Genomic DNA, 72089 nt, shown 5'->3' on the forward strand with positions numbered 1-72089 from the left:
AAAACGAAATTCGCGTCTAGGGTGGTTAAGTCGATTTGGACCCCAGGGGTGTACCGAGGAGGTTTTTATTTGGGGAGGTCAAAGTTGGTAGTTTGGCCAACTCAACAATTTGATCCAGGACAACCTGTTATCGTTGTTTCGCTTTATTGTACAAACAGATGCAAAAAAAATATTTAATTAATTTAATAGCCGATAGATAGCACCGTATTTTAAGTATACTTTAATCTCTTAAAATAATAATAAAAACCCTTAACCATAAAAATGATATACTCTCTGCGAATACGTCGAATTTTAGTCTGTCGTGAGCGCTGAAGATGACATTGTTGCCGAAGTACGACGTATTCGCGGAGAATATATAATTTTTATGGTTAAGGGTTTTTATTATTATTTTATTACATATAACCACAAGTGCTTAAGTTTCTTCTAGAATATAATCTCATTCTTGTCACGCTAAACAAAACAAAACGCAATAAAAAATCAGATTCTTGCCTTATACGTCCGTACTCCTTACGGCGAAAATAATAAAATCAACAAATTGTTTTGAAAATAAATGGCCATGTTCTGGACAATTTATCACATTAACATTTATTTGTTCCATCAATATGGTAGTTAACTCGCTTTTTAATGTTTTGTGATGACAATAAATGGCCAATTTAATCAATTGTTGTACTGCAAGTATAAAAATGTTATAACATTTTCCAATCCTGATTTTTTTACTTACAAGCTAAAAATTACACTATAGATGCAAGACGTTCAGATAACACTTGCGCTGCACATTTGACTTTCGTTTTTTTAATTTTCTGAGGAATTACGTATTCATCTTTCAGCCTGGGTAGCATTTTTACATCTTCAATTTTATAGTCCAGTTCAATAATGTCACTCCAGCGGGCTAATTGAAATGTTTTTGTTGAGCAAATTGTTGCGTACTCCTTTTAATAAACGTGGAAGGTTATATAAATGTATTATATTCAATATAATAATAATAATATATATTTAACGCCCCGAAGGCAAGAGTGTAACATTCAAGTAAGTAGATCACAGATTAATAATTATAAATTATAAACAGTATCAATAAAGAAAAACATATTTATAACAACGATAACAAACAAAATATATAAATATAACAAAAATTAGACGATTAAGTATAAATGAGCCTAAATCAGTTGTGGGTAAGAGCCAATTTTAATTCAAGAAGGGAGTCATGAAAGACCTCAAAAGAGGGAGGTAAATTATTAAAGGCAATACAAATGCGGTTAATAGGAGTGAAAAAACTATAATTTTGGCGGTGGAAACTAACATGAAAAGTTGGACGTAGGCGAGAGTTGTAGGAAGGAATATGGAATAACAATTTACTTAGGAGTTCAGGACTATCGATAACATTATTAAGCAACTTGTGTATAAAAATTAAATTACGTTATCTTACGTCTATATGCGAGCATATCGAGATTTAATAAATGCAGAACTGAATTTCTATGTTCAGTTTAACCATTTCCTTTTCATTATAATTGAATATTTGCACTATTTTAATTGTAAATTAGATTTGCGACATCAATTTACTGATTTTAAGTGAGTGTGCTCAGTATCCCGGTTCGGTTTATGATTCCCATATTTGGAATCAAAGCAATGTTAAAGAGGTCATGGAATATTTACATCGAAATGGAACGTCATACATGTTACATTATGGTGTGTTATTTATTTTCACGAATTTGTGAAATAAATTGAATTGTTTATAAAATAAAAATCAAATAATAAAGCAAATAAAACTAAATAGCTAATACAAAATTTATATTCATTTTTATAAAGGAGATTCAGGTTATGCTCTCCGACCGTAGCTGATGACATCATTTTTAAACCACCTTATGGGGTCCTCGAAAGCTGCATACAATGAGACGTTTTGTCGTTTAGATCTACCATTAAACGATGCAATGGAGTTTTGAAGATGCGTTTTCGGTAAACAATTTATATATTGTTATCATGGTTGTTGGGCTTGCTTATAATATAATTGAAAGATATGATTAATAATTAATTAAATGTATAACATGTCTCCTCAAACACCGATCACTACATTATTCACCGAGTAAAGCATCTAAAATTATAAAAAGTTCTGTAATGCTGCAAAATTTGTGCATCAATGACACAATGTACCATCAGTAGTAAATACCTCATTCGAAGATTAATATGTAGATCTCGGAATTATTCCACCAATGGTTATTATAAATGAAATTCGGTAGGTAGTCGAATAATACAGGTTATAGTAGCAACATTCTATACATTATAAATTGTAGGTACATAAATAAATTAACATGTAACTACACTAAAATTATTTATACTTAATATTCGTGTTACATTATATGATACGCTTAAGTGTAGAACTATTAGTTTTGCAAGTAAAGTAATAAAACTAAATGCTTAAATTTTGAAAATTTACCTTATTTTTATAATTGATTTTATTAGTAACAAATGTTACTACAAATTATAGACCATAGCATATGATAATAACATAAATCCGAATTATAGAATATATTTTACAATTCGCATATTCCAATCACTATGGTATGCATTATTGTATCGCCTAATTGAAAAAGAAAATTTAAATATTCAACAAAAGTTGGTACAGTTAAGTTTAACTTGTAAACTTCGTCTAGCTATATTGTTTATCTGTGGAAATGTTTTGTTTTGAAGTATAATATCTCTAACTAAAATTTTAATCGATTAATTCTTGTTTCTATTAAATAACGAAATCCTTTATAGTATAATATTTATAGACGTTAAATACGTTTAAATTTAGTTATTAGTACGACGTATTCTTTTAATAACTAATATTTCCTTATAATTAAAACTATTTTAAATGCTTACATACTTCGTTGCGCCGCTGAAAAGGTATTGTTTTTACAATTGCTTTTTTTTTCTTTATGCATTTAACCAAAACAATTAACAAAGTGCATGAAATAATAACTAACAAAAAATAAACTTATAAACATCAACAAAACAATAACAAGAAAACAATACTCGCTCAAAATAATTTGTATAATTTAATAGTTATAATAATAAATAAATAACTAACGTTATTCAGACTCACTGTCATCAGACATCTTAGCCAATTTCAAAATCCATTTTTGCAATTTTTTTTTGCTGCTACACTTTGTCGTTTTAATTTTATTTTTTCCTCTTTGAGAGCTATTATTTTATCCATATATTCCATTTTTTTCTTATAATACTTGTTCAAAATTTCATTTCGAGCCTCACTTAGTGCTTCAAGGATTCCGTATCGCATCCGCTGCTTGTTCGACGCATGCTCGTTCCGAAATTCTTAGGTCTCCTAAACATTTTTTTATATAAGTCCAATAAGTATAGGCTATAAAGTCGTTAAATTATTACTGGCAACTTTATAATCTACATCTTATCCCAATGTAGTTTTTTAAAACATACATAAGATAAAATTATTTTGATTTTTTTACAAATAGTATAAAATATATATAAATTGATTAATGAGTAAACATTATAGTAAATACGAAATATTTTATGATATTTTACATCACAAGTCACAAATTTTTTACTAAAATTAATGGGAATTAATAATTGTTGAAAATTATAATTTTTTTAACCTTATTAATTAATACAAACAAATTTAAATAGTACAAGAAAAAAAACTATCAAAAGTTAAACTTTAATACGGCGCTTTTGTAATACGGACTATTTCTTCGTTATTTCTTCCAAATTAATTATATCCAGAATATCTCTGGTGGAGTTAAAATTGTGAGGGTCATTTTTTTTTATTTTTGAAAGAATAAGAAGAAGAAGAAAAATGATAATGATGTGATATTGTTACAAATTGTAACTAGATTGTTTTGATTTTTAAAATGTTTTTCGGAGCATAGAAATATTTTAGGCAGCTAACAAATTTATCTATTACTAAATTTTCAGATCTCAGTCACCAATACTAAAACAATTTGAACCCTACTTTGAAAGAGTTATTTTAAAAACGTTTGAATTTATGTATTTAACATAATTATAACGTATGCAGTTGAAACTGCAATTTAACCGAGATAACGACGGCTACTGTTTTTTTGGACATCCTAAGAAATTGGAGGAAATGTAATATCCTTACCAAGTCGATCGGATTGGTGAAAATTAAAAATTTAAACGCTGAAATATTTAAAAAAAAAATTTTTTCGGTCTATTATTTGGAAAAACGGAGTCTGTGTTTATTTGACGTATATGGGATGAAGATACAAATGTGTTCAATATTAAGTTTTAAAGTATACAAAAAAATAAATTTTCAAAATACCCATATTTTCTGAGTAAATAATTGTCTTATATCAGATGGATAAAACTGTATAAAACTTACAAACTATAGGTGAAAATTTCGGGCTATTGGTAGTAGATTATCCTATTTTTAGTACGTAGCGGTATGTGTTTATTTTCTAAGTTGTTGTAAATCCGGGATTCTACACCTGGGCAATTTGTATTTAATTAAAAAATGTATTGTTTTAAATATATTTTTATTTTATTGTTCTAAATAGCCTAATATTTTAAATAATTTTATAAAAAATAATGTATTCAAAATTATTATTAAAATCTTTGAAATAAAAACAAAAATGTATTTTTTTTATGAGTTATTATCTAAATACAATTTTATTTTTATTTTAGTTAGGTACACTATTTAAAAATAGTGCTCATGTCTGCTCACTGCACGCTATATATTAGGTAATATTCCACCGCAACGATGGTAAGAAAGAAGAAACAAGACGTAGTGAAGTAGTACCAAGGAACTCTCATAGGCCTTAAAAATCTGGCTTTATGATCTACTATTTTAAATACGTATCCATTTCGTACCTTTTGTTCAAAATTTACTCGAGCAGACTCAAAAGGATTGTTAGCAGCTCCTTGGTGTTTAATCTTCATTCTCTGACCATGCTAAACATTCGAGTTTTATACGTTTTCGCTTACGTTTTATATCACTCATATTGACAAATGAGGTTTAAAATAAATATATGTATTTGAGTAAACACATTTATAACCAATACTTTTTATTTTACACGCGCACACGGGACAAGCAAAAATAAACCCGCTAACTCATTGCCTGCAGACACTATGGGTTATGTGGTATGTCAAAAACAGAAGAGTAGGTAGTAGGGAATCTTTTAGAATTTTAAAACTAAAATAAAAATATATACTTATAGAAGGATAGAATGTTTGTTTACAATAGACCAATAGGTCTCATGACCGAACATCTTTTGATATAATATATACCAAAATAGATTTTTGGTGATTTCAGATTACAGATACGTAGGATAGTGTGTGGGAAAATAAAGTAATCTCAATAATATGTTTATGACAAAATATCCAGAATTCATAATAATAATGCAGAACCTGGGTAATATCAAAGCAAGCATAGAAAATAATTCAAAATCGACATACAACTATTTTAAACAGAAAAAAAGCAAGTAAATATAATAGTCGAACATACCATGTAATTTTAATATTTCTCCAGATTTCAATACCCGGTGCTGTTCTATAAATTATATCTGACTGTGTTGACCAAATAATAATACTTAATTACTAAAATATATGTATTGGTAGCCAATGTTTTATAAACAACATGATAGGTATTTACGGAAAATACCACACGTAGCATGGAGCCGTTTAATATAAAATTTGCCAAAAATTTCGTATCGGATTCCTGAAGTTCTTTGGCCGAAACAAAAAGCCGGCAGTGGAGATTCCTTTCAATATAAGGATGAACCCAATGCTTCCTTAGCGTCTTTTTTTTAAACTTTCTATACAAGTAGTACATAGCAATGTCCTCTTCATCACTGGAACTCGACATTTTCGTAGTGAATTTCCCACAAACTATGTGATTGACAGTGTACAACCGACTGACAATCGCTTCGTGTTGGTGGACTTCTAGTCGCTCAAATCGCGCGTATCACATGTATCTCGCCCGAATCGCACCCAAATCGCATCGCGTGACAATCGCCTCGTGTGCGGAGGGCCTTATAATAATAATATTTCATGATGTAGGTATCCGTGTAATTAGTAAAAAAACGACGGGTCGCCGGAGAGGGTGATGGCGGTTTTTACAGCAAACGAGCGCCTGTGACCAAATGTCGAACCGGCGACAGTGAGCGCTAACACACTGCCGCCCTACCCACTCGGCCACTCCTCCTACCAGAACAAAAGTTATTTCATTTGTCAAATCATTGTGGGTCAACCTGTATAATATATATATATATATATATATATATATATATATATATGTATATCCATCACTGATTTCACAAGAAAGACATAATGTATTAAAAAATATAGATAAAGGCGTCTGCTACCCCCCCCCCCCCACCAACTAAACATTTGAATTTAACGGTTTTCTTTATCACGCCGAAAACCGCGTTCCGATCGGCTGGCGGATCGTCGAGATAAACGCGGATGAAAAACCTTGATAAAGAATTTTCAAATTTTATACTTTGTTTTGGTATCAATATGAATATTTTTTTCCTTTCATTACCAGTTATATCATCCATTAAATATTCTTGTATGCTTATATATGATGTTGGACTCGGTGTATCAATATTGACAATCCATTTTTTTCGTTGGCTTAGTTCTAACAGGTGAATAAAACCTGCCGACCCCAACTTATTAAAGTGAGTGCTTGTAACATGTGCTTGTAAAGCTCTAGTACCTGGGACCGCTTAGCATAGACTCAATTAAGAGCCCGTGAGCCCCCACCACCACAACAAGGTAGGTCCACGGGGGAGAATTCAGTTAATAAATTACATATTTAGTAAAAGCCAAACCAAATTATCTGACTTGAATATTAATTTTTATTTCTATTAAGGCCCCTTAATACGGATACTGACCGTTTTTTTCAACCAAACATCATTTTTTGCCAATTGCACAGGCCGAACTAATTATCCGATAATCAATCTAAAAACAGATATGAATTCGTCATGAAGTTTACTTGAGATCGGTTACAGTATTTTTAAATAGATTTTTTCGATTTCTTCTTTATATGCACTAGATATTTTCTACTTCATTGTAACTGATTTTTTGGATATTTGAAATTGTTCATATTTCACTGTACTCGTCATATGATAGTTACTAATAGAATGTTTTTTTAGTTTTTCTGCAATGTTTTTCCAGTTTTTAAATCCTAAACGATTGAAATTATCTTCGGATTTAGATGAAGATGCAGAACCAAACTGCTGGCAATAAAAAGGAAATGTGGCATCTTTTATAATACTATATTCTACCCATGGATATTCTTTATAAAATTTAGAAGATAAAGAGCAATTTTGTTTTCCAAAATGGGTCTTGGGAAAAACTTTAAGATTAGGCTGATAAGGATTAGAATTTTTATCACCAAGATCTGAGCATTCCGGTCAAATAGGCTAAAACTCGTTAGATAAAGTTGAGTAAAAGAGTTTTCTTTTTTTAAACTGTCCTATAGTAAGCAGCCATATTTTAATATGCTGGAATCTTATTTTTTTTTATTGTTTGTATAAAACAAAAAATGATGTTTGAACGAAAACAGTTTGTTTTGGCCTAAATCGACACCACCCCCCATGTGGGTATTATACACTTTTACAATATTAGTACATGGTACACTGGTACAGGGATTCTCCTTTTTGTTTCTTTTGAGTATCTTTGAATAAAAATTGTACTTTGAAGACTCAGATGTATATGAACTGGCTAAACAAACAACTATATTATCTAACTATTTTACTATGGTAACTTTATTTTTATTTTTTTATTAAAAATAAGGCTTCAATTACACAGATTATTAGCCTTATTTAAAAAAAAAAAAAAAAATAAGGCTTAACTTTTTTTATTTATCACATTACACATAGATAAGGAACAGAACCTCTTGACTGTTATATATATATATATATATATATATATAAGGCCCATATTTTTGTTACACACCTCGATAATTTTTTAGACCTTAGGAACAGACAATTTTTTTTTGTCATATCGAGACACCGTCGATTTTTCTAGTTCGTCCACAAAAGTAGAAGTGGCATGAACTATTTTGTTATCCTTCCAGGCCACAGCGATGATTAGGATATTTTTTAATACAGTCAAACATTTCGGAATAACCTCGTTCTTATTTCATCATTTGTTTATCATCAGTTAACAAATTGTTAGTAAAATGGTTACGTATAAAAGTGCCAGCAACATGTATTTGTTTTTTTCAAGGTATATCATTACTGGTAAAGTTGTGTAGTAATTGTCGAAAAATAATTTGTGATGAGCATCAGGTGGTATTTTCCTTGTCATTCTTACTAAAACATTACCAGTAGCTTCAAAATGTAAAAAGGTACTGTTTTAGATATGAAACTGTATTTGTTAGACACAACTGCTTGACGCAACCACGTAGGATTTAGTTTTTTGGGTTTTGGAATATTTGTTGGGTTCACAATTGGTCAAGGTACAGGAATACGAGCAGTACCAGCTCGTCTTTGATTTCTAATATTTTGTGTTGTTAGAAATTTTGTAGGCGACGAAGTTTGAGGAATCTGTAGAGAATCGAATAATAGTAGGCGTTTGCCTAGTTGGTGTCTGAGAACGAATATTCAAAATTGCCCCAGGTGTATTTCTAGTATCTGGTTTGAAAAAAATATGTAGATGTTACTACTTAATATTGAAGCACTTTTTTGAGGAGATCACTTTTTGTTGAAATTGTGTTTATTATATCATTATTATCGAGATCCATTAGAATGTCTTTTTCTACACTCATTAACCATGAGTGTTTCAAGGTTCAGTTGACTTAAAATACTACGAATTGATGTTTTTTTAATTTTTTTATTATTACCCTCGGCAGCAAAAGCCATTGGGTTACATTAAATTATATTTACATAAAGTACAGTCGAGTAGAAAGAAAAGCGGGCGCGGACGCCATCCGGCGGTGGCGAGTGTGATTAGTACTCAGTCATGCGACCGCGTCATACTCCCTGCCCCCCCCCCAGTCCGACAGGTCGGGCCCTGTTGGTCCTCTCAGGTAGAGAGAGGTTGGGCTGGTCTCCAGGAAGGGTCGCGGCCTGGCGGTGGCGTGCCCCTCGGTCGGTCGTGGTCGACGACCCCCGTCAACGAATCCCCGGTCGTAGGTTGCGCACAGCGCCTCGTGGGCCCGCAACTCCCACAGTTCAGCTCGCCTGACCCGCTCCAGGGTCCATCCCTCGGTTGTCTCCTCACTCCGTCGGCCGTCCAGCGCTACGGTAGCTTGCCACAGCTTGCGAGCCTGGCTCCTTAGCTGCGTAGCCGTGTCCGCCACCACCTGCCTTGACGGGCGGAATGGGCGGTGATCTCCTTCTCTTCTTTCTTCACGGTGTTGTTCTACCATACTAACATAGACAGAAACAAAAAACATAATTATTACTTTAGAAGTTCACTCCAGAGCTAAATGATTTTAGGGCAGAAACATGTAGCTTTAGCTGGACCTTCCCACAGGTTTTAAACAACCCTTCGCCTAAACTCTTTGCCAATTGTACCGGCCCCAACCATTTAGGGGCAAAACCTGCATGATATTTCTTTTCGGCACTTAACAGAGCTTTTTCAAGCTACGGCTAATATGTATTAAATATAAAAAAAACACAAACTTTAATAATACAAATCAGAATAATAAATAATAATAGGTAATAATGAATTTTAGTGATTTTTAAAATGGATTGTTTTTGTCAAATAAGATCTTATTAAATTTTTAGGCTGACTTTCACTTAATATGTAATAATATGGACTTCTAAATAGCTTTGAAATACTAAATGAGTTAGTTGCAGTAAATGGTTATCAATTGGGTCTTGATTAAAAATGTGGTTATTTAGTGATAGGAAAATGTTTTTTTAATTAATTTGGGAGGTGGCTTTTATAATTAAAAAATTGATTAGATTATTGGGTATTGGTGATGAAAGTTCATTTTCATAAATATTAAAAGCTTTTTCACCAACTTTACATAAATACATAATAGCTACTGATGGATTTATTAAACCAACAAGGGTTTTTATATTTATTAGTGACTCTGGTTCACTATAACTTCGAACTAAAGCTGATGTTAATTTATTACTTATATAATATTTATTCTTAGCTTTCGAGCAATTTAGCCAGCTATATACTCAACAATATCGTCAACTGCTTGTTGTAGTAAACCATTAACTAATTATCGGCGCTTACACTTAGGTCGTTGTTTTGCAGCAACGAGTTATGCATTGATCAACCATGATCAGTGTTGCCAGGTGAAACAATATGAAATATCCAACAATTGGTGATAAAAGTTTACAAAATCTTCAGCAATATTATTTTTATCCCCAGACTTCAAAATAAAATCCTCAACGTTTTTTTTACATTAAAAATGTTGTTCGGAACAATTTATCTTTAATTACAACTTTCAACAGCATTTAAACTAAATAGCTCTATACCTCTACTTTCTTAACTATCAACTTACAACAATGCCCCTCCCTCCATGACACTAAGTATACTTGGTCATTCAATGTTACCAATCGCTAATGGAATTTTTATATTGAGGCATTAAGTAATAGTAAAATATATATTTTTGTGTATGATATTATTGATGAATAATCATTGATCTACATTTATTGATCGTCAGGTTACTACCGTTCGTAGGTTATATGAATAATATTTTAGAAGCTTTTATTTATTGTTTTAATTATAATAAGTAAAAAAGTAGTCCTGATTGAATTTTTAAATTAATTAATTAAAAATAAACGGATAATTATGAGATCCTTTCCCATTCATTTATTGATAATTAAATAAAATAAATTATTTAACAACAAAACAGTAGTTTAAAATATTAAAAACTAAAACAATAACAATTTTTGAATTATAAAGATCAGTCATTAAACATAAATTAATATCATAAAATTCTAAATAAAAATATGAATACTTTCATTTACACAACAAAAGCCTCGCCTATATACTCCCCCGGGCCTCCGAGTCTTCCTACGGTAGCGTCTCGAAACTGGAGCTGGATGGCGGGATCGTTTTTGAAAGCGTCCGTTCCCTGCAGCCCTGAATGATCCTCCGGCGGGTCCTGACGTTTGACGGTGACCGTGGCGGCAGGATTGTCCAGGTTGCCAGCGGGCTGTAAGGCGAGTGGAGCGCCTGATCGAGGAGCCCGCTCCCACTCTTGTTTCATCTTTACTATTACTTCATAATCCGACTCCCCGTAGGTATATTACTGCAAGTTATAGAACTAAAATATTTTGTTGACGATCCTACCGACTGCGCCAATGATGCGATCCTCTGCCGAGCGGAGAAACTTCTTAAATAATTATAAAGAAAAAACACAACTCTGAGATGTCACCAAAGGTTTTATTCAGTATAAAACATAGAATCACTATGAACACGCAGCGGGTGATGTTTTATACCATCCGATGGACTGAAAAGGGTTATTAGGGAAACCCCGGCCGTCTGTTCGACCGACCGGACGGAAAGCAGGCACGGCCGGCTACGGCCCGCGCCAAAAATAGTTTAGGGAATCCCTATCTATTTTTGAGCGCGGACAGCCGACCGCGACATATTTCCAGACAGTACGTTTTGAAAAATAAATTGTAATAGTCCGTTTCGTTAAAAAAGAATTAATTTTTTTCAAAACGAGTGATTTCCATAGTTTTATTTATTTTAATTTTAGGTAGTTAATTTATACGGTACTTACTGAATCCTTTATTGATTGATCTATTATTGCTTTTGTTCTTTTAGAGCGAAGCATTTTATTATTATATTGGTTAATAATGCTCCACAAAAATAAATTATTTTTTAACTCACACTAATTACATACAAATAATTTATAAAATTTAGGTTTTTAAGTATTATCACCGGATTCAGTGTATACATGCTCTATCATGAACTTTGGCGGTTAATAACTATCATATGGGTCTAAACGCTGATAAGATATCAATTTCTAATTATTTGTCTATATATTCTTTTATCAACTGTAATAAATTACAACATATTTAATAGGTACATCTTAAAATTTTATAAAAATGAATCAATTCAATTTAGTTTAAAAAAAATACATTTTGAAATAAAATAGTTCAAGTGCCCTATCGATTGCATGGGTAATTACACGTTTGGACGTATAATGGAAAATACTCGTCTTGAAAAGAAGTATGGATATTGGATATAGAACGTTTTAAAATGCGTTAGTATGGGAAATGACACGTTCTTACGAACATTTTTTAATGAACGTCTTGGAAAAAAAATACATGGGAAATCGTACGTTTTGAAAAAAAGTAATATTTCAAATGCATTTAAAGCTAGGAAATAGTACGTTTAGGCAAAAAACTACGATTTCAATTGATTTGTCGCAATTTTTACTGTAAGGCCATTTTCACACGAGGCAACTCCTTGGCGACGCAACGGATACTCGAGTATCTTGTATACCACTTCTTATATTAAGTACTAGAAACGTTTGTGCCTGCAGGTTTTTTGTAGCACAAAAAAGCATCCGTTTCCAGCTTTTGTGTCTATTTATGTCAACTCTAAGATATTTAAAGCTGTCTACTTTTTCAAAACAATAATTTTCTATCTCGAACCTTCTGCTTTGGTCTAACTGATTACCTCTTTGGACTACCATATATTTAGTTTTTCCTTTATTAATCACTAACCCCATTTTCAGCGCTCTAGTTATCAGCTATTTTGTGGTATTTTTTATAGCCTCTTCATTTGACCAAGTATCACTGCATCATCAGCGTAGGCTAGTAATGCATGTAATTTTCTATTGAATCTAACATCATTCGCTGTTTCTTGAACTTTCCTGACATCTTTTCAACTATCGCTTAAGTCGGGGTCGAAAAACAATAGAGTGCGCGTTGGAATGATGTGCGAGAAATTCCAGGTACTAAATAGTCCAATCCGTTGCCGATATCCAGAGAAAATAAATCATTATATATTAAATTAAAAACTGATATTTATATTTTTATTTCATTTATCCAAATTTTTCGAGTATTTTTAATGATGATATCAGTAAGAAAACCAATTCGTAAATAAATAACATAATAAAAAGTGTTTGTGTTTTTCACAATTTCGTTATAAAAAGAGAAGGTATACAATACCGCATTTCACAGTATTACGCACAAAATTAACAACAACAAAATATTACTCACAAATAATAATTTACATAATCATAATAATAAATAAATATTTGCATTGGTGTGATCATTCCACAACTATTCTTGTATTCAGCATCGTTTCAGTATATTGTATTCAGTAGCATTCTAAAAAGTACACAATGTTGGTACAATATTGCTTTCAATTTATTAAAAAAAAACCAAATTTTTCAACAGAGTATACGAAAATTTATGTTAACCTTGAATAACTAATTTTAAATGGACTGTAAGAATGTACTTGTTTTTCGACCACAGTAATCAAATTGGTAGTTTAAGGGGGAACATCCCAATGAGTTATCGACAAATTCCGTAGGAGCGCGCTGCTATTATCGGTTGCTATAAAATAATATAAATAATTATATAGGTACGTCGGCAACGTGCGATGGCTGGTGCGATAAACAACTTACAACAATGTTATCAGTTTACAATAATATTGTCATATACCCATCGGCCGAATTCACGAAACCGTTCAAAATAAAAATGCGATCTCGGCAGCTATCTGAAAGCCACGTAAAAACTGGTTTTCAGGTAGCGGCTTCTTATTTTGAACAAGAGTATACAAGATAATAATAATATTATTATTTATATTATAAATGATATTAGAATTATTTGTTACTACGTGATTAGGTCCTACTGTGAAGTTTGCTATACTTCAATTTAGATATATTTTGTGTTTTTACCAAAACGTATGTTAAGGCATGTTATATGTCATTACCATTTACGTCCCTGAAGTGGAACGTGAAAGCGGTAAAAGCGCAGTGTGGTTTTTCTAAAAAATAATGGCAAACAAAAAACATGGCCAATTATTTAAAAGCTCATTTAAAATGGATGTAGTAATTCTATATGTTGCCTTTATCTTATTTGTAATTATTTTACCCAGCCGTGGCATACTATTATCCATTCCAAAAGAGAACATACCGATTTTGCGCATCACGAATGACGGCTGGCGGCCGCTGAAAGGCAAATTTCTCCTACTCTTGCCGAAATGTGGTGCCGATAGTACCCGACAGTCGCCGTCCGGGCTACGAATTTAACCGAAGCACGTCGTAGTGGGAGGAGCTAGGCGGGAGATGCGCGCCACCGAACGTATACCGGTCGCCGCCCGGTATGTTCTCTTTTGGAATGGATAGGAAACGCCGGGTCGGGACATATTATATATGACATAAAAGCTGGAATTTTCTTATTATTTACGTTGATTATCTGAGTAGGTAAGATAATCGTACTGAAAACCAAATAATATTAACTAATTAAATAATGTTATATAACATAAATATTATTTAGATTTTAACTTTTATAGACTCACACAAATGACCAATACATTTTTTTAATGCGCAACTTGAAACTTTACCATCGATATCTTTGTATTTAATAAGGCTCTGAATAAATAGAATTTATAAATAAAAAATGGATGATCCTATGTAGTTTTTTCTTTTGAGTTATGACCCATTTTGTAGGAACATTAATTCTGTATGAAATGTATTATTACTAGAAATAAAATTACTTTATAAACTTATTATTATTATATTTATTTTCTACAGTGTACATGGTCTACTTGTCCCTATATTATTAATTTAAAATAAAAATAAAAAAAATAAAAACCATAGCGCACATCATACATGGCTTAAGTAAGTATTACAAATAATAATAAAAATAATAATTGAACAGAACAAATAAATGCATAGTCGGGAATAACAATAACCGGTTCGTACAAAGATAAGCAACTATTGCCGCGCGCACCACCGTTACTGATAGCGTGTTCGTTTGCGTGCGTGCGTCGGGTAACACAGAAGCACCTAACAAACAAAATATATTTAAAAACTTAGATCTCTCTCAAATCATTCAATAATCAAAATATTTTTGATCTGAAAAATGACATTGATTCAACATAAAAATATCTGTATACTGTCGTTGAGTTATTTCTCGAATTTTGATTATTAAAACAAATAATCGATAAAAATAATTTTACAAAAAAAGGTAAACTTTGAACCCTAGTAACTTTAAAAAAAACATATATTTAAAAATCGGCCAACGACAGTATATCAGACAACATGTCTGGATTATATATTCTAAGTAACAGACTCCTAAGTACAAAATCCAGACCAATGAGAAGGATCTCAAAATGCAAACTTTCGGCATTAAAACAGCTTTTACTGGTTAAAAAAGCGACAAAAATGTTTTTGATTAATCATAAACCTAGTATTAACTGTAGGTATACTTAATTAATTGATTTAACAAGAAAAAAATGATGGGATATTCCCCCTTAAAAGATTGTGTGTAAAAATAAGATAATTTAGAAAAGTTAGAAAAGTTCTCAAATTTTGGGCAACACGAAAAATCTAAACTTTTGATTATAAACTCAATTTTGATAACTTTCTGTTGGCACTAGAAAAAATAACAATATTTTTTAAATATGTCATTTGTAATGTGTAAAATAAAATATTTACTCAATACTAATGTTTCCTAAACGCTGTGTGGATTGGATCTAATGTACTTTTGAAATTTTCAGTAGCTTATTTTGCTATGATCGCGATATTTCCGTTTTATTGACGATGGGTCTTTTTGGTTTCGTTCGATTAGTTCAACAAACTTTAATACTATACAACTATTTACTATCCCACTTGGTCTTGAACCATAACATTATTGTAATGTAGGAAAAAAATAGTATTTACCATCATTAGTAAACGGTTGACGGTACCCGTTATTCATTTCTTACGATAAGTCATTAAATCAATAAAAAAATATTTGATAGTATACTATAAGGTTAACCTACCTATAAAAATTGTAAAATATTATTGGCACCAAAAATATTCATGGAAGAAAAAAAACATGACTAAATGACCTGATATGGTTTTGTGAGGATCGCGTCCGTTGAACGCAACGGCTCATAAGTGATAACTGATAACAGAATCCTTTTCCGGCGAGTCATTGTGTAAAGTAATTTGGTTTTTTTGTTTGCAGTCATTTTCCACAGACGACTGTGATGAGTGTATAGTCTGTTTTCGCTGTGTTTTTCTGCGTGCATTATAGCTGTTTTTGACAAGTACAGTCTTGTTATAATTATTAATTACGGTTTATATTAACATACACAGTAAACCTGTGCACCTTAATGTGTCAAAATTATGTTGAAATGTCGGTTTGGTTCGTTTTTTACGTTATTGAAAATCATTTTGATCGACGACCGACCAAATATATGACCGTATAAGCTATTTTCAATGTACTATGTCGATGGTTTTTTGTTTTCATAACTTGTAATGAGTTTACGTTTATCGACGCATTGTACATACAGTTTAAGCATACGCGCATTAGTTTGATGAGTAAAATCGTCAACTAAAAATATTATAATACATAATATCTCAAATGTACACGAAAGCAATACCTATGTAGGTATAATAATAAAAAAAGCTATTTGGTTCTCGGTTAGCTCGATAACACTGGATACGCATTGAATAGAGTAAACACAGTTGATGTTGTAATAATAATTGGCAACATGCATTGCCAACGGTGATTTTGTACTTGGTGTTATGATTCTCCTGCCGTTAGAATGTTCTTCGTGCAGTACTTGTCCATTTGGCTAATCCGTTTTCAACCGATTGTTGTTAAAACGCCAATTATTGTTTAAAAGGACCAATTAATGGACATGGTCTGGTCGGTGTCACTGCAATTTGGCTAATTTTAAAATTTTGGTCCAACCGATTGACCGTATGTCGTTAAATCAACTAGAGTTAAATATTATATATTGATTTCTGCAATTAAAGTTGTCGATAATTACAAGTGTGACTCTGTTTTGAGATTGGTGAGTTGATTTTGAATGCGTTGCTTCATTTAAAACTAACAATTATAGTTTTAACGGCCATAAACAACTCGATTCGAGTACACATTCGTCGGCTCTTTGTTTACCGCTGTTATATATAACATTTAAGCGAGTGAAAAAATGACCGTGATTTGTAATAACACGATATTGGTCAATCGGTAGGTTTCAGCAAACAGCGTTGCGGCTGTAGAGATAATAACATGGCAAGCCAATAGATATGAGATTCATTCCCAAGTACAAATAAAATAAATAGTTATTTGATCCACTTGAATATATATTTAAATCAGATAATTTTGGGTACTTGAGTATTATATGGACCCGAGTGAGCAAGTGCCAAAACACTGACCTGCCATCTCGTAGAGGGCGGATGAGGGCCAAGTAATCGCTTAATTAGAGTATTACTGTACTATATATATATATAGTGTATTAATGTGTAGTGTGAATTATATAATTTAATTACCCTTTGAAATTGAAGGCCCCGGTGCAATAACCAGGTATGTCCACATTTTTTCAAAATCGTGTTTTAATATAGAAATATTGAGAAAAAAAATCTCTCGGTTGGTGCAACAACCAAATACGTTCAATGAATAGTATTGAAACAAAATAATAAAAACTGATTTTTTAATTTCTGTTGGCTGCAATAACCAGTTATGTCCAAAAACAAAATTGGACTTAACTGGTTATTAAAAATATAAATATCATAGTTTTTTTAGTTTTTATAAATATTATCATGTATATAAAATGTAAACCAAAGGAAATGGGTTTAATTGATGTATCTTATTCTTACAAAATGAATAACACCACCTTTTTAACTTTTGGTTCATTTACCAATTACAAGATAGTTTTTTATGTTTCCTAAACAATTTTGAAAAATTGACGTACCTGGTTATTGCACTGGGGCCTTCAATTGAAAATAAAAGCGTTGTTTGTATAGTACACGAGACTCTAATTATGTTAGGTTTTAAAAAATGTGTACTTAAACATGTGTACTACGTACTGTATGAAAATTTAGCTTTATAACAATTATCTACTAACCAACACATTTGTGTAAGTAAAATATTATACCTCCTGAGTCCTGACATTTTTTTTGGACTCCAAATATCACATTATTTTTGATATTGTCTATTTAAATCCACAGTATAGTTTAAAAAATTCAAAAAAACATTCAGTGTGATAGTTTTTTCAAAAATTTACCCACACATTTGTGTAGGATAGTACTGAATTAATTAAAAAAATTATATAATAAAATACAAAATAATGCAACTGAAAAAATGTATTATTAGATAATAATATATAAATATTAAAACCAAAATACAAATGTTTATTACTTTAAACAACTTTCAAGTGAACCCTTCAAATTAAAAATGTTTACAACTAATGCAAATAAAAAATATATAATTAGATAATGTTATATAAAGATAAAAAACAAATACAAATGCTTAATACTTAAACAACTTTTTAAGTGAACCTTTAAAATTTAAAATGTTAACAAATAATTATAATAAGTTATAAATGAAAGTCTGGCATTGCTGACAGTAATTTAAACTTATAAAAAATTGTCTTAATTTAAATACTACTAAAAATATTAATGATATTTTAGAAATTAGAATCTTGGAATAACATTCTTCTACCCGGAAAGACGACAATTACTCAAGAACAGTTTAAAACTTTTTTGAAATTAAAAAATTATACGGTAAATGAGGGGGGGACTGCTTATTATTATTGATGGCGATTATTCAAAAATACTTAGGCCGTTTAAACAAAAATACTTATGGTGTAATTGTATTTGGGCTAGCTGTGGAATCAATTTCGATGATATCAAGTAGTGTGTTTTTAGGCCCTTCCATTGCATCTAGTTGCTTTGTAATTTTCGTCCAAAGGGCATGCGACTTTGCTTGTGTAAAGCTGGCCGAATGTTTGCCCTTCACAATATCAAGATGTGATATCATGAAATCAGTTAGGACTTTTTTTTGTTCCGCAGTGGCTGGGCCGCGTTTCTTTAATTTTAATTCGGCCATTATATATTGTCAAATGTTTATAAAGCACACCGTGTCACTGTACTACTACGGACTATGTTGTAATATTTGTTATAGTAAACGTGAGTTGTAAAATTTTCAACTTATCGTAATACCCATCGGCCATCGCTATTATAATAATATCATTGCATGACATTACAATAATGTGTAACTGGTTATTAATTTGATATTATAATAAATTATTAATGTAGATATATACCTCTGCAAAGTAGAAAAACTTCTTTCAGCTGATGCAACGCTAATGGGCAGACAACCAATAATTAAAAGCATTGTTTTAATACTTGGGAATAGTACATCCTGACAATGATCCAAACCATCTATAACTGTGGTTCGTAGATAACCTCTTAGCAATTAAGATATTTATTTATTATAAGATAATTAATACTGAAAAAATAAAAAATAGATATTTACCTTCATTTTTAACTCTGGTACATTTTGCAATCCATTGTTCAAGTTTAGAAGAAAACCGTTGTTTTCCTATGAGAATAAATGAGTGTTCTTTTCAACAATTTCTGCAATATTATTTATGTCATCCATCTTCATATCAACAACGCAGCTTGGTATAAGAAGTAATAATTTATAAACGGTTACAATTTTTTTAACTTAAAAATCTATCGTTTAGATCATCAAGTACATGATCATACGGTAAATTATAAACAGAAATTTTAAAGTATTCTTCTACTGATAAAGTATTTATACTTGGTCTGTGTATTTGATGCTTCCATAACGTTTATAATTTCCTAAAAGCAATCTTCAGCAAAATGTAGGTCGTTTGGAATACTTTGAAGTAGTTTACTTGCAGGTGATGTTAAGTAGAGTAAATCTGGTAGTATAAATAATGATATTATAAATTGATATGTAGTTGATGAATTTAAAAGAGAATAAGCTTTCACTGATGAATCATTACCAAGCCATTCGGTTATAAGGTTCAGAGGTTTAATGATATATTGTTGAGAATTCTAAAACATTAAAACACTATCGTGTCTTCCAATCTATCTTGTTTCACATGAACTCATTAAATGTTTTTCTTTATCAAATACTATTCTTAGAACATGATTTCTTTTGGATGACATATTTAAAATGTTTACAGTTTTTTTAATAATACCGACAGAGTATTTTAAGTTATCAAAAATATAAAAAAAAGGTAGCGGCATAGATTGCTTAGACAAGTTTATAGATTGTTTATACATGTATAAATTGTAAAAAGCTAGTTATCAGAGTCATCAATGGACTCTCACGCAAGTAGTCAGCTCGCGATCGATATGTCGATTCTGCCTGTTACCCCAGTATCCGGTAGAAGAGCGCTAAACACAAAAGGTAAACAGTTATCATGTAACTGCCTTACCTGGAATGAAAACAACTCTGGAGGAAAGGATGGGTTTCAGAGGGAAAGAAAGGTATGTGAAGATGAGCAGCCCTCAAGGCTGAGGCGGATCCCCGAGGGTAATCATCACCCCACGCCAGACCGCCTGAATGTGGGCGTCGTGCGGTTGAACGAATACCAGTTAAGCACGGAGCCCTTGAGCACACGGGTGGTAATGCACGATGGCAGGCCCGAGCTCAAACCTAAACCGCGGAGCGCTTGGATACTTTGGGGTACGCACGAAAGTGTGGCCGCGACCGTACGTACTTCGGTCGATCGGTGTCGGTCAAGAATCTTTGCGTGCAGATCCTTACGATCCACATACCTGCGGATCTTTGCATTATGAGTAGCCGTTATCGCTGTCGCCGATACAACCTGAACATCCAGAATAACGGAGGTTATGCCTCTTAAATCGTCGCCCTTGGACGCGACGATGTCCAGCTTTAAACTCCCGTCTCTTAACTTGTACAAGTGTTCCATCTCCGAGTCGAACCCCTTTTCGCTTAATGCGCCTGCTAGTCGTTTGAAGACCGTGTCGTGTCGGAGCAGTCGGCCCTCATGAGTACACGGGCAGCTCTGAACTATGTGCGCAAGTGTTTCCGACGGCACGCCGCAGCCCCGACACATGGTGGGGCCATTGCGACCTCGGTTACATCGCTTGCGGCTCGGCATGTCGTTGATCCGAAGCCGGGCGTAGTCTTTGAAGTCCTTTCCGAGGATACCGTGGGGATTTCTCATATACGCTACCGACTCTGCGGCTTCCGAGCATAGTTTAAGTTCGCATCCGTCGACCGACTGGTGTAGGTGGGCTTGAGTTGGTTTTGCTCGATTAGGCGCCGGGCGAGCGACTCACGCACAGCGGGAACCGTCGAGCTCTCATGTCTTAACAATCTATTATAGCGATTTCGGGGGACAAACGATAGAAAGTCCGGAACACCCAAGCCGCCCGCCGATGTTTGCGAGTGAATGAACGAGTTGGGACATGAGGAGGGCCAGTCTTGTGACATATGACATTCTCCGCAACTTACCGACCGAGACCTTCGTGAACGTACTTCGGAATGAGGTAGTCTCTTACCAAAGCCAGTCTCATTTGGGGCGTTAGACACTCTCTCGATGGCCGTTGCGTATGCCAGACCATCATACTCGCCGAGGCGACCGCCTGCGAAACTAACGCCTAAATACTGCCACAAGTTGTTCACGTCCAGCGTCGGGAGGTTTGACCCCATGACGGAGTAAACCTCGCGAACTACCTTCACTTTTTGTTCACGACCCGAGGGTACCTGGGTCAGAGTCGCACTCTTCGTCAGGTTCAGTCTCATGCCAGCGTCCCGCATTTGACCCGTAAACGCGTCGCACGCCAAACTCAGTCCCGGGATCTGACAGCAGCGGGCAGCGAATTTAATCCAATGTCAACTACCAGGTTGAATAATAGCGGGAAAAGTAGGTCCCCCTGTCTTACGCTTCTGTGCACCGAAAACTGACTCGAACACTGGCCCTTCGCCTGGAAGAACGTCCTCGACCGCGCGTACAGCTTGGAGATATAATCCACAAACTGTTCGCACAAGCCGACGCTCCGCATTGCTTGCGTGATCGACTGATGAGAGACCGTGTCGAACGCCTTCGATAAATCGAGCGACGCCAAACAAAGCCTCCGGCACGCCAAACGCGAGTCGAGGAGGAAGATATTTTCCGCCGCCCCGTCCGCCCTGCGCGTGTCGACCAGCGACGTTGCCTCCAGACGCCTGGCCAGAATCCTGTGGTAAGTGATAGTCAGGTGGCTTCTCCCGCACGCGATAAACAGGTTGAAAACTCCAGCCACTAAACCTATCGGAAGTTTCCGCCAACGCCGCTCCGTAAACCCATCGGGGCCCGGCGCAATTTTAACACCCGGGAAGGATTTCGATACCTCCTCGGGCGAGATCCCGTCGCGAAAATGTCGTACTGGGCGGGGACCGGGCTATCACCGTCACCCGGTCCGAGGCTAAATCTAGGACACGGTTCTTCCGCCGGCGAACCGACGATCGGTCTCCAATAATCGAACATGACCTTAGCGGAGAGCATATCCCCCGTGGTCTCGCCTCCAAGAACTCGAGATACAAAATTCAAGATACAATTACTATATATTATATTAAATCGCTAAAATGAAATATAACGTTGTTACGAAACAAGAACCGTTACAAAAATTTGATTCTTCTGCAGTATAAGAACCGTAAAAAATAATTAGTATTATTACTTTTAGGGTGGGTTAGTTGAGGTTTCGAGTTTCAAGGATTTTTTGTATTTTTCGATGATGTCACGTGCCGTGTTGTCCAGAGACTTCCTCTGAGATCGTTCACGACAAATGTCTGGTATCTTGTTAGATGAGGGTTGATTTGATAGTGACTGTGGTGGTGTAGACACTATCGACATCCGTGTGCTTATCGGTTGCACGTTTTGAACGTGATCGGATGTGATGACCGGCAAAGTTTCCTTCAAGTGTTTGGGAGCGATTGCCGATTTTACCATCAACTTGAATTCGTCGAAGGCTTTTAATATACCACGCTTAGCCATTGTATTTTCTGTAGTGACCGCTGATATGGTCGTTCGTGCGAAAAGCACAATTAGAATTACGTTTAAGGTGACCACATACAGAGTCGAGCCCATCGTGGAAAATAATGTTGATTATATTTGTGTGGTTGCCTTGTACGCGGTTGTTGTTACTAGAATCTGTTATTCTGCTCAAAGTATTAACTATAGCCAGATACTACATGGAACCTTCGAGACAGTATTATACTCGTCATACAAAATTCAAGTCGTTCAACAAATACCCAACCAATAAACCACTAGAAATGTGGTCGTATAACAAAATCATATATCTTAATGAGATTTTGTTTGTATTTTTACTTGCCAAAATACAATTTCTGTAACATTTCTGGTTAATCGATACTTTTTCTTTGAACTTAAATTTTTATATTTGTACTTGTTTATTTAAATAATTGTTAGTGATAGGATATAGTTTTCATATCCTATGTAAAATATTTTTGAGATCCATGAATTGCTTTTAGTAACTTATTATCCGATTTTAAAGTTTTAAACATTTTATTACAATTTTGACCAGTTTGTTAAAACCAGCATTATATATTTATATTGTATTAAAAATGAATAATCAAATAATTAAAAAACATTAACATGTAATAGCCCGTAATACCTACTTTCAAAAAAAAAAAAGTATATTATTATATAAAATAAAATAATACAACCCGTTTATGAATTATTATTATAAGAAACACTAGTTGCAAGGTTAATAATATAAGTTTTATAGTTCTTAGTTTAACAAGTGCACATTTTTTTCAAACTAATTATAATATTAAGTGTTTACTAATTTAGCCAGTTTCTTCTTTGTTTTGTTTAATTATTTGTCTTGCTGGTTATTAATAAATGTGTACTGGTGCATTCTCATTATAATATAATGTGTACATAAATCAGTCAAAACATTTTGTTTGTGTGCTGCACATGGAAATTCGAAGACAATATTCAAAAAGTCCTCGCAAATCTCTTCAAATGCATTTGGAGAATGGATAAATTGTGATATTGACAACTCCAGTGTTATTATAATTTTATAAATATTGCTATTAGGGTGTGTGAGGTATCCTCTAATTTTTGCTATAGTTAAATCTGCATTAGTATCGTATTCAGTTGTATTAAGTTTTTATACTAGAAGTACATAATTGGCATTTAGTTTTTACTGTCATGCGTTTTGCCATGTATCTATTAATAAAATGAATACATTTTAAAGTAATTGCTTAATTAGTTCCTTATTATAATAATAACATATTTACAAACTATTCCAGCTAAATAGTATGCTATGCAATAAAATACAGAAGAGTCGGAATAGTTGTGCTCCATAAAAATCTCATCTACATCCCAACATCCTTCTTCAGAAATGTTATCTAGCTTTTCTTTCAGCTTTTCGATTTATTCAGATCTAACGGATGAGCTATCATTTAAATGTTTTACATCTTTCAAACCTTCTAATGTAATAATAGGAGTATTATCTTATATATATATATTTAATTTTTCGCTTATAAGTAGCATGCGTTATTTTATAATACCTTAAAAAATCATACAGTTTCCACTTTTTGGAGGTTTTATTAAAGAGTAAATTGAAAGCATTCTGTATAGTTGAAGAAATGATGGACATGACGGGTGGTTATTTGGACCAGCTACTTGTCTCGCTATTCCGAAAAAATTCTGGAATATATATTTGTCGTAATCATTTATAAGAAATCCATAGATATATACTATATTTTAAAATGTGAAATTTAGTAAAATGAAATAGCATTACTTCCAAACAATCTTGATTAAATTTAGACGTCAGTACATAAGAAAAATGTTTCTTTTTTAGCAAGTAAAAACTGCATCTATTGTTGAAGCTATTGTAATCTTTAGATCATCAACAGTATTTTGTGTTAAAAAATTATCTTTTTTAATAAAGTTCTTTGTCAAATACGATTCCCAATATTTTATCCAATAATTAAATAAAAAGTTTGTTTGGTGTTCATAATAAAGTGGGCGGGGTGTAAGACACAGAAAAAAAAAGACTAATGTTAAATATTATGTCGAAGGCGACTCGGGTCGTAAAGAAAAGCGATGGCAGCGAGGTGCGTACCGGTGATTTTCAGTGGTAAAAACATGTTTAGGCAGACTGAAAATAACTCGCTTAATTTTAGGTTCAGAGTAAAAGCACCATTATAAGATTAAAAGAAAACCTTATGTACTTACTTACATATTATATGCGAATACACGTCGACCAGTTTCAAAAAGAACTTAATTATTATCTACTTCAAATCTCTACATATTATAAAACAAATTTGTTTACCGTGTCTGTGCACGATTTTTTCAGTAAATACTGAACGAATTGTATTCTAGTATTCACTGATAAAAGGAGTGTTTCACGAGGATAGTTTAAATATAATTTGTGAGTACTTTGTGGCAGTTGTATGTATAATTCCGGGCGAAGCCGGATACATGGGAAGTTGTTAGTAATGTAAAACGTCAACTTATGTTGAGTTGTATAGTTACTCGTATAAATACTCAAACATAGAAACATATAATAATAATTTAATTTGATTTAAATGATAATAAGTATTAAATATATAGTTATGAAATATTTAGTATTAGTAATTATAACATAAAATATAATATTGTACCTATAAAAAACTAAAAAAAAGTATAATACATATACTACTAAGTAGAAGGCTACAAAATGAACATGTAGTTATTTTATGTATGTTATTTACATGTATGTTATTTTTATAACTATGTGTTACCTCCCTTTTTTTTCTTTTATACAATCCATTATGAGTTTTGGATCTTTTATATCGTTTGTTTGCAGCCTTTTCCCGTATTGTGGATTAATAATTTCTGGGAGTAAACACTCTTTGTAGAACCTTATAATTAATAAATACAAAACTTAGTCATAATTTTATTGTTTATATTTTTTTTATAACTTACCATTCTAATTGAGTTACCATTTTTTCTTGCCAAAATGATTCGTCGTATGGTATTATTTCGACTTCAGCCCATTGGTCAGTATAAACAACAAAATAACAACAGTTTCTTCGACTTATATGCATCTGTCCTTGAATTTGATAATAATAACTATGATCCCGTTTTATTTCTAGCCGTTCTAGATTTATAACACGGCAAAATGTTATCTGAAACAATTGGTATTAATTAAGTATGTTTTTTAGTGTAGTTGAAATATTTATTTTATACATTACCTTTTTCGTATTTATAGCTTCTACAAAATTAGCAATATCCTTTGCTGAAAATAGACATTTCACTTCCACGACATAATCATTTTCTACTAATCCGTCTAAAAATGAAAACTCCAATTAATAAGTACTAACCTGCTATAATGTCCAATTAAAATTAATAAAATATGATAATTTGTTACCTGGAGAGGCTGCTAAAAAGGGTAAATGTTCATCAACAAGGAGACCACATGGATTAACAACTAACTTTAATTTTTGTTGTAAAAATAAAATTGCTTTTGTCTCCATTGCGTTGCCGTATTCTGTCGCTGCCGAAGATAACGTCCGGTAAAGAAGATCATATACTATCGATTTACACGATGTAGTCGATCTTCTTTTGCAAACACGCCCAAAATTGGAAGCTGTCAAACGATTTCGTCTTTCAGTGTGCCAAATTTGTGTATTTGCTTGGTCCCTGGTATTTGTTTCTAAGGATAACCGTTCGAATTTATTTAACCTAAGAAACTCTATAAAATCCATTTTTTTTTTATCTATTTCATCTAAAGATACGGCATCATCAAGTAACGGTTCCGCCATTCCATAATGTTCATCTAGACCTTGATGCGATGTCTTCATTCTTTTTTTGTTGGGAAAAAGAAGCTTCCTAGATTTTGATAACAAAGACTTCTTTTTCTTATTTTTAAGAAATGTTTTTCCAACTTCTCCTATTGTGTAGTATAATGAATTTTGTTATTAATCTAGCTAAATTTAGATATAAATAATTTAAAAAAAAAAAATCTCACCCGGACTTATTTCATTGGCGACACCTTTGTGAATAGCCCGTAAAAGCTGTCCAGATGTGTTATAGGATATCACAGCTGCCTCTACGCGTGTGTTATACGATTGCCTTTGCGAAAAATTTATACGTTTCCCGCCTAAGTGCTTGTTAATAATACTATTAAATTGCTCACAAACATTATTATCCACATTCATTAGCAAACTATCGGAATGAATGACTAATCTATTTAATATTTGACGAAACTCAGCAGTTAAATTACATTTCTCAGCATCCACAGTTAAATTAATTTCATTAGGTTTGGGCCCTGTACAGAAATATTTTTCACATCTATCGTGTGCTCCCAAAATATGCCGATAGCTGTTTGCAATATCCTTTTTTTGGCCTATAAATTAAATGAGTTATATCAATTAAAAATTTACAAAGAAAATGAAACTTCAAAAAATTGAATAATTACCCATGCATTTCTGAGCTTCTGTTTGATTGTGTAATGAATTCCTGTACTCAATTGATTTTGTAATGGCACTTCTAAATCGTAATAAATTTGATTTTATATGTTTTCTTAAATGTATAGGAATTTTCGTATTTTTTGTTAATGCTGATAATTTAGTACCATAATTTCTCAACAAATGATTACGACACTCAATTTTTTGAATAATTAAAGATGGTCCATATGGCATAATTTCAGCTAATCTTCTAGTGATACTTGAATCACCATCGCCTAATAGAATAATTTATTTTATTTTAAATATAGTTACCAACATCTGTGAACGCCTTTTAGAAATTTAATATTTATTATTAAACATTTATATTTACCGATTAGTTTATTATATTTTAATCCATGTAAACTAACGCTTAATTTAAAACCTTCGGCAATTGCGTCAGCTTCCATACTGGTAGCTCCTTTTTTCCAGTTCAAAAAACATGCAAGTTCTGGAATTGGGACGTGTTTATTTTTTGCTCTTTGACAAACACAACAATACCGATTTCTTATACCAATAAATAAAATTAATTTTGATTTGTAACCAATTATTGTTGCCTGTAAATACAATTTTAATTTGTATAATTAGACGCTTCTAATACCGAATTAATATAATACAATGATTAATAATAACTATTAGGCTAGGCTCTAGCCACTAGTAAGCTAGAACTTCTTACCACTCCTGATAGTGCATCATAGTTAGTTTTATAACTACGTTTACTCCATTGACCATCTGCCACGACCGTACACATTGGTATTCTATCATTATCTATGGATCCACTTTCAAGAGCTAATCGTCTTTCTTCTTTTCCAGCTATTGCCATTTGTTGTTCGGCTATTTTATGGATTTTTTCACTCATATCCCTCTGAGCTTCCGTAAATTTTGTTGAAGACATAAGCAGCGCGCACACCAAATACGTTCCGTCACGTTACGTCGCAGCTTCCGTTGAGCCGAAAGGTTTGCTTATTATAAACTCTTATGAACAGGCGCACATAGGTTACGTTACGTTACGTCACGTCGCGCTTGGACGCATGACGGAGACGTTAGGAGACGGATAGGTTGCTGTTTAGGGCAAAATTGACGGACGACGGTTGATGACAGCGTCTGAAATTTGTATCTTGCTTTTGTAGTTGCGGCAGCATGTTAAGCAATTCAAAAAACTTTTGCGAACCCATCCGGAAAGTACTTAAAAAATTTTGCTTCATCCTGAAGAAGGTCTGGAAATAGAGTATGGAATTCTCCGTGCTCATTTCTTTTTAAATTTATGTTATGGACCCATAACCTTTTTTTTTTTCTTTCTCTTCCTCTTCTGCAATACACGCCATTACAATAAGTTTCTCGTCGGAAGAAAAGTCCATGGTAAAGTTTTAATAACGAAATTCACTTTAAAAACTATATTAAAATTAACAAAACACACATCGCACAGCAACAAATTCAAACGTAGAATGACGATTCTCTGGGAAGGCAACACAAACCAGACGGAAGGAGACGCATCTAGTGTGCGACTTTGCACTGTTCCGTCACGTCACGTTCCAAACCGTCTCCAGGACGTATAGTGACGTGACGTAACGGAACGTACTTGGTGTGCGCGCTGCTATACAAGGTATATCCATAGTAGCACACACCTCTGAAATTTGGGAATATCCAATACCAACAGATATTGTTGCGCTTACAGCTGCCTCATTAATTGATATATATCTTTCGGGATTTACCTTTTCAGACTCAATTCTTATAGACAAATTACACATTTCACAAATAAATATAAATACAGAACGAAGTCCATAATTTATTTCACCGAATCGCATACTTATAAACGAACAACCAAACCCTCCTTCATGAACACAACTTTTAATTAGGTCGATTATATAACCAAAATCTACGATCCGTCGACCTGAATATTTGTACTCTTTATTTGATCTAAAGCCAAAGTAAATTTAATTGAAAAAAGGATCATTTTATATCTGCAAATGTATTAACAAATACTATTAAAAGTACTTACTCTGGGGCATCCGATACTGTCTTTTCGACTGTCAATGTTGGATATGTGCTACTTGTCCCTTCACCAAAATCAAAATCTCCAATGTTAGGTCTACAAAATTAGTATTTTTTTATTAATGAAAAACTAACTATAAAAAAAATGTTTAATTGTATATTCGTGAATATTACGCGGTAGGTTCGTAGACTGAGTAACCAGCTTCAGGGGTCGCATTTCCATCACCATATGGCAGTGCGTTTATGTTATCGCTATTACAAAAATTCAGGAAAGGTATTATTTTATATTACTTAAAGATTTAACAAATTATGTATAAATATATGTATGCGATTACCGCCGAACATCATCGATATCTCTTGAAGTTTCTGACTCGGAATAATCAACGTCCACTGACTGATTATTTGGATCTTGTTCTTTGTCTATTCCCCTTAAAATTTTTTGACTCGATCTAAAAAAAACATTTATTAAAATTTCTTAAAAGTTCTTAAATTGAAGAAAACCGTCTTGAAATTTGCATTTATTATTAATGTAACATACGGCGTAGGTTTATCTGTCATGGTTGTTTGAGGTTCAATATATGTACTTTCGTCGGTGTAAGTCTGTGAGTCTATGCTTCCACTTAAAAATATAAAACCAGATCAAATTATAATTTTTTATTTTGCTAGAATTCGCTACAAAGTATTACCTGTCATATTCTGTTGCTTGCGATGAGTTTCTGAATGAGAATGTTGCACGTTGTCTGCTACCCTTTAGGTCCATTTTCAATAATAAAATTATAATCAACATGTAGTATAATACACTAATTTTCATATTACAAATTATAATTAACTTACTTTTTTTATGTCTAAATGAATTTAACAATCTTCCGAGTAATTTCCTTTTTTTTTATTTTTGTTTTGATTCACGAGATCTATTATTTTCTTTCCAACTGTGTTTCGAATTATCCATAATAATTTAAAATTGTAACAAAATAAAAAGTAAACGTGAACGTAGTATTTTGTTTTCATATTTTCATTATTATTAAATACCTACTGCAAGATTATTAGAGTCGTAAATTGTAATAAGAGAGAATTTGTCATGAAGCATTATATTTATATAGACTCTAGTACTATGTGATATGGGTTTGGCGACTTTTGAGTTTTGTGGAATCATAAATTTATCAAATATGTTAACAACGATTAAAAATTTGATATTACTTATATTTAATTTTGTGTTTTTCTTCAATAATCAAATATACACGTGTATATGTATGTGCATATCTTTGACCAAAGTACAAAATACACATAATATTATATCACTACTGTCCCAGGTCCCATGTACCTTGTATTTAGTTGATATAATATTTGAAGAGCGAATTTGTCAAACGTTCGAAGTGCCAAAGTACAAAAATTGGACTAGCTCTTCATTTGTGTACGTTGTCCCCGTTTGATAATTAATTATTATGATATATTATTTTATGATACTATTCCATTAAATACATTATACCTATATTATTATCATATTCGATTACATATATATATAGGATTGTGGTTTTCTTGTTTTTCGTTCACTCAGTATTTTTGAGTAATAGTTTGTCTTTTTTGTATTGCGTGTTCATTTTTTAGCTGTCGTTGTGTTTAAATATATAAATTAATATTTTAAACTAATATGTATTTTAAAGTACAAATTATATTTTGGACTTTTATCGTTGGTAGTTTAACAATTAAATCGACAGATTCTAATTATTTTTCCATCGACTATTTACAAGATAATCCGGGGTTGCAGTACGAAGTGTTGGGCGACACAAAAATTATTCAAAGTTTCTGGCATTTTAACGCTTATATTAATTTAACAACGTTCGAGATTCAGGCCCATGAAATCGAATGCATGCTACGTGATTTCATCAAAATCAACAGCTCTTACGTTGATTACGACTCGCATAAACGTCTTAAAATCGCATTCGACACATTGTCTTCAGATATGTGGGATTTAAGACGTTTGGGTGGTCACAGAAGACTGAAAAAATCAGTCGATACGATTGGACGGGTTTGGAAGTGGACAATTGGAGTGGCCGATGCCGACGATGTTCGTAGGTATGATAGTTTTATCGACCATTTCGAAAACAACGAAGAAGAAGATACTGCTAAAATAACGCAGAACCAAGTGTCTATCGTAAGAAGCTTAATATCAAATTTTAATAATTCTATTAACTCGTTTAACTCTAATAAGGATATTGTAAATAATAATATGAATATTTTGCAAAGTAATATAAATGACCTGCAAAATAAAATGTCGGGTCTTAAAAATGTGGACAAATTAGTTGAAATTATAGAGAGTAGCATATTTATACTACAAAATAGTATAAACAAGCTAACAAATGCTATTCTTTTGTCTCACAACAACCAGTTGCATCCAATAGTTATAAGACCCGATCAATTATTAATTGAAATTAACAACATTTTACAGTATATTCCTAAAGATTTGGAAATTCCTGTAAATATAAAGAATAAAAAAACTATTGTAGATAAGAGGAAATATGTAATATTATTATCTGCCGCCTAAAACCGGTTTTGGTCGTGGTCGGCGGCCGCCGCCTTCGTGTTCACGTGAATTGCAACCCGCTAGGAGCTGCCCCCACCACCACTGCCGCCGCCGCGTCACACCGCATGTGTTTTAAAGTCGCCGCTAGGATCGCCACAAACTGGCACTAAAAAACTACTAAAATTTGACTAAAACATGTCTCCGGATATGCAATTTTCTGAGAAACTGAGTGGTTTTAGCGCATACTTGCCTATTAAAAAAATTAAATATGAAGAAATTATCTACATATTAACAGAGGTTTTTTTCGATAAAATGTTTTAAAACGAAGATATACGCTATTGAAAAATGAAAACTTCAAAGATCTATAACTCGGTTCCTAGTAACATAATCGAAAAAAACCTATGTTAATATGTAGATAAACTTCTAATCTTTAATTTTGTTCATAAGCAAATATACGCTAAACCCACTCGGTTTCCCAGAAAATTGCATATCCTGAGACATGTTTTACGCGCCGAAAAAAAGTGGTGTGACGCCCTCTTAATAATATCAGCTTTGAACCAATTAAGTTTTTAAAAATATTATTTACGGGTTCAAACATAAGTGGTTGATAGTCAATAGTTGATAACTGCTTACTTTACTGAACCACAACACAAAAAAAAAAATGTATCTATATATTTTGATTTATGGTACTCAAAAATTGTCGTTATAGAATAATTCAGATTCGTTCTATGACGAAGTAGCTGCTGGTTTTCATCGGATATGTCCCAAAAATTTAATAACGTCATATTAGTAATGCCGTATGCACTTTTATGGCATTGTTCTTCAACAGCTAAACCGATAGAGCACTTCATTATTAAAAAAAAACAATACTTGTTGCAGCTTTTAAAGAAATACGATTTTTAGAATAAAATATGTACCTACAACTACAATATATTTAACTAAAGGTCTTACAATTGTATTGCTACACTTTGACGATGTGTTTCTATGTTCTAAGGGGTCACAATAATTTATTGCATTTTAAAGTTTCTTTTAGGTAGGTAATAGCTAATGAATGATGACCGAGTGTAATCAGTTAATGAGAGTAAAAATATAAAACCAATTTTATCGCTGTCAATATGTATGCTTTCATATTTACCTTTAAAGTAAAAACTAATAATAAACCAAATACTGCTGTGAAAGCAGTAAGATAGTGAATATCGTTAGCACAAAATATGATCACAATTAATTTAGATGCGCCTTATCTATAATATTGCATTTTGATACCGTTATACTAAGGAATAAATTGAATAGTTTTTTATTTACTAATTTTTATTTTTTTGTCATTAAGGGCCTATAAATAATGTGTGATAAAAATTTCAAACATTTTTGAAGTACTGACGCCACACCCATTTAGGTGGTTTCGCTTAGAATGACCCGTAGGTAAGTTTCGTCTAATGTCACACTTATGTATGTTGGTGTGTCACAGTGTTCGAGAAATTCTCCTTGCCATTTTACTTTTATATGATTACGATTACGATTACACTTATGGTTATGATTACGATTACGATTACACTCATAATAACAGTTTCGGTTATGATTACATTCGTAATCACAACTTTTATCTATGATTACGGCGGATAACTAGAAGCTCTTGAGATGTAGTGCTGGAGGCGTATGGAATGGATAAGTTGGGTAGAGCGAAAATCAAACGAAGAAATACTTAGAACTGTGAGAGAAAACGTACACTGATAGATGCGATTAGAGTAAGGCGTTGGAAAATGGTTGGACATGCCCTGAGAGACCCAGAAGAGTTGCATAATATGATATTAGAAGGTATGATAGAAGGAAAGAAAACTGCAGGACGTCCTCGAAACTCTTATATCGGACAAATTAAATGTGACGCAGGAATTAAAACTTTTAAAGAACATAAAAAAAAGGCGAGCAGACGGTCAGAATGGAGAATTGGAATTGTAAACCAACCTTCGGGTTCGAAAAAAAAAATTATTACTGTACGTTTTTACAAGGTCTATGCGTTCGCCCTCATGATTACTCTTTTTTCAAATTTTTCAACGCTTAGCCGGTTCCTCTTGGGCGTAGTGGTCATAGTTGCATATGAAAATCTTTCGACCTGAGCACTCGATGGCATCGGAGTATTTTACTTTTTAAAAATGTGTAGGATGGCAGGATAGTCTTTTAACATATTTTTAATTCACATCTTTGGTCTTTGAAGAATTTATACATTATTGGCTGAGCCATCGTGGCAACATCATGGGGTGGCTGGGGTTCATTTCTTTCGCCTGTGACCTCCCCGTCTTCACTATGCACAGGCCCTATAGGCCTGGCCTAGAGAGGCAACATTTGGAGAGCGGCAAATTTTAACAATTTTTTTTTTTTTACAAAATTACAAAACGTATTTTTTATTTGATGAAATCAAATTTTACAAATTATATCGATTTTGACCAGTTTTGAAATTCTGAAACTGTTATCATAAAATGACGTGCTCAATCAATTTTTTTTTATCTAAGAACGGGAATGGGCCGAGATTTATTTTTTTTTTCACTTCTATAATAGGCAAAAATCAAATTTTCCCATGACATGTTTTATTTTTTTAATTAAAAAAAACTAAAATTAAACATTTCATCAGATTTTAAAAAAAAATGCATTACTAAAATAAAATTAGAAAAAAATCTCGGCCCATTCCCGTTTTTAGACGAAAATATTTGATTTGAGTTTCTGATTTTATGATAAAAAAATATTTGAAATATTTAAAACTGATCAAATTCGAATTTTCGTGCAAAATAATTAAAAAAATCTCTATTTATGGAGTGATAATAATTTTAAAAAATTAAAGTTTTTTACAATTTATTCAGCATCTAAAATAACAAAGTAGGTATTCACTTTTAATGATTCACGACCATAACAATTTACAACTTCTCCAAGACTATTGTCATATTGTAACTTTCTTTTTTCGTTTACTAGTCGAATAAGTTAAGCCTGACTTTTCTATAGCCAAATTTTCATATACATCAAACATAAGTCTCAATTTCTAACATGGTGTAAGGCGCTATACAAACTAACTACAGATTCAATATCAATTTCTACTGTTAGAAGAATTTCATTTGTAGCCTGGGCGGTTCCAAGATACCTGATGACGACTGTCTGAGTACTGTGTTCTACGTTGGTATACAGGCATACAGCTTTAACTACTATATTATTTTATACGCGTTTTAAGAACAAAAATATTCATTGGAAATAAATTACTGTTTGGTAAAACAATTAATGTAATCAAATATAATATTGTATATAATTTTTTTTTTAAATCACCAATTTATTACTCAAAATTTTGCCGCCCAGAGCTACAGCCTTTGGGTAAATACGCTCCTTATTATATTATTTGCAGAATACCTACTACAGTTTTCTCTATGAATACTGTTTTTAAAAATGTACTAAGAATTTGTTTTATTAAGTATTTTTTAAGGTTTTCTTTAGAGTAATCTATGAATCCGGCTGTAAGTCTCACGATAAAACGCCACTGAGTTTTGTTGCAAATTAAGGAAGTAATTCGCAAATGAATACAAAGGTTTTAGAACACAATAGAAGAATAGCTTCTTGAAAATAAAATAGTAAAGTTTCTAGCTTTATATAAATATTTAATAATTACAATAGCAATCAAGGCAAAAAGGTAAACCTAGTATTTTTACGAATGAATATATAACGCGCCTAAAATATGTCGACACTGTCTAGGTTTTGTTATCTATATAAAGATAATAACAAATCATGTTAATGACGTAATACTTTTAATGAAACAAATATAGTTTTTAAGTTTAAAAGAGTAACTAAACAATACATGTTTTAGCTGCTGATGTAAATGATTTTCACCATCGTCAGCAACGTAAAATATTTTTCATAGCTTCGTTTATATCACAAAAATAGAATTCACAGCCTATCTGTCTCGCCCTTTCCGGTAGAACTTGCCTGTCTTCCAAAAGACAAGTCGTTCTTTCGATTCCCAGAAGTAAACCCAACAGTCCTTGAGATACACGGAATTTGACATTTCGGTTTAATGTGTTAGCCAAACTTTCGGACAACTGTCGGTTGGTTATTATCTGTGTAATAGGATAGTGATTATTTTTATAAAAATCAACATAAATTAACTTCTTTAAGCTCATACTCCAGGCGATACAGCATTCAATACACCACAGATAGAAGCACATTTCATGCTACGCATAATGATACCACACAAATCATCCATGTGTACCCAAGGATGATGTTGGCATCCATCACCGATTGTCGCTCCAAGGCCCAAATAAAATGGAATGTATGAATTCCCGACGTATCCGCCATTTTTGTCCAATACAGTGCCTGCATTAGGAAACCAAACGAAACGATTTTTATAAATCAATTAGACGAAGGTAAATAGGGTAATAGGCAGAGTACCCGACGGTGTTGCCACTATTGTAATTTCTGAGACAATACAAATATTATGCACGATATTGAAATGTTATTTAACCTGATCTGATTATGACATGTCGGACTTCCGTGGAAACTTGACTGCCTGCTTTTTCACAGTCATACCACAGGGCGGAAAAAAAATTATTGGGAACCTTCACACAAGGACAGAACTCCGAACTGATCACATCTTTCGGATAAATATCTACGGAAAAAAAACAATTTTTTATATGTGCCCAGTATTGCAGCCTGCGATGATTAGTCCGCGGATGAACTTCAACTTGACGTCTTGCACATTCTCCCAAAGTCTTAACTGACCAAGTAAAACTCACCAGTGCTCGTAACGTTAATAAAAACGTTAGGTTTGTATTCCGATCTGTTTATAATATCCGTGAGAAACGCAGTTGTCCCCACTCGGCTAACCCATATTTCTTCTTTAAATTTCTGATTGAAAATTTTCAATGGATTCATGATCTTTTCGCCCGTCATATTTATAACGCATACTGTGTTTTCCGGAAGACCGTTCCTTGCTAAATCACACTGAATACCAACCAATTAAGTATTGTCAACGCGTGCTAAGACAAATAACCTTACCCATGTTATTATGTGTTTTTCTCCTGTCCCTATTCTTGATATTACTTTGATGTCATAATCTTCAAATTTCAACAACGCTCTCAGACGACTGCCAATGAAGCCTGTACCGCCGCCTGTGTAAAAATTAATCGGTCGAATACATGTACATCATTACTTGATAAAATAAAAACTTATTTTAGTATATATGATTGTCAGTTTTTGTTCATTGTAAGTAATAAATATCATTCGATATCAACATGATATGCTTACCTATTAAAACACATTCCTTGCAATCATTTTTTCTGCTGTGAAAAACGTTACTCGGTCGAATGAAGGATGGTCTGCGCTTTATTAAGTTTAAACCAACAATTTGAGTAAGCTTACCTAACATTTTATACACGAAACAAAAAATTACATTCAACTTCAACAACAATACGTAACACCGAACAAATGTATTATTTTCATTAACGACTTATGTTTTTCTATAAAATATCGTTTCCATAAGAACTAAAAAATCGATGACTATATATTTATTATATATATAAGGTTTCTTTTATTTAGGAATTGACCAAGTAATATATAATAAATAACAGTATTTCGTTGCTCTGAAAAACAAAGTTTATTTTCATTATTTCAATTACATTATATAAACAACTCTAACCTGAAAAACAACGAAACGACAATAAAAGTTAATTTATGTAATTTATTCCTTTGTGGTTCTTTTTGCTTTATAAATAAGTATTACAGTATTTTTTATTAAGCAGGTAAATAATAATATTGTAAATATTGCAACCAAACGAAATACATTTCATTTTCCTTATCACTCATGACCCGTGTAATCACACCCGTTTCAACTAACCTTAAACTCTCTATCAAGTTATTACTTTATCCGCGAAATTCAAATTATAGAAATACATTTTCTTTACATCTCAATAGTTTTTCATCCCCCTGGGGAAGAAAATGTTCAACAAAATTTTCGTTGTATTCAGCTTTATCATCTAATGTAGGGACTGGAACAAGTTTTGTTATGTGGAATTGATTTGATTCTAATTTCTTGTGACCTGTATTAATCCTATAGATTGAGTTTGATACCTTCTCTATGATCATTTATGGTCCAATCTTCAGTTCATCCAATTTTTTCTGTTTAGTTTATTTCCATTTTCTACGTACACTACATCTCCTTCTTTAAACTCAACGTATTTACGATTTTTGACAAACAGTTTTTTATTATAATTATGAGTTTTTTCTTTATTTTCAAGTGCTATTTTTCCATTTCTTATGCAATCCATTTGTTTTTTTTCTTTTAGTTCACTTGGTAAAACTGTAACGTCTGTACCATCTAACAAATATCTTGGTGCAAAACCTGTAACTCAATGCTCCGTATAAATGACAATTTATGAGAGGGTGGGAGGGTAGGGGAGACCGGGGCTAGTTGGCTCACTTTTAACATTTGTATTTTTAATTTATTCAGTTTTATGACTTTAAAGCTCAAAATACACCTAACAGTTCACTAACTTGTAAGCTACATAACTAATTTAAATTGCCATCTTAATAATTAATCTATAATTGACAAAAAAAATAAAACTTAAAAAAAAATAATCAGGCCAACTTACCCCGTGTACGGGGCAAGTTGACATGACCACTGGGGCAAGTTGCCACACACATGAATATAATCAGTTTTTCCTTATTTATTCATTTATTTAAATTTAGGTATTGTTAAAATATAACAAACATAATAATTAATGAAGCAACAGTATTTTTAAAGTTAAAAATAACCATATTGTGAAAAATCTTATCTCTCCTTTGAAGTCAAACATTATAAATTATAATACAAATATATTCAAATCTCCCTATTTATTATTTAACGAAGGGTATTTCTAAAACATATCAAACATAATAATTAATATAACAAGTAATTTAATAAAATAACAACTGTAAAACTTATCTCACCTTTGAGATCAAACATTTTAAACTTAAATCTAATCTCTTCTTTGAGATCAAAAATTTTAAACATAATCAAGATCAAACGTTTTAAATTTAAAACTTATCTCTCCTTTGAGATCAAAAATGTTAAACATAATCAAGATCAAACATTTAAAATTTAAAACTGAACTCTTCTTAGAGATCAAATATTAAAAATTATCACAGTTAATTAACAGGTAAAAGGTAGTTTAAAATTACTTAAAATTTATTCATCTGAAAATGATTCGTCATCCGATTCGCAATGATGACAAATATAATAATCCTCGCCGGTTGTACAATCTTCGTGGGACCATTTTTTGCATTTAACACATGACACCCACTTTTCATTGGCCCGACTAGATGAGTAAGATTCGCAGCACACTAGACAATATGCATCTTCATCGTCACTTGAACTTGTTCTTCTTTTCTTAGAATTCTTATTTGCAGTACTTATTTGTGTCTTCTTTTTTATTTGAAATAATTTTTTTTTAACTTTTTTATTATCGCATGTTTTTTTTACTTGACATTTTTTTCTTGCTTCTAGCTTGTCCTTTTCTGGAGTATCAGTCAAAATTGCCGTACACCTTTTTCTCGGATGTTGTCTTCCTTGTTTTCTAGCACCAGCTTTAGGCAGTGGTCTTATGTCTTCAGGAGATTTTTGTATAATTTTTTCATTTTGAGTATTTGAAGTAGAAGCTACTGCTGGTATTGACACTACAATATTTTCAACTTGTTGAATAACAGGGCTATTAGATTCTAACTCTTGAATATTATACACCTGACTGGATGTAGAAGGCATTAGATCAAGATCTTTGTTTAGTTCTTGAGTAGCTGGTTTATAGGGTCTGGTTGATTTTCAGTTTCAATGTTTAAAGGCCGGTCTGTCACATAACTTGGCATAAAATCTATGTCTGTAAATATTTGAGGATTAAAGGGATATATACCACTGACTGTAAAACCAGCTGTAATATTATTTGGTGTAGCTGCTAATGGCAATGCCTGTTTCACCATTTCAGGAATTTCATAAATCGTCATGGTTTTACCAGGATTGTTCACCATCCATGAGTCAAAAGCCGTACTAATATATTTTTTCAGGGGTCCATACACACTCCTATCTAAGGGCTGTAATTTATGAGAACAATGAGGGGGAAATGATAGAATTGTAATTCCATTTTCTTTAGAGTAATTCAGGTCCTCTATAGATAAATGTGAGTCGTGATTGTCTAATAACAAAAGAACAGGTTTGGTTTTTGAACACCTGACATGACTAACAAAATGTTTTAAATAATCAATGAAGTGAGTTTCTTTCATCCAGTCCGAGGGATTAGCACTACCTGCACAACCTAATGGTCCTTTAGCTATGAAGTGATCTTTAAAATGTACTCTTGGGAAAATGAAGTATGGTGGTACACTATTACCTAATGCTGTAACTGCAAAGGCTAACGTCACAAGTGTGCCTCTTTCTGCCGACGTTATTCTGCCAATTTGTTTAAAACCTCTACGTGCAACAATTTTGTTTGGTTTTTGGACAGTGGTTATACCCGTCTCATCCATGTTATATATGTCACCTGGACCAAAATTGTAACGATTTAGTACGGTCTTTAAATTAACAAAAAACGAGTTAACATTAACTATGTTAAAACTAGATGCGCGGGCTAAACTAGTGGCTTCTGGTATACGTATCGACAGGTCAGGGCGACGTTTTTTAAAACCAGTGAACCAATCTTCTCCAGCAAGTTCATTTTCAGACCAATTTTTTGGGATGTTAGTTTTATTTAAAGAGCTAGCATAATCAAACGCTAATTTTCTTACTTCTTTCGGGGATAAGCCAAAATAAATATCAGCAGCTTTTTTAATATATTTTGCTAATTCTTCTTCTTCGACAATCGAAAAAACTTGTCTTGGTTTTGTATATCCAATAGAATTATTAAAAATCTCAGAGTTATTAATATATTTTTTACAGTAACTAGATAAAGTTTTAATAGGTATATTAAAATCATCTGACACACTCTTACGTGAATACTTTTCACTCAAAACCATTTCAACTGCACGTTTCATAACATCCTCTGATACACGTCCTCTATCAGACTTGCGTTTGTAATTTCGAACCATCTATAATATGAACAAATAGAAATTGTTAGTAATATTATTTAAAAAAAATTGTACAAGACAACATGCCCCAGTTTTAGAAGACCAACTAGCCCCAAATTGCTTTTTCATACTTTTTAAGTAATTATGAACATCAGGGACAATATAATTATTAAAAAATAGCTGAATCGTATTTTACATACCTTGTACAGTTGGTTTACTCTGCTGTAAATGTTTAAAAAACAATTTAATTCGGTAAAAACGAAATTTTTAAAACGTTAAAAAAAAAAACGACAGCTGATAACAATATTTATTGATTATAAGATTAAGGAAAAATCATATAATCACTACGAATTGTACAGTGATAAACAACGATGGACATAATACAATGCTGTTGATGCAGTGTGTCCAACTTAAACACTCGATTTTAAAAATCGACTTGGTCAACTTACCCCGGTACCCAACTAGCCCCGGTCTCCCCTATGTTAGGTAGATTGTATGTTGATAAATTACATGAAACCTTTTACAGGATTACTCGTAGATACTCGTTATTAAATTATTATGTTCAAAATTAAAATATATATATATTTTTTTTATAATCTAGGATTCTTTTTAAGCGTTTTCGTTTTTTTTTTTTTTTGTAACATTATATTGTATTAATTAATTTATACTAAAAAGTTAATTGAAAAAATAGTTAAAATAATTTTGCACGTCTTTTACAGTCAGAAAATTATTATACTTAGTTTGTATTATTATGTATGGGAAATATTACGGTATGTATGGTTGTTATTAAAAAAAAGCTTTAAACCATAATATAATAATTAATATTGGAGGATTAGTTAATTTAAACAGTTTAACTAAAATTAAGATAGGTACCTCAAGTGGATGAGATACAGAAGATAATAGATACTTAGGTAAGGTACGAATTTTATCGGTAGACTTGCATTTAAAATTAAACCGCAAAATGTCAATAACGCAAGAGTTAGGTTTACGAATGGTTGTGAAACCATTAAACCAGATACACATAGTTTAAACTCCTATCCGGTGTAATGTATATAATATGAAATTACAGTGCAAAAACAGCTTTGGCAATAAAACAACTTGAAGAAAATACATTTTGTTTTTATTGTAGCTACAAAAAAAAAATTATGTTTAAACAGTCGTTTAGCAATCTGATGGAATAGGCTATTTTGTTAAAAGTACTATCATTTAAACAATAACAATATTCTACTTATAAAAATTAAAGAATGCTTTGAGTATTACAAAAAAACCAATAATATGGTAAAACTTTTCAAAAATTTGGTAATTCTACTGTTCTATCAAATGTAATTATTATTGTTCGCCAGTATTGAACTAAGTAACGCAAATACATTCTGTAGTAGGTAACATGTTTGAAAATTTCAGACATCTAAAAAAAAAGTTAGTAATTTTGTTTTAGGTTACCATGAAGTATTCAGTCCTATTCAAATGTGTCATTTAATTCGATTGTTTAAAACTACATTGCTCGCAAAAAAAATCACAGGTATTTATAAATTTTAGCACAGTTGACCCTCGTGGTCAATTGCACCCTATCTTCTGCACAATCACGATTTTAGACACATTTATAGGCTATTTCGATTCTTTTACGAGTTCAATATGATTTCAACATTTTTCCCTTCATTGCTATTTTATATAATTTCAAAAAATAAATCTCCTTGTTTGTTTGGACTTTATTTTTGTTGTGTACGACTGAAAGAACTATACTATAACACAGGTTAGACAATTGTCTATGCGATCAACTTGCTTTAAAAATGGTTCCTCGCAATTCATAAATAGATTTATATTTTACCGAAACACTAAAATCTAAACACCTATATTTTGCTGGGTTAGCAATTTACCATACGTGGTTTTATTGACAAACGGTTTTTTCAATAAGATTATATATTTACAGTACACTAAATCAGAGTTTGAACTGCGTGTATTGCTTTTTGGTTTTACAACTCATGTAAAACTATTGCTTGCATTATTCCAATTTTATTTACGATTAAATTTGGTGTGCTATTTTAACGATAAAAAAGTTGAACTATTTTAAACGATAATAAATATATTATTATTAAACATAAGTTTTCCTTCTAAATATTATGGAATCGAATAAATTAAAGAGATAAAAGTACTTTTAGTTATACATTTTGGTGCTAATCTGAAAACGGTAAAAATACAAATTTTGATAAAGCATAAAATAAAAATAATGTGCTAAAACAATTATTTTTGGTACACTGAAATATATACGATTAAACTTGATCGACTGTTTTTAATATATTGTTTTCATTTTCATCCGTTACAAAAAATATTTAACTACATTATTTTCAGCGAATCGTATACATATAAAAAATAATGAAAACACGTCACAAAAAAAAAATACCTTCCCAGCCACGCATCGAATTTAAAAATCAAGACACAGAAGTTTTTTGGTTTAATCTTACTATCTTAGGATTAGACGCTGAAAATTAGACTTAAGATAGGTCTAACATATACCTATAACGTGTATAAAAAACAAAATTGGATATTTATGTTAAAAAATCTATGGTTGAATTTTTTTTTTGTAATAAAAAAACCCAAAAAGTGGCTCAAACCGTATCTGTGTAGATTTTGAAGACTATTGTGAGCTTACAAACTTGATATTTTGCATATAACCCTTTAAATGAACACACGGCTATACTTAAAGTATAGTCATTAACTATACTTTAAGTATAGTTAATTCAAACCAATCGCAGTGTTAACCAGCACAACCGTAACCAGTACATTCCAAACTAGTGTAGTTAAAACTTGTAGAGTATTCATCAAATACCGTCTTAACCAGTACAGTCAAACCATGCACAGTTTAAGCCAGTGCAGTCCGAACTAGTACAGTCTTCTTCTTATCGTGTCCATGAATTTACTTGGTTTGGTAAGATTAGTTCGCTGTTTCAATTATACACTAGTATTAACAGCTATGCATTGGTACCACTATAAATTAGCATAGTTGTTCAAGGAGGGTATTTAACTTGAAAGTGGTTTAATCACTTCCAAAAGCCTTGATGCGAATATATTGTGTATAGTATAACCTTATGCAATCCCTCTTTCTTTTGCCTATAGTAAATTTATAATCATTTTTTTTTTATAATTTTTAAAAAGTCATCAGTTAAATACAAAACAATTATTCATTATGAATCAAATAAAAATTGGCAAATCAAAATACCATGTCATTTAGAAGCGTACATACATTTCTTTAATATGTTTAATGAGCATTATATTTAGTAATTAGTTAATATTCACTATATTCAAATGTGTGTTTTTCTACAGATATTCCATGTATCATTGATATATATTCGGGAATACAAAGTCGATGGTTTTGTTTCCTATCATAAAAAACGATAGAATTTTTAAATTAATTGGGTAATACATGTCTTTAGTTTCACGAAAGAACCGTTCAAAATTTATTCTATTACATTGAAGAAGTTCAAAATAGCTATTATCATTTCGTTCAACGTATTTATCATCAATTTTTGCCTCTTGATTTCGCCCAGGATAATTTTGGAGAATCCGGTTTACTTCCTTTGCTAATATTTTTGTAATATTATTTATCTTCTCGTCGTTTATTTCGTATGTTTCACTTAACAAATTAAGGACTTCGTTAAAGGTTTGGTCATCAATATAAACAAACAATAGCGCTTGACTTAAATTATTTATAAAATAATTATGTTCAAATCTACCGTCACTTCCTGTTTTTTGATATAAATGTAAATGAACCCAAATAAAACTGTACCATTTTGCCTTAAGGACATCCAAAACTAATTCGTAATATTTTGAGTATCTGAACGGCTGTGTCGTACATTCTCCCTTCCGGAGTTCACTTTTGATATTTGTCATTTCCTTTTCCAATATATCGTGTGTAATTTTCCAATTATAGGCAAGGCCAGAGATTTCGTCGAAAATTTGTGGAAACCAAAACATTTTAGTCATCAACAAATGGTTGACAACAATAGGGAAATTATAACTTTCAGACTTCTCTGGAAATCGTTGATATTTTTCGTCATACATTTTTAAAAATGTATCAAACTGTAGAAGTCGACTAGATTTCTCGTTGTAATCATTTAAAGTGTAATCAAACCTTTTCATTAAGTATTTATTTTTACGACACAACCTTATCAATTTTTGTAGGGTAACGATAAGTTCCGGTAAGTGTTCTTCTAGAAACTTTTGGGTTGTTAACATCAAATTTTTCATGTCTAATAGTTGTCTATACAGTTCCCAAAGCCATGCGCTCACTACGAATTTCCCTCTGTACGACATTTCTATCATATTGTACACGTATTTGACAATAACGTCCAAAGAACTTCCGACTTTCGGTATGCTAAACTTCAAAAGTACACTATTCGTGCACTGTATTTCTTGTATTTTACGATAGAATTTAAGTTGAGTAAGAATTTTATTGGTTTTTGATCCATCATTATAATTTGAGGTCAGTGTTGTTATCTCGCCACTGCTGAAATGAATGGGCTCGTAACTCAATGTCTTGTACGTGTCCAATAGCCGAATGAAATCAATTGGATACTGTCCAGCATAGAAGAACTGTTGTAAGTGTTCAACCTAAAAACATACAGTAATAAAATGTAGATTTGAATAGTCTTTTATATGTTTATTTCAACCAAAAATTACCAAATTGGGTAATGTAACGATAATATAATGGATATTTGGTGACTAATTAATGAACTACTCTTTCTCAGTTAGAGGGAGAGATTTGCTGAGGCTATTCCTCTAAAAGATATAACTATTAACCAGTATTCAAATTCTACTCCTCATAGTTTGTGACGTTTGGACTGGTAGAAAATAATTTTCCTTATAACGAATTTTATACACATGTCTAAAAATAATTATGACAGTGTCTTCATACTTAAATTAGCATTATACTATACACCGTAAGTTTGGAGAAGTTACAAGTATCTTAAACAAACTAAGCAACAGCACTGCACTAGGTCCAAAAAATCTAAATATGCTACTCAAACAGTATAGGTAAAATGAATTTTACCAATTGTACAAAGCATTAATATAGTTGGTACAAGTAATGCCACGGTCTCCGATGCATTAAAATAAACAATGATTGTTCCTATTCATAAAAAGACGGACAACATGATTTTTGCTCAAATGAAGTACTTGAATACCAATAATGTAACTATAAATAAACTTAATTTAAAAAGAGCTATTTTTTAAGATAATTAATGATATAAAAAAATTGTTTACAGTAATAAAGTAGAAGTTAGAATACCTAAATGGTGTCTGTATAATGAAACAAATTAAAATATTAGTTTGTATGAATTATAAGATTGGTTTGTACTCAACTTTGCATAAGAAAAATATATAAACCTTTATTTTATATAATAGGCGCTCCGGTTACCAGATAACGAGCATTGATTAATTTAATTTTAATTGTACTTAATATGTCATGATATATATTGATGATACCAAATGTTAATGATACCTAACTAGACATTAATATTTTTTTAATAGTTCATTAACTAGTATTTAATATACACATAGTTATAATAATTTAAAAATATGTCCTTAACAAATATTACTAATCCCTAATATATTTGTGTTTACTTGAATTCCTCGAGCAACATTTGATTCCGATATCGCAATGGTTATTTCGGAGGCAGTTGGTCTGAGTAAAGTCTTTCTATGTAATGTTTCATAATGTCTTCTAGGACGTGATTCTTCGTAGTCATTGTCACATCTATTAACGCCCGTTGATAAATAACAAATGAACTTAAGTGTTAAACAAAAAACGCTTAATTGAAATCTCATAATTACGTTAATAAGCGCTCACAATACCTCAATACTCTCAAGTTATGAAAATGTAGGGTGAACAAAATGTACAACTATAGTATTTTAAAATAAATGCACACTGCTCATCGGCAAAAATATAAAAAAACTTACCTATTATGTTCTTGTTTTTTGTTTGATCTTTAAAATCGTGTTATTTTGTACAAAGATGCTTTGAGCTAACACACACAATGGTTTTGGTTACCTACTATGCAAATTTATAAACTAGTTGTATTGTAATAGCTGTTATATTAGACAAATTAAATAGTACAACAGTTATAGTGACAACTGCAACTTGTTATTATTTACCGCAAAAGTTGGATAAAAAAAAATATTTTAAAAATGTTAAGTACGGATTTTTTTTTTTAGACAAGTTATTGATGTACGTCTTATACATAAATGGTGTGGTTACATAACACCGTACTTATTTTGATGGGTATTAAACGTTAAGTACAAATTGGAAATTAGCATTAATTATATAAAAAAGTCATAAATAAATAGATGCCAATTAAACATATTTAAGGAGACTTTTCATCCAAATTAAAATTTCAGCTATAATTATTTACGACACAGCAAGCAATGAAATACAATATCGTTTATATCGACCATTGTTTTCTCATTATTATTTTTTAAAACACATGTTTCTGCAACCCAACGAAAACAAGATGAACAGTTCACCCAATTAGTATAAACACATTTCGATTCAAAGTGGTTGTCCGAATGCCGACCGCAGTATAGACACACGTTCGTCATGTCGTCAGAGTTTTCTAACAGAAAGCTCTTCAAGAAGTCTCTATACGCGGAATATTCAAATTTCAAATCGTATTGTTTTCCACTCATATAACTAAATGCATAATAAATAATAAACACGCCACAGTTATATACATCGTTTTGTGTTGGCACGTTTTCTAACGAATCGTTAAAAGGGAGGGGATCCATAATTAAACACGTCCCTTTTTCGACATTTACAATTACGACAATCCAATGTTTGCCAACTTGCCAAGGCATAATAATGACACTGTTGTTATTCACAGTAATTATTTCGTTACATTTTTCGCCATAGTCTCTTTTCTACATTAGTTTCGTTGCTTTATTACAAGGCAAGACAAGCGTATTTGTATTTGCTAGCCTTATCGCATAGGTCGCCAAACAGATATGAATAACGAAATTAGACACCCAAGCTTGTCCACTCGACGTATCGAATTCCCGGAACTCTAAGTCGCTTAACAAGCCAGTATTATTTTCATTTTTTTAAACAAAACTATATTTTCCGATATCGTAACTTTTATTACCAGCCAAGGTAATTTTCCGGTAATGCATCAAGTCTTTCGGTAAACCGTTGGGATATAGTTCTTTTCCGGGAATGTCGTCAGTAACTACCGATCGATTATGAGGAGTTCCTGTTATCATCGACGCTGACTTTTTATCAATTTTAAATGATCGACCATTTTCATCCAATAATGATGGAAAACTATTTTGTTCCTCGTTTTCAGCTATGTTTACAACTACATTATTTTTATTCAACGTAGCAGTAGCGCTATCGAGCTTAAGCCTTTCTAACTGGAATGGGCGGAACAATTTGGATTGCAAATGTCTCTGTTGTTTTTCTTTTTTTCCCCATTCTTCGACAGCGTTCATATGAGTTTCATCGACTGATTCTACTTTGAGTCTTTTAAAACTCTTGTTAGTCTGTCCGTTGTTAACATTATGCAGTTTATTACCCAATTTGTTAACTGGACGAGTCAACCTTTTTTTCCTTAATTTTAAATTTACTTGTTTACACACGGGTTCTACGTGCTCTCGCAAAGCGTGTACAAATCTTCCGCATTTCTCTCTAGAATGAGGCAACATATTATGCTTTATTGTTTTAAACCAAGATTCTACTGTCGCATTACTCATTTGTACTTCTACACCGTTGTTAAGTTTGTAATTAACAACAGGAGCCCATAGTGGTGTAAACGGTATACACTTTTCTAGAAAATCTTGTAAATAGGCCTTATCAAAATAATCGTTTTTTTCCAACCCGTCTTCGGATATTTCGGCCGAAATATCGGTTTCAACCATGTTTTTTAAGTTAAGAAACCTATTAAACATCTTCGGCTTTTTCGTTTCAGACTGGTATAATTTTTGGCTTATATCATCTCTATAACCTTCATCCCCGTCTTTATTTTCCTCTTTAAATTCTAGGTATTTTGTTTTACAATCGTTTTGCAAACAACTTAGAGCGAAATTTAGCTATTTAGTTTTAAAAGGCGACAACAATACGGTTGCAAATAATTTAAACCATAGTTCAATATCAATAATACTTGTGATGTTGAATACTAGACATATCTAATTAATTACTGCGTTAGCTCGTTTTTTCCTATTCACTCGAGTGTCATTACCGTGAACATGATCAACTATTAACTTTGTACAATGGTTGGCGCACACATTTATAATTGTAATTCTGGGACCACTAAGTCCTACGTTTTCATATAATATGTTGTAACACCAATTCAGGTAATCAAATATAGACGTAAAGCCGTTAAAGCCAATGCAAAGCGCATGCATTTGGGCATAGCTAAAGTCTGTCACTGTATTGGTGAATATAGGCCAACTAGATTTGTTTTTCAACGCAAAAGTTTTAAAAGCACACAGCCACTGTGAAATAGCACAAACGTCATGCGCCGAACTCAACATTTCGAGAATGGGGCAATTCACCCTCGAATTACAAGGTAATTCGAAAGACGTGACCAAAGCGTAATATAACACTCTTTTATGGTCTACGTCAGCTTTCCGTACAACCGTGTGCCGGTAGCGTCCAAAAAGCCAGTTACAGGTTTACGCGTATCCAATGTTTTTAATAAATCTAACTGTTCTGTACTATAAACATGGACGTACGCCGGTAACCCGACATGATGCAAATAATTAATATTTTTATCAGAATACATTGACAAAAGGTCTTCCAAATCGTCTCGTGCGCACAGTCGTTTGCTATTAACGATTCTGACCTGATTTTCCTTACGTCACCGGATTTATTAGTGTCTTGTAAGTTCCCACATTCTATTTGGGCCGTCGAAGCGTTCTCAATAGCTTCAGAAGTATGTACAAAAGCTTTGGTTTTAATTAAGCTCTCTCGAAATAAATCTCGTTGCACGCCTTTGACGTGACATGTTAGGCCAGACGCGGGATCATGGTTGAAATTAATATTAGAACTGTACACATGAACAACAGTTTCACGTAGTCCAGGCACACATTTCAGTTTAAACGTTTTACAACCGGAATGTTTACAATACATATAAGCAATGCAATGCGATTTACCGGGGTTCACCGATTTCGTAGCCAGAACACATGTGTTATTAACTGTTCTTATGAGCTTCCTAATAATACTTGCATACCTGTTTCCTATCACTTTGATATCGCCTTTGCTATTAAAGCCACTAATGAGCGACCACTGCTCTTTCGGAATTACAAATTGACCCTCGTACACATAGACTTTATTGAAAGTGAGAATAGGATCAACACAGTTTTTTGAGTTCATGGGTAGAACAACTCCAAGTTTAACAGGAGTTTTTTTTTTCAATGGTGTCGGCACTTTATCATAATTTTTTTTAATTTGTTTTACCGGGGTGACATCATTATCACCAGCTGTTCTCTTATAATTTGTTACAGGAGTACTATGAATAATAGCTCCATCAGTAATATCAATAAACGGTTTTTGGAGCGTTATCATAGATATTTCGTTTTTGGGTACTACCGTTTGATAGCTGTTGTTAACAGATTTCTCCAGCGTAACATCGTTTAGACCAGATTTATTTACCGAACTACTATCGGTGATATCGTTCTCGTCAAAAGATGATAAAGTAATGTCAGGTGTTGATATAGCCATATCTAAATTGTCTAACACTACAAATTCCATTTCATTTCTGTTATTAGTAACAAAACTAGAAATGTCTTTTGAACTTGTCTCACCGGTACTTTTATCGTTAGACTTATTCATTTCCTCAGTTTTAATACTATTAGAAATGTCAAACGATTTAAGACATTTTCTGTGTACAGACTTTTTGTTACTGTAATCAAGTTTGACTTTTAACTGTCTACAAATATCGTCAACTACAGGACCTTCGAATTTTTTTAAATCGGTCGATGAAAAATTGGACGTTTCCAATATATTCTTTAGTTTAAAGGTCACACTTTCATCAAACGAGGAGCAACAATCGTTGCTGATATCAGCATTATTATTTATATGTTTTCTAAGAGATGAATTTTCATTTCGCAAATGCTTAACTACAAGTCTTTTTAAGTTCTTATCATTGTTTTTTTTAAAAACCATACTACAAATGCCATTAACACAGCTATGCGACGCTGACACGTCGTTAAAATCTAACTTTGCATATTCAGTACGCACATACTGAGCGACCTCATTAATTTTACTATTAAAACTCATGTTTAAAAAAATGTTTAATTCGTTTGAGTTCAGACAACGTAAATGTCAAACTAAAGAGTAGACAAAAGTCCTCTTTTTAAATTATGTATTCAAGCAACGTAAATGCCAAACCACAGAGTAAACTTTAACTACTCTTTTAAAATATCTTATGTGTAAGCAACGTAAATGCAGCACAAGAGAGTAAACGTTAACTACTCTTTTAAAAATATCTTATGCGTAAGCAACGTAAATGCAGCACAAGAGAGTAAACGTTAACTACTCAAACCTACAAAAAAATAAATATAAATTAATAGAAAGAAAAAAAATTACCAACTGGTAAAAAAAAACCAAAAAATAAATAAACACTTGTTTGTTTAAAAAATCTCTCAAAAAAAACAAAATCAGTTAAATAAAACACTTCAAATAATTAAAATAATAGTATTAATATAAGTATATAAAGTTAAAAGTATTGTAATTAAGTTGTATAATTCACAGTCAGTATAATTCACAGTATCACTTAATATGAAACTTTGATCTGCAACAAATTTACAAAAAACTGTATTAGCACATTAATAGTAATAAAATTAGGTACATGAAGTATTTATAAAATACATTAGTAGACTAAGGGGTTTTGAAGCTGTGTAAGAAAATGCATTATAATTATAGCGAATTTCCAAAAATGACAACAGCAAAACAATTCAGTTTTCAGTAAAAATCAATATATAAAATTGACATAGTACTAACCTAAACAATTAGTATTTTTGAAAGGAGTGACATTTTTAAATCCTTAAATAATGACCTTAAATTGAAAATATTGCCGTTGAAACCAATTACTTATTTTAATATCTAAATATTTTTTTCCCTAACCCATAATAAACAATAGGTAGGTTCACAGTGGGACATCAGTTGAATTAAATATTGTTAAACTTACTTAAAAAAATATCCAGTGCGATGAAAAACAAAAACCTGGAAAAAATAAAGTGACAATTAATTAAAATTTCTATACTACCATAATATTGTACGTAATGGAATGGTTGGTTTTGATACTATATATTCGCAAACCGTTAATTGACATAGTTCAATTACGGAATATGGGAAAAACGCGATTGCGATTGCGAAAATAATCGGCTAATTTGTTATTGTAAAATAAAAAATATTAACAAATTTGAAAAAAAAATCTCCAGCGTTATCTCGTAAGTTATGTACAGAAATAGTGTTCAAAATTTCAAAAGGATCGGTGTAGTAGTTTTGAAGTTACGAGAGTCACCGACTTTGAAAACGTGAGTTGTGGGAAAAACGCTTTTAAGTTAACGATAGTGCGCTCGGGCCGGCGGGCAGCTATAAAATTCCGACAACTCATAACGTCGTCAATTTTGTTCCGATCGACTTGAAATTTTGACACAATATTCTTGAAATATTATGCATTCAGTTAACAAAAAAAAAAAAAAAAATTAATACCTTACCCCCCCCCCCCTAATTGGACGGCTCCTCTTGGTCGGTGGCGGTGGTTTCTTCCTCGGCGGCTAGGGGAGGTGTAGCCTCGGCCGTCTCTTTGGCGGTGGCGGCTGCAGCGGGATTTGCCCCTTCAGCAGGGGCAGGAGAGGTCTTTTTAGTACCCCCGTTCTGTCCCTTCTTCTTGGGGCATTCCGCTGCCCGGTTGCCTCGGACGGTGCACAGATTACAACCTGAATAATATCCGGGTATAATCAAATTGATGGGACCTCTTCCAGAACATTGTCAAAAATTGACATAACTGCCGCCGGTTTCGGTCGGCAATCGGTCGTCTGTCGGCCGCTCTTTTTTTTGCTGGGTTGGGTTCGGCGGCCGCAAAACCCCAAGTGCCATTTTTTTAAGTTAAATAATATACTCTTACTGTTTTGTCGATAATTAGAATATATTTTAATTAATTAAGTCGATATCGTATAATAATAATCGTCGGTGTATGGGGATATATGGACTGCCCCTTAGAATAATTAGTGTATTGGCAACACAACATACACCAACGCCATGACACTTTCTGTTATCAAATATTGCTGGCTCGTTTATTGCTAACTTCACACACGTCAAGTGGTCAGGTCCATGTACTACACTAAATTGAGCGCGTTTAGAGACACTCCGATCCCGCCTTTACATTTTCGCTCTATTTTACCATACACTGTCAGTGTCCATCATATCGTACCATCAGAACACTAGTGTAGCAACTCAAAAAACTTAATTCTGAGATAATTGAGTTTAAAGATTTTTCAAAATGTTAAATACTCACAACACATAAAATAATGAACTTTACCTTTTGAAAATTTAGTACGTTATTATTTATAAATAGTATTGATTAATTAGTTAATACACTAATGAAATACTTTTTTTTTTTCATGTTTTCCATGCAATATGATAACAAATCACATTTTTAGTAAAACAATATTATACTCTTTATTAAATATTTTTTTAATTGTATTGTGTATTATAAAAATAAAGAAACATTTCTCTGGCATAAGTAGTAGATAAACCCTAGAAAGGGTTAATGAACCCTTGACATTTTTTTATAATAGAAATAGTCAACAACAAATAAAATTAAAACTAAAAATAAATCATTTAACTTTCACTCAGTCTATTATTACTTATTGTATAGACTATTAAAATTATTTTAATATTTATCACAAATTTTGTTTAAAATAATATAATAAAAATAATAAGATAAAGTTATATAGTTATACTTAAATTACTGAATTATTGTATACAATGCATTCAATATTAATAATATACTCTTCATTTAATATTTTAAATTTGTTTTGTATAATATTATTCTCTGGTATTAGTAGTAGAAAGAATGTTAATACATTTAAAAATTTTAAAAAATTGTCACATTAATAAACTTGTAATAAGTTTATAATATTTTTCAGTTCAATGTATAAAATCATGAAATTAACATTTAAGACTTGACATTTTTTTACAATAGAAATAGTCAACAAATAAAATTAAAAATAAACATAAATCACTTAGCTATCACTCAGTCCATTAGTACTTTTAATGACTAGTAAAATTTGAATATTTATCACAAAAATGTTTAATTTTATTCACTTGATAGACACAGCTTATTTAAATAATTTTTTTTTGGCAGTTTATTGCTTCATATTTTTGTTTTGTACTGTTGTTTTACTTATAGTCTTATTTTTTTTGTTTTCTTTGCACTCATCTTATCCCTTTGAGTTTTTTGGAGAGGTTTTAAAGTTGAAGCATTTTCTGTCAATAATTGCTTATAGAAATAGTGATACTGTTCAGGAATTAGATTTGATTTACATAATGAGAGGAGATATTCTTTTTTTAAATGTGCAATTTTTGGAGCAGTTTAATAAGCAGGTTTTAGGGAAATATCTTCTTTGTCTGGATAAGATTGTTTTCTTTTGGGGTTACTTCTGATATTTATAGTTTTGTACTCATTTTCTAAGAAGTTTGTTTTGTAGTATAAAATGAAAGGTGATTCTTTTTTAAAATGTATAACAACAATGTTTCCCATCAATATTTTTTCACCATATTCATTAATTGAATAGTTTGTGCCCATCTCATTACATAAACTTGTAAGATCAATAAAACTCTTAGCGTCCATTTCAGTAGTAGAATATGGTGTTCCGTTTTTCTTAGCAACTTTTATTATTGACACCCATTGTGCAGGGATGAACACTGGACCACTTTTTAATGCACGCTTTTTTTGATTTTCTATTCGACTATGCATGGAGTCAACTGGCATTTTTGTATGTCCAGTTGTCAAAAACTTATGTGTTATCTCTGAAATATTATTAATATACATAACAATATACATGTAAAGAGTATAAATGTATCTATTTTTATTCTGACCATTACAGTTATCAGAATAAAATAATAGCTCAGTCCTTTCATTTGGTACAAAATTTTCAACAAATTTTAGTAAACAACTTCCGATTTCTATAGCTCCCCTATTGCCTACACTCTCGTTCCAGATAAAACAGTAACCCTATTGTTATTTGAATCAAAAACTGTAAAGTTGTAAGTGGCCAGCCTTCTTTTATAATAAAAACTGGACACTTCACCTGAAGGTTGTTGGTAAGACTGCCTGTAAATCATAAAAGTAAAGTCCTTTGTTAGTATTTGATTTTATTAAATGCATGTCTTTATGTATTTCATTTCTAGCATCTGCTTTACTTTTTTTATGTTTTTCATAAATGTCTTCTAATTCTGGAGTTTTGGATGAAGTATTTTTATATTCTTCACATACAGAGCATTGGTCTTTTTTTGGTGAAAAAAACCCTATATTAAATTTATAATTGAACAATGTTTCTTAACTGGTGTAATAATATTATGATTTTTACAGTATTCTGTATACATTCTATACATTTCTGCCAAGTTTAAACTTCCATCTATAAATTCTCTGGTAGTATGACTTCTTAAATAATAGGACTCAATCCTTGGAAACAAATTTATATGATTCCTAACAACATTTTTGTCTTCTTCACTGATTGCATTTCTATTAGTATGTTTTCCTCTTTTATCTTTTTCCGTACTACCGGACTCATTTAACTTTTTCCTTGCTGTTGAAATATTTGTGTCATTTATTAAACATAAATAGTGTGGACTTGAAAAAAAGTTTGCAAACTCTTATTCTTGAAATTTCCCTTTCCACGTTAAAAAAATAATGCAAATTATTTGATCTAGAAGAATTAACTACTTTATATTGATATTTGGGTTTTACTATTTCTACATGACAATTAATGAAGTCACGTTGTCTATCAATATTTGCAAGCTCCCAATATTGTGAAAAAATAGTTTCTCTTTCTTTTTGATTAATTTTTTCTGAACATTTAATTTTACATTCTCTCCACATGGTTCAAGCAATTTTTTAGCAGGTTTTTCTATGCCTTTCACAGTTGTATAAGCTTCTCCTAAATTTCTCTTTACCTTTTTAACCTCTCTTTTCCATTTATTTGGTTTTCTAGATCTTTTCTTAGATTTTTTTTGTGGAGTATCATTATTTACAACCCATGCTGCAGGATTGTTTTCAATAGGAACAAAAGTGTTTTCAATATTTAAACTATCTTAAATTACAGAAAAACTAGATGTAGATAAGGTCTTATGGTTACTGTTTAAATCTTGAACATCATCTGAAGTACAAGCTTTATCATTTAAAATGTTTTCATTAAATTCAACTGGAATTTGTGTAGATATTGTTGTATTTAAATTAAATAATTCTTCTGTAGAATTAGGAACTTCGTTTATATTAGTACAGTTTTCTTCATCGTTAACATATTCAAAAGTTATTGGGCCATTTAATAGGGTTAAAGTGTCAAGATTACCTGGCTCCAAATTGTAATATTCTTCTTCGTGTTGATTTGGTGGACTGGTAGATAGTGGTGAGTTATTGATGAATGTATTCTCTGAAAAATTGGCTTCCAGCCATTTGTCTACTAGTTCAGTACTGGAAACTTCTTCATTAGTACTAACATTTAAAGCATAAGGAATTGTTGAGTAGCCCTATAAGTATTTATACACAATCATTTTAATAACTTTATTGTTTCAGTTATTATACTATTATATTTTAATACTCTTAAAAAACTATTACATAATATTGTTGCATAATTAAGCTGCACGTTGAAATATGCACTTTTATGCAAAACAAAATTGTGTATTTACAGTATATATTTTTTATAAAATAATACTCAAGATACCTCACCCAAATTAAAATGCATAGCCGCAGTAAAAATATATAAAAACGGACATAATAATGTCTATTCACAACTCATATTATACATATAAGCATAATAATACTATATTTGACTTACCTCTAAATCGTTTAAAGTATTGCTTGTTGCTATACTTGCTAATAAAAGCATACGTTTTGTTCTGCTTTGAGCAGTCATTTTTGAAAGTAATTGTATTGAAATTAAATATAATTTTATTAAAACAATTAAAATATAATGAAATTTATAAATAATAATAATTAGTATTAGATAATTGGATTAAAAGCTATGATAATAATATAAATGATAACAAAATCGTATCAATGATAAGTAACGAAACCTAGTGCAATAGTGTATTATATCAAAAAACTACACTAGTGCACTGCATGACCCGTTAGGATAATTGTTTTAGTGTATTATTTTTAAATACTACACTGTTGCATTAAAGCAATCTTTGCTTTTACTTTAATACACTATCGTATTTTGTCATTTTACAGTTTTAATATTGTATTTACATTAAAATACACTAGTGCATCGAAAAGAACGTAATTTTTACAATTTTTTTTCTTATATTTTTTCGTGTTTTTATTTTTTCGGATCACATGGAGGGCATGATTGTCGGAAAGGTAGCTATGAAAAGGGCTGTTTACACCAATAAGGCCGGGAGGTCTTTCGACGTTCGGCCGCCTGGTTGATGCTGTTTGGTTTCATGTTGTAGGCATTTGGAGATATTTCTCGTAATGAAAACAACACTTACAGTGGGGACATCGTGAAGGTACAGCATCTCCTCCACCATTTTTACAATAAGAAAACATGTGTAACTCAAAATTGACATTTTTCGAGTTATTACACTAATGTTCTGATGGTATGATATAGGACACATATTCAACTGAATTTTACGAAACTCAGATAAAAGTGTTAAGCCCGGTGGAGGTAAAAAAAAAAACACGTGATAAAATCTCATCTGATAGCAAAAATATTTTTTCTTCCATGAAAAAAATATAAACATTTCTGACGGTAAATTAATAAATATCAACAAATAAAAATTCAATATTTATTTAAAGTTTTAAGTATTTAAAAACCATAAAATGATTATCTTTGAAGAATGAAATATAATGTATAATTACAATCTGCTGAATATGATCCAAACCTTAATTATATACTAATCGGTTATACTTTTAGCAGTCAATAAAACCGGTGCCCCATATATGGGACGCTGTACTGCACCAAGAGATTTAAGCAGCACACTTATAAGACTTAGAAGATATGAGAAAGGTAATTCAGACAGAGAATAAACAAGTTTATAGTAATGTTTAATTAACACTGACTCACGAGAGTGGTTTCAAAAAGCGTCTCACGAATCGTGAAGGTGTTTACACGTTAACATGATTTTAGTTGAGTAAGATGGAGTCGTTAGTGGCGGAAGCATGTTCTATTTTGTCTGATGTGTTGGCTCAACAATTGAAACAACGATTAACAGAAAGTGATAGATCTAAGTTAAAAAGTAGAAAGAAAAGGAGATGGTGGGTAAGGCAATGGATTCAAAAGCGTATAAGTAATGGCGGTGCTATGTTTATTTCACGCGAGTTACGAAATGAAAATCCGGAAGATTTCAAAAACATTATTAGAAATATTATAGAAATAATAAATATCATACAGAAATTATTATTTTCTTTAGTTGAACTAGATGTATCAAGTAAATACAGACATAATCAAATAAAAATAACAAACCTTCAATATTCTTGCCTAATACTATTCTTTTAACAGCTTCGCCTCTAGCATCTCTATTTCTGTAAGATTGTAATTTAGTGTTCCATAGAATTTCTTCTTTTTCATAACAGTCTATAAAATGCATTGTTTGTTCGTCGTTCATTTTCATAACGTTTTTATTTACACTCATGTTGTTGATATAATAATAAAATAATAAATGTATTATAATTAAATAACTTTCAATTGAGTAAAATAATTTAAGTTATTACAAGTATTTTTAGTCAAAATGTTATAAAAAGATATACACATAATCAGACAAACAGTACACCACGATTGAGCTTTCACGACTGAAATATCTAACATGGTTTGATATTGCACGAGCCAGTCGTTTCAGGTTCGTGGACGATAGTACCACGATCGTGAAGTACGAATTGTCTGTTTACACAAACCGTGAGCCACGCTTCTAAAGACTACGATCGTGGCTCACGTCTCGTGTAAACCTACCTTTAAGGGTACTAGAGATTATATAGCGTGAATGTCCTCGTGAAAGGTTCTGTTTGAGCAATCTTCAAACATTGGAGTTGCGTCTGACAAGCGGTATGTGGTTTGTTATGTTCTGAAGTCGATACAAGCTTCAATTGCTATTTCAGAGGCATAACAAAACCCATGATATTCATAGTTATGTGACGCGCTAGGCGCGTAACTAGATATGCGGATATTTTGTAAATGTGCTAACTCATTGGAACATTTCGCCCATCTTTCCACTATATCAACCGGAAGAACGGTGTCCCATTAATATTTTCATAACCACAATTGTTGAATAAATACTACTTATATTGTGATTGATTTGTTTGAACATGGTAAACGGCGTTAACTTAAACTTAATATTATATTATAATTGAAATTAATATAATATTTATACATTTTTTAATTTTTTGACAGCCGTTCATAAAACGCGCGCGATTCAACCGTTTATGGTAACGCTGTGGTCACAGAATTCGACCGCTGCACTTGACCAGATGGCGCTCGCTCCTCTCGTTTTCACCATGTCCGTGGCATATTTAACCTTATACGTGCCCGCGTCTCTTCTTAATTCTTAAGTGCTGTTATAAGTGTAGTCAATTAGCCATTACTCTGGTCGTCGCCCGTCCGCGTAATTGTCTTGTGTTGCATAAAATAGTTTTCTGCGTTGTCGTCTGTGTGTTAACGAAGAGGTTTTCGGTTTGACGATTTACCGTTTGTTCGATATAATCGAATACGTGTAGTGTAGAATGTAGATTATTGTTCGTCGCAATATTGCATTGCCGCTGTTATAGTTATGATACATATTTTATGTCAACAGTTATAATATTGTGTTCCTTTATTATGACGTCGATGGCGACGGCGCCTTTCGATATGTCTTGTTTACTTGTGGCTAAATCGTTGACTGTCTTGGTTCACTTTGCTTATAATACTTTATGAGCATATACAGTGGGTAAAAAAGTATTGACACGGGTTTTTTTCGAATTTCCAGTTTAAGGAATCATTTTTTTTTAATGACCGTTGTATATTATAATAATAATTGATATGTAAACTATTTCTATGCCGACAAAAAAAAATTCAAACTGAGAGATCTTAATAATAATATAAATTAGTAATCGATAAAATATTGACACAGTCAAAGAAAAAAATGCTATTACTTTTTAAAGTTTGAAAATTAATGTTTTGTATCACTTTTAATATTTTGTATGCCCTCCCTTAGCTTTAATTACTGCTTCTAGTCTCCGAGGCATCGAATGTACTAGATTTTGAGTTGTTTCTCTGGTATTTCCTGTAATTTTTCTTGGATTACTCTCTTGAACTCAACTTTTGACGAGCCTTTAATTTTGTGGATTACTTTACCTAATATGCTCCATAGATGTTCGATGGGATTAAAATCTGGTGACTGAGGAGGATGTTTCAGTTGCCGTGGTGCATTATACAGCAACCAATGTTTAGTTTTATTGGCTGAGTGCTTCGGATCATTATCCTGCTGAAAAATAAATGTATCTCTCAGCTTTAATTTGGTGGCACTATCCATCAAGTTACATTGCAAAATATGTATATATACGTCGGCATTCATAATGCCTTCAATAAAATGGAGATTTCCAACTCCAGCGCTGGACATGCAACCCCAAACTAAAACACTGCCGCCACCATGTTTAACTGTAGATTCAATATTTTGACTTAAAAAGGCTGTGTTTGATTTTCTCCATACAATATGACGTCCATCTCCACCAAACACATTAAATTTACTTTCATCGGTAAATATAGGGTGGGGCGAAACATATGCATCAGTTTTGAAGGGCCGTAGAAAAAAAACTATTAAACTTAGAGAAATGAGGTTTATATTGTTCGATTCAATAGACAATCTAGTTTTTTACATTAAGTTTTAAAGATTACATCACTAAAATGGCGACAGTCAGCAACGATGCACTGTTGAAGCCGATTTCTGAATTATTTATTTAAAGTAACAGGGCAAAATCAATTATTTGCACATCATGCTCATTGCTCGTGTTGAACCTTTTTTTCCCCCCTCTAACATCACACACCAGGGAACATCACGCTACTTCCTCCCAGGCGGCATCGTTTATTGATTACTATAACAATTAATAAGACAAACAAAAACCCGTTTCCCTCTAAGCGAGGCGGGCTTACAAGTATACTCATAACTTTAATTGAAGGCTTCTTCTGGGCCGGTGGCACAGCACCCTTCGCCTATCAATGAACCCCATCTAGATTGCCAGAGCCAGTGGCACAGCATCCGCCGCTCCTCTCTGACTCTGTCTTTCGTCTTCCTCTTTCTTGACAATATGACAGTCCTTCTGAGATTGATGTGCTCGTTCTGTAGGAAGAATTCTGGGCTGATTCTATCAGCGACCGGTTCGTGTTGAACCTGGAAACAATTTATTCACTAACGCTTAAATGCTTCGTAGCCTGTTTTTTTTTTTTTTTTGTTTAAGTTAGAATAATTTTTTATAGATGTACGATTTGTGTAAGGTTGATTTTCGGAGGTTGTAAACTAGTAACGTTTGACTGAGAAAAAATATTAACAATCATTCTAATTATTTTATATTAATATAATCTTTGTCTTTAACTATAAATTATAATTAAAAACATAATATTAAGTTAAGTTATTATCTTATTGTATGTACATTTCAATACTGCTAATTGAAAATTGAATAGGTGATTACAATAATAAATGATTGGTATGGTATTTTAGACTGTGTTTATTATGTAGAAACGTTTTTCAAAAATGATAATTTGACGTTTTAAAAATATTTTATTGTTATAAAAATAATGGTGATAATACGTTTTCAAAATCTTTTATTAACATACATGTAATGATAATTTGACGTTTTAAAAACCTTTTTTTATAATTATAATATTCTATAATTTATATTTTTCTTAAAAAAGAATGTCAATAAAATGATAACATGATCATTCTAGAGAAGCGAATGAGGACTATAGTAGAACGTAGAATTATAATCAAATCTAATTCAAATTTGTAATCAATCTAATTTGTATGTATGTATCAACTTGAATATCCTGTAGAGCACCTATAAATTTATACAGTGATGGATGATGATGATAAAAGTTTGCATTACATTTTGAATGGAAAGATTCACATACATTATTTGTTATAACTTCTGATAATGATGCCCACAAAGATGGAGGGAATATTCCTTCCATATAAGTTTCTGTTAAATAATCGCAAAATTGTACTATTTTATTATTAGATGACATATCTGCCATCAAATCTAAAACAAACGAGTCTTAATTGGGTATCATCTCCTAAACTACAAAGCTCTTTTCTAATTATTTTAGAAGGCTTTTTATTAATATTGTTTTCAGCAATTTTTCTTTTAATGAAATGTCAACGACTGGGAATGTTAGAATGAAACAAAAAATAATCGTGTATCCAGATCAAACACCTGTGAGCTTATGCGATTATATAATAGTACATTACCTATAAATAAAGGAAATTATAATAACCTATAAGCATTAAAGGCTATCATAGAAAATGATCATCATCCCTTTTATGACAATTTACCCTATTCAAATGTCTAAAAGAAAAGGAAGACAGTTTAGTTGACTATGTATAAATTTAACTAAACTAACATTTTATCAATTAAAATAAAATTTGTATTTCGTATTTTTATTGTTGTGTGAGTTCTACTTATTTACTACTATACAAACATATTAAATTAAGACAATCCAAAGACTGTATATTGATACTTTTAAGGTATAATATATTTATATATATATATTTTTTTTATTATTTCGTAAGGATTTTTATTAATAATTTTATGTTCTTAAATTAAATTTTAATATGTTTAAACTATAAATGTTGTTTGCGCCGGGGGCAGATAAAAATAAGCCGCTTTACCCGATAGCTTGACTGACCGACCCAAATGGTCAGCTGCATGCGTGTAGTGTTGTGAATAGCTCTACTGGGACTGGGAGGTATCGCCTACGCAGAAACCAGAGAGCTATGAGGTGAGATTTTGTGTGAGTGTGAGGGTGTGTAGGGAAAACTTAAAACTAAGACAAAAAGGAAAAATGCCGGCTTAAATAATAATTAATAATAATATTTTCAATAACTCACTAAATGTATAATTGCCTCCTTGGCACAAATAATATTTCAACAATGAAAATAATTAGTTGATAAAAAATATAAAATTTGGTAATAAAAAACTAATTATTAACTGGCCTTTTGGCACAAGATAATATAATAAAATATATTTCAACCACAATGATAAAAAATAATTCAACAAAATAAAGATAATAAATAATTCAATAATAAACAAAATGGCAAAAAAAAAATATTGTAAAATAGGAACTTTTAACGTGAGCAAACTACAATTAACGCCTTTGGTGGTACTCAGCTACTAAATGAATGCGTTTAAGGTAACTAATAAATATAATTGACTAGACTAATAGGAACGACAAAAGAACATACAACACTCATAACTAAATAATTAAAACTAGTAAGTAGCCCCTGTGGCTGACTAGAATAACGTTAGTAAAGTAGACCCTGTGTCTGCTAACTAAATTTTAGTACTCAATGTGTATAATAAGTTCGATAATTACAATTATTGACTAGATAAATTAGTTTAATCTTTAGCCCCTGTGGCTGACAAGCATAACAATAATAAGTGCAAATAATGAAACGTATCAGTCTAGACAATCACAAAAAAAAACGCTTAAACTTAACTAGTAATAACAATTTGACAAATGGTTTACTCACATGAACAATACTGCAGACCGCTGGCCAGGGCTGCTACCTAAACCTAAATAAATCCTAAATATACAAAAATTAATAATAGAATAATATAAATAAATCAAATGTCCTTATGACAATAATTTCACAAATTGCCCCTGTGGCTTGAATAATACAAATAGAATAAAACAATATAAAAAAAAATGCAATGTCCGTATGACAATAACAAATTAAAACTCAAAAAAATACAACAATAAACACTGTTCGACGACATTGTCTCTGTAAAATCGAAATCTGGCAGTCTTGTCTAGCCGCGGCAACTGGGACCGTCTTCCGTTTAAATTATTTTTCCGCCATATTTTGTAGGGTCTGTGGAATGTTATCAATATTTTGTAAAACTGATAACTTAGGTAATTAAAACCCACAGATAAATACCAGAATTATTTAATTACTATATTAAGTATTAGTTATTTTTTTATTGTGCATAAGTATAATACCAAGTTAAACTGAAAATTCGCTTTGTCAAGGTAAGTTCAATTTTAATCAAATTGTGCATGAAATACCGACAATATTAAATCTTAAGCAAATAATATTACACGTCATTGGAAACTTGAAATGAAGCATAAAAGATATTTAATTTAATCAAATTGTGCATGAAATACCGACAATATTAAATCTTAAGCAAATATTATTATAGGTCATTAGAAACTGGAAATGAAGCATAAAAGATATTTGCTTAAAAATAAAATACGTGTAAAAATAAGTGTTATTATCGATACATAAATATAAACACAAACACATTAACTTGTCTGGGAAACCTAATGAATCCATATTATATCTTATAATTTATATATAGACACAGATATGGCCATATCAGAAGAACAATTAATTCTGCTGGTACAGGAGTACAAGGGTCTATATGACCTCACTGATTCAAATTACCACAACAATCTTGTAAAGGATAATAGTTGGGAGGAAATTGGGCAAACACTGAAAACCACAGGTATTATTATTATTTTAACTTTATTATTACTACATTCTCATTCTGTTTTGTTCTGTGATACTTTAATTGTATCGCCTTCCCTCACGAACAACGTGAACTTGCCATTCTACTGACCCATTTGGTGACACAAAGTACTTCATGAATTTGTCCTTTGTGGCGTAACCAATTCCAGCAAATGTATCTCCAACGTTTATTACATTTCGTAGAGCTCCATTTTCAGGGATCGTATTATCTCTTTCATCATCTATTATTTTGGCCAATAACGAAGGGCTATCTTTCTTCAAAAAGTTGTGCAGACAACACGTGACTCTGACAACTTTGTTTATATGTATGGGTTTTATCTTAAGTCTTCTTTGGTACATGCAAAATCGTTTACTTAGTATACCGAAAGCATCTTCACTTGTATTTCTTGCTCGACGTAGCCTATAATTTGAATATCTTTTTTCCCTCGTCGTTTAAAATCGAATTACCGGGATAAGGCCTCAGAGGTTTCTATGAAGAGGAAATGCCTCATCTCCTACAATGACATGAGACATAGGTTCTTCGGTACCCGGTAAAGACTTATCATTAGGAAAATCTAATTGTTCGTCATTAAGCCTTTTACCGAACACAGAATTGGCAAAAATACTCCCATCGCTGTTTTTTCCATTTACTCCATCATCAACCATAATAAATTTGCATTCCGCGTCAACAACCGCCATGAGCAAACTTATACGTCCATCAACATCAAAGCAAATATTGAAACAAAAATTATGAACAATTAATAATCTTAATCGAATAGTTTACACCGTTGAAACCAAATTGATATTAATTGATCGATATTAGTTACGAATGTTGACAATGACATCGCATCCAGAAAAAAACACGTGGAGGTTTCGATCATTCTTTCCACACCATCCGACCGTTGTTTTGGCAAAGCCACTACTGTTTAATCGACCGCCCGGATATCTATAAGAACGGTTGGGTCGGCATGGTTCAATTTCAATATGTTAAAGGATTCTTGAGATAAAAAGGGATAAAATGAACTGTATGGTATGTAGATAAAGAGACGATACTGAACAATAAATAGATACGTAGAAATGAAATGCAATAAATAATTATATGTATTAACACATGATAATACCAATGTAAAACTATTAAATAATGGGGACAGGGGGGAGAATACTTATAATCTAATGCCACACGGTGCAACAATATAAAACAACAAATATATTATAAGCTACGGTACTTATCGACTATTGATCACTTGCACGTGTATCGACGTTGACTCGATGATGACCACACACATGGAATCTTCCGACACACACCACCATAATCTTTTGCTAATTAGCTACATAAAACCATAAAGCGAAGGCTAAGATGGCGGCGATGGACATCGGCGCTCGCGTCGGGAACCAAAACCGTTCGATGCGCACACCGAACAGAAAAACGAGCGAGTGTGGGACGAGATGCGTTATATTAACGCTATCCCGTAAACCGGTGGTGGCGGCACAGGCAGTGTGGCCAATTCACCACATGCGTGTGTGTGTGTGTGTGTGTGTAAGCGGATCCAACAACTACAACTATCGAACCTGCCGACCGGTTTCCCGTATGAACACCTATCGCAGGTGGGTTTTCAAGAAAAAGGGAAATTACTATTATAGTACTTCTCTATAAACAACGTTTTTTGTAGTGTAGGTTCCAGCTCTAAGCCGAACTTTAACCGAATCTGAGTGGCGAACCCTTGAAAAGGCAACATATAGTTGACTGTGTGTAAAAATTGGAGACGCTAGTAAAAGCCCAACTTGGTCAAAAGTTTGTCCTTGTGATTTGTTTATAGTCATCGCAAATGATAATCGTACAGGGAACTGAACTCGTTGCAGTCTAAACGGTAGGTCGCCGTTCTCACTGGTCATAAGTGGTATGACAGGAATAATTACTTCCTCTTGTCGACCCGACAACAGTCTAGCCTTAAAGTCAACACAGTAAGGTATTTCGCCAACGGAAGGGAGATCTCCGTTGCCTAACTGTACTAACCAGTCGGCAAACGCAGCGTCTCCCCCCGCACACATGTTACGCGTCAAGCGAAACTGTTGCATCAACGGCCACAACGCATTAGGCTTGATTGTAGACCTCACGACATCACTCCGCGTGCCTCTGCGGACGACAGGTAATATTTGTCTGAAGTCGCCGGCAAATAAAAATGGTTTCCCGCCGAATGGCAACTGCGAGTCCATGACGATTTAAGCCCGCGTTATATTTTATAAATAAATTTAGCAGATGAATTTAATTAATATAATTACATTAAAATAACTGATAAGTTTTAAATTGAGCATATAGTTATTATATAAACCTGAAATATTAATTAACGTACCGTCATTCCACCTTCCATTAGCGAGGCAGCAATACCAGTGTAAGCTACCGATAGTACCGTTCTGCCTTGTCCGCGAAGAGTGGATATAAGACAACCATATAAAATGGTTTTGCCTGTGCCTCCAGGACCATCGATGTAAAAGAGTTTTGCGACAGGCCGAGCATCGTTCAACGCATCTATGGACACGTTCATGTACAATTATTTGTTCATCATTGAGCTGTTCTAACTGTTCAGCCGCTCGCAGCGCTTCCGCAGTCTGATCAATTTGGTCGTCCCGTTGTCGCTGTTGTAACAATTCAAGTCTTGGTAAAGGCAACCCGTAATCTTTCAGCGTTTTACCACGAACGCGTAACAACTCGTTACTATCGTTAAGTGAAGCCCCCCTTGCCCGGTCGAGATTATTGAAGCGGTTAGTCTTGCATTAAAAGAACCTGTAATAATAAATATGTTTGAATAATATAAGATAAATAAACATATATTAGTTAATATATATATTTGCGGTTGGGCTTAAAAAAAAAAAGCACCTCGTAAGCTTCATACAATGCAAGCGGGTTGGCGGGTTCATAATTAAGAAGGATAGTTGCGAACCGGTACCGATGCTGACTCGCTGTGTCTAAGCCTGAAGATTCATTCATGCAGGCTCGTCAGGCGTCTTCCAACGCCTTCCAACAGACCACATCAGCGTAAAAAGGTCTGACTGATGCGTGCGGATATAGTTCAGATTATTGGCTTCCATTCGAATATACGATCGCACGCATATTGCTTCAACACAAAACGTCCTGCATGAATCAAAATTAAACTTATGGTGTCGTTATTCGTCGTTTCCGTTGTATCGAACGGCCAAACGGTAACACGCAAAATCTGTGACGGTTATTCTCGTGCGGATGGCGTTCTGCCGTTGGCCTATTTGTCTTGTATTAAAATTCCAGCCTCTTTCCCTGTATGGGAAAAACAATGGGTAAACCACTGGATCGGCGTGCATCGAGCCTATGGGCACAGTCCGCGACTGGTACCTTCGAGGATTGTCATTTCTATCGTAGACTGCAAAATTAACTCTGGCTGGCGGTAGGCCATCAAAGACGACTGCCACCTCATTTGCTGCCGGCGCATTGTTTCGTCGCAAATCCATAGTAGAATCGGTGACAAATTGCATAGTTACGGCTCTCGGTTGTCGCAATGGGTCAGCTGCGGCTTCTCTACGCTCATTTTGCCACACTTCTCTCGTGTTACGGTAACATTTATGGATTATATATATTATATATATTATAATGAAGTTCATAATTACATAAAATGATTCACCCATATCTCAGAAATAGTTGTTCTGTTGTTCTTTTTTTTTGTAAATAATGTTATGTTGTTTACAATTTTTTTACAATAAAGATCAATATTTATTTTTTTTTTTATTTATTTATTGAATAAACGCCCGTAGGCTCAAGTACAGTAAAATGTAAAATAAAATAACAGAGAACGAATCGATAAAATTAAAAATGACAAATAAAAAGAAAAACTATTAATATTAGTACAATATAAAATATTAATACAACATAACACAAAAGTTTAATGAAAGGATACACTTGCCTTAAGTAGTGATTAAAGAGTCGGGTTAACAGTGCATAAAAATATCATACAAACAAATCAAAATTATTAAGCCGGTTACATGCATGAGATATACGATCAATCGGGTTGTTGAAACCATACGCGAAGTGTGGTGAAACGAGATTGAGAAATCCAAATTATCAAAATTATTATTATACTTTATTAGCAAAAAATGTATAATATAAAATATGTATCTTACCTGAGCGTATGGATTTATGTTCCGTAACAACATATCTAAATCACGAATGATACTCGGCCAAAGTTGCTTTTGCTGATGTGGCGGTTGACTGCGCGCTCGGTTCGCCGTTTCCGAGTCGACAAAATACATCTGACAATAGCGAGGTGTACTATCATCGGCTGGAATGACGTGATTGTACTGATGATACATTTAACCAAACACTGTAAAAACTCATGGCTCTCGACCAACCAACTGTTGACGATGATTGGGGTTTGTATTGTGGGCTTGGGCGCTGACGGTAAACGAAGCGAATGCCAACACGTTGTTATGTTGACGGATTTCTTGTCTGAAGTAACGACCCCTAACACTGTCATTTATTAGTAATGTCTCCAACTGCTCCAACCGGCAAAGCGTCGATGATAAGGTCCGCTAAGTCGACATCCACTATTTCAACTTGCTCCTCGACGATTGGCTGTACCACTTAAACCTATATTAAGGACATCATTTTTATACATATTAGGTACATGGATGGAAAAGATAAATAATGTGAAATTTTGACATTATTACCAATTTACTTATCCACGGAAAAAAAAGGCAATAAATCCATATTTAAACAACGCCCAAATAGGCCAACTCTTATGAAAACTAAATTTTCAACCAATGCTGTAAATTCTTAAACTATTGAAATTTTACATTTAATTTACCCATGTATTTGTATTTAATAATATTTGCACGATGATTAGATACTTTGTTAATGAATGAAACATTATTAATTTGTTTTATAATTTAAATAACGCCTGGGGCTACTTTTGTATGCTTAAAAATTACATATATTAATTGAAATAAAATATTGCCTTCAGACGTATTATTTTAACGTTCAACATTCTGTGTTGTTAGATCGTTTTTATAAGTAGTTTATTATATAAGTTTTTTTCGAATTGCTGTTGGTGCAGATATAACTAAATAATACACTTAATAATAATAATATTGTCAAATCATTTTTATTGGAACTAATTTTTCATTTAATACGTCATTAATATTATAATATCCGCAGCACTGAATAACAATAGCCAAAATTAGAATAATGCATTTTCAAATTTCTATTGAAACTCAACGTCAACATTTCATTTACTATTTTATTGTTTATAGAAGTATAATATAAGTATTCGCTCCACCCTAAAAAAATTGCTATTGCTATTTTTTTTTCAATTAATAATACGTAATGAAAAATAAAATTATTTTAAAATTTCAATTATCATCATTTAGTAAGATTAATTGTTGGTTAGCCATCTAAAAATATGTCTCTGGATGATTATCAAATAATACAGGTGTTTGATGCACTGAATATTATTATTATTATGTAACTGTACAGATCTAAACACTTAAAAGTTAATATACGGGTGTGTCTTAAAACTTGTGTGTCTTTGAAGCCTAAATGACAGTGAAGGCGAGTAAATGAACCCTAGATCATCAATTTTATCTACTCGTTCTAAAATAATATTAACGACATGATTTTACTTTGTGAATTTTTTAACTCATTAATCATAGCAATAAGTTTGCTAAATTTATCATCATTCGAAGCAATCGGTGAAGTAGGCGCCATAATGACCCTTAGAGGTTATTAATACTATACACTGCAAACTAAAATCAATGCCGACTGCTAACTTCACGAACTAAAATTCCTGTTGTGGCCCATGTGTTGAATTCGTATGTAGCAATTAGTCTTAAATAAATTGTGTACAGTTTCTCTAGACAGTAACCTAGACTTAAACAATGTAACCATAACGAAGTACGCACACTTTGTGAGCTTTAAGCGTAGCTTAATTTCCTCGTGCATGCAATTTTTATTATTTACATTAACGCCTAGATATTTAAAAGAGCTAACTTGTTGAAAGGTAAGACCGTCAACTTCCAAGTCTTTCATGTCCTCTTCGTTTTTCGTCTTCCTCGACAAGAACATGTATTTGGTTTTTTCTTGGTTAATTCAAAATCTCATTCGCTTACCCGTATTCATTAGACCAATTAGTGTCTGAATTACATCTTGTCTGGTATCTCTAAGGAGAACCAGGTTATCTGCATAAGCTAGTCAGGTATACCCCTCATTCACTTCCATTCTTTGTCCTCTAGGTAAACTCCTTATGATTTCTAATGACGCAAGATTGGATAATACCGATGAGAAAGCGTCTCCTTGTCTAAGGCCATTTTAACTATTAAAGGTTCCAAAACAAGTTGAAGATAGTATAATCATTGATATCGCCCGTCACGCGCAAAGTAAAACCGGTTTTGCTATCGGTATAAGATTATATTTTATTATATGAATTTCACACAATCATTATTCTTTTACAAAATATAAAATATTTTTTAAAGAACTCGTATCCATAAGATTATTTTAGATATTTTTCTTTCTAGAATTGAATTGTACTGTATGTCAAAAGCTTCATCAGTTTTAGCTCATTAATTTTTTTATTGCAAACAAAATTTAGAATCTTAGTTCCAAATATTAATTAGTTAAATAAAACCGTTATAAATATAGACTAATTAACAGTATTATAGGTATTAACACTGCCAATATCACTATTTTAAAAAATTACCAGTTTAATGGATTGAGACGATGAGAAGGAAATCTTAAAAAAAAAAATAGGCACGGAAACAAAATACGAATAGGTACAATAAAATAAAACAAAAGCCATGGCATTTAGTTTCATTTTTCCCTTTTATTATGACGTAGTTAAGTTTAAAAAAAAATACTTATTATAAATAAACTGACAAAATATATAAAAATTATACATTGCTCAAAATGTTTAGTTTTTATTTTTCCGATCTTATTAGCTTCATTGCGGAGCTGAGAAGGTATTGTTTTTACAATGATGTGTTTTTATTTTTGTGAATGGACCCAAGATATCTCGTAAAACCGCTGAACCATTTCTTCGTGTAGCAACTCTATGGATCAGAAATCTTACCTGGAAGGTACTTTATAGGGCCAAAAATTTAAAAAAGTCACCACTTCCCCATCATAAACGAGAAAAACACCCAAAAAGTTTACAAAACTTTCGACTTAAAATTACGATGCTCTATAACTTTTTTAAAAATAGTCGAAAAAGTTCCAAATTTATATGAATTGTTCTTCAAACATAGTACTATCGATAAA

General features: G+C 32.2%; 2 protein-coding genes and 1 pseudogene across 2 annotated transcripts; all 3 read right to left on the bottom strand.

Moving 5' to 3' along the window:
* Positions 1-23677: 23677 nt before the first annotated feature.
* Positions 23678-25340, bottom strand: LOC126847855 (uncharacterized; annotated as a pseudogene).
* A 275-nt stretch (positions 25341-25615) lies between these two features.
* LOC126847854 (uncharacterized) lies at positions 25616-32120 on the bottom strand (the record flags this gene model as incomplete). Its single annotated transcript, XM_050588257.1, has 5 exons — positions 25616-25760; positions 25825-26027; positions 26094-26188; positions 26270-26791; positions 32108-32120. Coding segments are annotated over 5 exons (957 nt in total), but the record flags the coding sequence as incomplete, so codon positions are not given.
* Positions 32121-35720: 3600 nt separating this feature from the next.
* LOC126847856 (uncharacterized) lies at positions 35721-46731 on the bottom strand. Its single transcript, XM_050588258.1, has 6 exons — positions 46528-46731; positions 44760-45516; positions 40239-40388; positions 39765-40043; positions 39341-39651; positions 35721-35942 (listed from the first exon to the last, which is right to left on the bottom strand). The coding sequence occupies exons 1-6, from the start codon at positions 46729-46731 to the stop codon at positions 35721-35723; spliced, it is 1923 nt and encodes a 640-aa protein (XP_050444215.1).
* Between the last annotated feature and the right edge of the window lie 25358 nt (positions 46732-72089).

This window comes from Adelges cooleyi, unplaced genomic scaffold (genome assembly GCF_023614345.1).
Source record: "Adelges cooleyi isolate 19-005CV unplaced genomic scaffold, UGA_ACOO_1.1 ACOO_flye_CR_arks_rails_tigmint_CR_PRNA_122, whole genome shotgun sequence".
Lineage (NCBI taxonomy): Eukaryota > Metazoa > Arthropoda > Insecta > Hemiptera > Adelgidae > Adelges > Adelges cooleyi.

Coding starts and splice junctions, on each gene's coding strand:
- LOC126847856 (XM_050588258.1), bottom strand. CDS start 46,731: ATGAGATTTCAATTAAGCGTTTTTTGTTTAACACTTAAGTTCATTTGT. Junction 40,389..44,759: donor TGAACTCCGGAAGGGAGAAT/GTACGACACAGC, acceptor ATTTTGGTCCAG/GTGACATATATAACATGGAT. Junction 40,044..40,238: donor CTTTGCAGTTACAGCATTAG/GTAATAGTGTAC, acceptor TTTTGTTATTAG/ACAATCACGACTCACATTTA.